Here is a 67,657-nt window from a genome sequence, read left to right as displayed (position 1 = left end):
GCAGGGCTCTTCCAGCGAGGTTTCTCCCATTGATTAGCTGAGCCCCTGGCCCAGGCCCAGGTCATTGTTGGTCCTGAATGTCTGCAGAGCAGCCTGCTGAGTCTGAGAGCATGTCTGCCTGCTCTTTGATTCTTGTGTTGCCCACTCTTATATCTTTCCTTTCATTCTGTAGACACCTGTCACCCAGCCACTTAGGTAGGCCTTGAGCTGAGACAAATCTGAAGTCTTTGTGCTGTGTCCCCAGGGTGTGAACAAAGACTCCTATCTGATCCTGGAGACCCTGCCCACAGAGTACGACTCGCGGGTGAAGGCCATGGAGGTGGACGAGAGGCCCACAGAGCAATACAGTGACATCGGGGGCCTGGATAAGCAGATTCAGGAGGTGAAGGAGACATGGCAGCCTCACCAGCCTTTTGTATTTCTCTACTTCAGTGACTAGAGCACTTTCCCCCAGTGTGCCTCTTATCCTCATAGCATCCTAGGGAGGCAAGGAGGAGACCATGTAACAGTTTAGGAGACTGAGATCTCCTAAACTGAATGACTTGCCCAGGATCACAGAAGGTTAGGGCCAGAGCCAGGACTGGAACTCAGGCTCCTTCTTCTTGGCCCAGTGTCTTTTCTGCCATATCCATCTGTTCCTGGGGAGTCCATAGCCAGCCTTGGTGGGAGCGAGCATTCTGTGTCCTCTGGATGTGGGGGAAGGAGAGGGCAGTGTCTCTGAATTGGAGTTAGGAGGGTTACAGATAGGGGTTGAAGCTATTCAGGGTTGGGCTGTAGGAGCCCACAGGGCTTCACTGTCCTCACCCGGGACTTCTTCCTGGCAGCTGGTGGAGGCCATCGTCCTGCCAATGAATCACAAGGAGAAGTTTGAGAACTTAGGGATCCAGCCTCCAAAGGGGGTGCTAATGTACGGGCCCCCAGGTACGGGGAAGACCCTGCTGGCCCGGGCCTGTGCTGCACAGACCAAGGTGAGTGCTTTGGGAGGGCTGAGGAGGAGATGGGCAGGAGCTAAAGCTCTGCCAATGGGCTCAAATCGAAGGGGCTTCTCATCGTGCCTTTGGCCTGATCTGTCAATCCCACCCCCGCCCCAGGCCACCTTCCTGAAGCTGGCTGGCCCCCAGCTGGTGCAGATGTTCATTGGGGATGGTGCCAAGCTAGTCCGGGACGCCTTTGCCCTGGCCAAGGAGAAAGCTCCATCCATCATCTTCATTGATGAGCTGGATGCCATCGGCACCAAGCGGTAAGGGGGTGCTGAGTGCCACCAAGGGGATGGTTCTCAATTCCAGCTCTCCCACCCTGTTCCCTACTCCCCCTGGGATGGTGGAAGCTCTGTTCTTGTGGTTGTACTTCTTTTTTTTTTTTTTTTAGAAGATGTTAGGAGTAGGAGTTTATTAATTTTATTTATTTTTGCTGTGTTGGGTCTTCGTTTCTGTGCGAGGGCTTTCTCTAGTTGCGGCGAGTGGGGACCACTCTTCATCGCGGTGCGCGGGCCTCTCGCTGTCGCGGCCTCTCTTGTTGCGGAGCACAGGCTCCAGACGCGCAGGCTCAGTAGTTGTGGCGCACGGGCCTAGTTGCTCTGCGGCATGTGGGATCCTCCCAGACTAGGGCTCGAACCCGTGTCCCCTGCATTGGCAGGCAGATTCTCAACCACTGCGCCACCAGGGAAGCCCGGTTGTACTTCTTAAATTCTCTTCTAACTAGCCTCCCTGCTTTGTTTCTTTTCCCCTGACCATCCTTTCTCCTCACAGCTACCAGCATGTTCCTTTCAAAACTTCACTCAGCTGCACCCACAGTCCCTCACGCAAACAGATCCTGCTTTCCCTTCCTGGGCCTCCCCATTGCTTCTTGGGATAAATGCTGGGCTTGCCGTGGCCTGCAAGGCCCCTGTGTGGCTGCCCCTGCTCCCCTCCAGCTTCATCCTGTCCCTGCCTTTACCTTCCCCTTCCCTCTGGACTCCCTCCACAGTGTCCCCTCAGTTTGCAGGCTCAGTCTGGTGGGAGAGATCTTGCACCTGCTGTTTCCTCTCTGGAATGTGCTTTTCTTTTTCCCCTGTTCTCCACTGGCTGGTTGCCCAGCCGATGTGTTTTCAGCCTTCAGATCTCAGCCTGAGGGACACTTCCTCAGGGACGCTTGCTTGGGCTCCCTGTTACATGCCAAGTCTGGGCCAGATATCTGTATTTCTAAGTTTTAGCTCAGATATGATGATACGTTCATCAGGGGCATAGGCCAGGCAGTGGGTTTTGCTCACTGTTTTATCTTAAGCCCAGCACCTGATCCCAGGAGCTTCTTCAGTCCCTGACACCATTTCTGTGCTGGTCCCTGGGCTGGGGGCCCCAAGTTGAGTGAGACTTTTCCCTGCCCTGGATGGGTTGGGTTGGGCTTCTGGTGGTGGAGGAGAGGAGGGCTCTCCCTGAGCTGGGTCCTCACCAGTGTGTTGGGCCTCCTGTGTGCCCCAGCTTTGACAGTGAGAAGGCCGGGGACCGGGAGGTGCAGAGGACGATGCTGGAGCTTCTGAACCAGCTGGATGGGTTCCAGCCGAACACCCAAGTGAAGGTGAGTATTGTCACTTCACAGGTGAAGAACGTGGGGCTTAGAGGTCAGGGGATCTTCTCTGTCAACTGGCTGATGGAGCTAGAATTAGAATTGGGGTCAGTCTTGAATATTCCCTGCTGTTTCATATGGACCCTGAGCTACCTCTTTGCCCATCGTGGCCATGACTGTTGCCTGTCTGTGAACCCTTCCTTCTCAATTCAAGTTTCCGCTTCTCCTGTTGCTCAGGTAATTGCAGCCACTAACAGGGTGGACATCCTGGACCCTGCCCTGCTCCGCTCAGGCCGCCTGGACCGCAAGATCGAGTTTCCGATGCCCAACGAGGAGGCCCGGGCCAGAATCATGCAGATCCACTCCCGAAAGATGAATGTCAGGTGGGCAAAGACACGAGCAAGGCGCTGAGACCTGAAGGGGCAGCAGCACAGCTGTCTCTGTCCTCTTTGTACTGACCTTCCCCAGGCCTAGGTTCTCCCCCTCTCCATGTCCCTTTCACACAGAGCACTGTTCCACATACTGGCCTCCATTTCTCCCCAGGTGCCTGACAGAGAATCGTGCTGGGGCTCAGGCCCTAACTGAAGGTGCTCTGCTCCTTAGAGCCCACCTGCACCCCCCCCACAGCCCTCCCCCATGATTGGAAGGTGTGCAGGCTGGAGGCCCTGTTTCCTGGCCACCCCTGCCCCAGCAGATGATCGCAGCCCAGCATGGCCCAGGGCAATCCTGCCAGGGGCCAGATGGACCTGGGTTCAGATCTGTGTGACCATCAGCAGGTGGCGTGACCTCTCTAAGCCTCAGTTTTCTTATCTGGGACTTGGGGATAAGGTCTCCGACCTCACGGGGTTGCAGCAATGTGAAGTGCAGTGGTCAGTAAGTGGCAGCAGCAGTGCTGTGCTGATGCAGGGCCCGCGCTGCTTGGGAGACAGAGAGATGGCTCTTTTGTCTCCACAACCTCCTGTTCCCCTGCCTCAGGCTGAATTCCCGAGTCTCAGGTGCAGACTTCTAGAATGCTCGCGCTCAAGAGACACTAGAAGTAACTTGGTCTAATCTGCTTTGACCTACCTCCGTTCCTCTCCCCCTCCTGTGTGGAGAAGAGAACAAGGCACAGTAGGGGAAGGGGCTCGCCTGTGATCGCGGCGAGTTGACCTCGCTGCTTGACGGAGGCACGTGGGAGGATGTGGGCTCCCCCACCCGCTCCCCGTAAGTAGCTGAGTCCTGTGATACCTCTGCACCCCCCAGCCCTGATGTGAATTATGAGGAGCTGGCCCGCTGTACAGATGACTTCAACGGGGCCCAGTGCAAGGCCGTGTGTGTGGAGGCGGTGAGTGCCGGGCTGGGCGGGTGGGTGCTTCGTGCCTCCTCCCCTGGACAGGCTGGTGGAGGCTGCTGAGGGGAAGAGGCTGAGAAGGTGGAGGCCTCTGGGAGCCAGGCGAGGTCTCTGGGGAGGCACCCTAGAGCCTGTCTTTCCTGGGTGCAGGGCATGATTGCGCTGCGCAGGGGCGCCACAGAGCTCACCCACGAGGACTACATGGAGGGCATCCTGGAGGTACAGGCCAAGAAGAAAGCCAACCTGCAGTACTACGCCTAAGGGGTCGCCTGCCACACCCGTTCTCTGGCCTCTTGCTGGTTAAAATTCGTAATAAAGGGTGGTTTCAGGTTCCTGCCACCTGTCTGGCTCGCCTTCCCTGGGCTCTGGGTAGAGGAGTGGGGGCAGACGCAGGAGGCCCCTTCCCCAGGTGCTGCTACCCGAGACAGCCGAGGGCCTCAAACGCCTTGTCAGGGTGAGGCCCTCTTGGAGGGGTGGGTGTGTGCCACAGCTGTTCCCCGGGGTCTTCTGCCTCCCCCATCATGTCCCTCCAGACCTCTTTCTCCACACTCCCTGACCCACCTCTCTGAGCTTTTGAGGCCCGTGGTGCTGCAGCTCTAGTATGAGGGGCCTGAAGGGAAGCCAGACTAGTTTTTCCCTTCTTTTTTGAATTTTGGTGCTCTGGCCGTAGGCCTCGCTTCCTTACAAAGCCCTGGCTCTGGGTCTTTGCTCCCTTGTTTCCTGGCCCCCAAGCCTCCTGTTTCTCTACACGTTCATTTTAGCTGTTGGCCCGTTTCCTCTAGCTGAAAACTGAACGTTGAGCAAGATCTACTCTGAGAGCCCTTCTAGGCCTAAGCGGGGTCATGCTGTGTTCTCTCCCACCCCCAGATCTGCCGTCAGCCCCATATCCTGTCAGCTTCCTTTACCATCTTGCTGGTCCTCTTCTGTCTACCAGCCTTCCAGCTCCCCAACCTGGAACCTGACCTAGTGGTTCACCGTTCACCGAGCGCTCACCCTGAGCCACATGCTATGCAGGTTGTGTGCATGGGTTTATCTCGTTAATCACAGTAACTACCAATAGGGTAGCCCCACATTATAGATGCATTTCGAGCAGCTGGGCCAGGATTGCACAACTCTTAGATGGCATAGCTGGGCTTCAAACCCAGGACTAAGAATAAAGCCTAGTTTATGTTGTGCTGTCTTAGCAGCTTGAACCACCCCCTGAATGGCCTTTCAAAGCAGCAGCCCTTTAGAACTCTCTATCAGCTCTCACTTGCCCCCTGGCAGAAGCCCTTTACCCTCCTTTTCCCATCACCTCCCCTGAAGGGACATGCCCACAGTCACAGAGCTACTGACTGCCAGCCTGTCTGGAGTTCCCCTCTCTAGTCCCACCGCCTCCAAGCCGCCATCCTGAGTGTCAGGGTGCACCCCCATTGCGCTCTCCTCGGTGATCCCACTGACTTCCCATCCCCCGGAGGAGCCCCAGCACAGCCTCGGAAGTGCTCTTGTTCTGGCCCTGTCCTGGGCTTAGCTGCCCCCACTCCCGCATCTCTTACCCCGACCCCCCGCGCCCACCTGCGTGAAGCTGCAAGCACCACCCTCACCCCTGACCTTGGGGTCCTCATTTATAAATGGGGCCCCACTGCCTCCTTCAGTGGGCTGAGTGCCATGACTGCACGTGCATCTGTCACCCAACACACGAGGAGCCCCAGGGCCTGCTCAGGGGAGGCGGGGACTGCCAGGACAGCCCTGGGTTCCTTCCTTGCTTCTGTCAGGCCTGGACCCACCAGGCCCTGGGCGTGTCACAATCAGGTGAAGCAGAGCCCTTTTTGCTGAAAAAGTTACGGAGTCAGGCACTCCCAGCTCAGGATACAGCCCATCTGGGCTTCACAGCCCCCGTATCAGCCTCCGTGATGTGGCGCGGACATGCTGTCCGCCAACAGCCTGCTGAAGGGAGGAGAGGAAGTGGGGCTCCACTTCCCCCTTCTGCTGTCTCCTAACAGCACTGGGGAAGCAGCTCCCCCGTGCCTGATGCTGTCTTCATTCTCAGCATATTCATTGGAGGTGAGGGTATGGTTTAGAATAAAGATCTCATCTTTTCTTTCTTTTTAATGAAAAATAACTATTTCATGGAGGCCAAACCTGGAGATGACTTTGTGGATGGAGCTCCCTTCCGTGGTTAAAGTTACTCAGGGGGCAGGCCAAGAAAAAGCCCTTGGTTCGTAGGTCTATGAGGACACCACCCTTGGGGGTGACGTGGGCTATAATGGCCTAGAGCCAGGCTTGTTTTATTGGCATAAAAAGCTAACAACAAAATAAACCTGGGAAACATGAAATATATACCCTGAGAAGCACCCCAAAAGTAACAGAGATGAAGCAGAAGGCCCGGGAGGCGGGGATGGCGGTGGAGACCAGCTGGGCGGCCCTGCAGGAGCTGGGGCCCGCAGAGCAGCCAACGCAGCTGGAGCACAGGGTGCCCGGAAAAGCCCTGCTGGACTATGGGCTCATGTATCAGAACAGAGGCAGCCAGTTTGTGTATATTTATTTGCATCTATAGAACAGGTATTTACAGATACAAGTGGAACCACAGCAAAACTGCCGTAAAACCATTCAGACCCTCTTGATGGCTACTTCTCAAGACGCCCATGGTCAAGCAGCAGGGCTGGAGCCTGGTTGTGGAGTGGGCCAGCTGAGTACCTGGGCGTCAGCCAAGGGAAATAGCTGGGGATTATGGCTTCAGCATCCCCAGAGCACATTCCTGAGTGCTGACAACGTGAAGCCCTCGCCACCCCCGCCTAACCCCACCCACAGTGGGACAGGAAAAGAGGCCCGGGCGGGGGGGTGGGCAGCCACTGCTCACTCTCTGCCTGGACCCTGTGCTGGCACGAGCATCCCTGAGCCGACTGGGAAGCCTCTGGCCCGGGGCTGCTCACTGCCCTGCTGGCTGCTGTTTGGCAGCCGGAGGTGGCAGAGCCGCTGGCGTTGCCAGGGAGCATTCCCTGGGGGACCAGGAGCTGGGCCAGGGCGAGCAGCCATGGGGAAAAGGCCTTAGAAAGCATCTCCCGGCTCCACGCTGGGAGGGGTAGGACTGTCAGTGCTGAGTGGGGCTGGGGGCTACACGAGCACCTGCCTCTCCTTTCTTTGGCCTTGGAGCTGGTGAAGGAAGGGCCAGAACACTGGACACAGCAGAGAGGAGGCGCCCCAGCCTCGGTTCCTGGCTGCTCAGGGCTGGATGCATGTGCAGAGAGGTTTACTCCCTCAGGCCAGGGACCCATGAGGCCCCAGCAGGAGACAGCTTTGGGGCTCCCTGCAGCCCTGGGCTCCTTGGGCCGCTCTCACTCCTCCTGGCGTCCTGGTGGGCAGAGGCCTCTGCTTGGGACCAGTGTTCCTGTTCCTCACTGCCGACTCCAGGAGGTGCAAGATGACAGGGTGGCAAGGAGAGAAGACCACAGTGTGGCTGGGGGCAGGCGTGGGCATCGGGCCCTGGGCCCAGCACACGAGGGATCACAGTGTCGGTCTTGCACACGGTCACATGTGCACACCACACACACACCCCGTCCACACACACACACACACACACACACACACACAGTCACAGAGTCCACACCCGTCCACACACACACACACACACACACACAGTCACACAGTCACAGAGTCGATCTGAGTCTCTTATTGCTGCGCAGGGGGCAGGGCGTCAGGGGCGGTTACTCAACGAAGACCGAGAACAGCACCATCACCACAATGCCCGTGCAGAGGAGAAGCACTTGCTGCAAGGAGCGCCTGTGGGGAGAGGCCAGCGGCTCAGAGGGGCACTGGCCGAGATGCGGGGCGGGGAGGCCTGCGAGTGGCAGTGCCAGTGGGCAGCTCACCATGGGTCATCTTCCTCCAAGAGGTCAGGCAGCACGTTCACCAGGGCGATGTAGAGAAAGCCGCCAGAGGTGAAGGGCAGGATCCAGGCCACAGTCTCCTCTGCAGCAGGAGAGGCCCTGACTGGCTGGGAGTCCAGGGGAGCCATGTGCACTACGCTCCCTCCCGCAGGGTGGGCCGGGGGCAGAACCTGGCCTGGCCACCAGGGTCAGGGCAGCTGTGCCCTTTGGCTGGGGCCCCTCTGCTGACCGCCACCACCCACCACGCCCGTACCTACTCCCTTGGGGGACTGCGTACAGATGGCGAAGCAGGCACCCAGCAGGCCCCCCAAGGCCGTCGAGAGCTGCAGCTTGGCTGCGCTCCATCGGTCAAAGCCGGCCCGGAGCAGGATGGCAAAGTCGCCCACCTGAGGGGAGGTCCAGACGATCACTCTGGGCCCCAGTGGGGCCAGATCCCCTGAGCATCTCAGGTATGGACACGCACACCGAGCCCCCTGCACCCGCCCCGTAGCTGGGACCACCCTGTGCCCCAGCCCGCATCCCCTCGACTGGGCCCCCCGTCCCGAGGATGCTCTAACACAGCTGAAATGGTGGCTGCAGCCTAGTAGGCTGGGCAGCTCCAGGCCTCTGTGGTCCAGCTGCCCAAGCCCACCATTGCTGGGTAGTCCCACCCCGAATCCCTGCCCCCAGCTCCACGCCCACATGGCTGATCATGGGAGCCCTCTGGCACTCACCTCATGGGGGATCTCATGCAGGAGGATGGCCACGGTGGTCAGGAGCCCGATCTGCAGGGAGGGGAGGGAGTCTGTGGGGTCTGTGCCGAGGGCTAGGGCACCCACTTGTCCGCTCATTCTACAAACATTTGCTCTGCTCTGGGTGCCCTGGCTGGGTACCATCTGGCTGCTAGAAATATCGCAGCGAATAAAACAGACAAGGAACCTGACCCCAAGAAGCTAACAGCCTGGAGTGGAGAGGCAAGGATTGAGTAAACAGACAAAGAACCATGTGATTACACACCATGACAGGTGCTATGGGGAAAGGATGGACTGGGTGCCATGGGACATGATGGGCCTAACTGAAATGAGGGGTCAGCAAAGGCCTCTTTGAGAAAGTGCACTTTAAGCCGAAGCCTGAAGGATGAGGAGCTAGCAGTTCAAAGAGTGGGAGAAAGAACATTCCAAGCAAAGGCAACAGTGAGTTGAAGCAGAGGCAACAGTGAGTTGGAGGCTACCAGAGGGGAAAGAGATTGGCCAGTTCAAGAGTAGGCAGACCCTGGGGCCAAAGCACAGAGGGAGGAGGTGGGGGGGAGAAGCATCTAGAAGCGGGCAGAGGCCAAGCATAGCAGCCTGGCAGAGGCCTGTGATCCCAGCAGGGAGTGTTCACAGCAAGAACAGACCAGTCAGTGGTGGAGACAGAAGGAGGCCGTGTCCAGGAGAGCAGCAGGGAGGCGCAGACGAGGGTGCTGTCATGGAGGGAGCAAGGAGGAGATGCCTGGGGACCTATTCTGGAGGCGGAGCCCACCGGTTGATGCGGGCGCCAGCCTTCCCACCGAACGGCCTGGGCCCCACTGCCCCAGCCCCACTCACCTTCTTGCTCACAAGGAAGCTGGCAGCCACAGCCAGCCCGTGGGTGAAGTTGTCTATGGTGTTGGCCAGCAGGTTGAGATAGCCACTGACCTGGGTGAGTGGGGAGAAAGCTGGGTTGAGCCGGGCAGGCAGCACTGAGTTGGGCCGGCCACTCGGGGTGGGGCGGCTGCAGGAGGAGGGGGCCCTGGGCGGGCCACTCACTTTGATGTTCCGGACCACGGCGCTCAGGCCGGGCCCTGCAGCTGGCTGGGCCAGATGGTGGCCTCCACTGAGCGCGGCCGCAGCTGCAGGGTCTTTGCTGGGGGCCTAGGGCCAGGAGAAGGAGGGAGACGTGACATTAGATGCCCCCCACTCGGCCAGGGTGGACAGAAAGGGAGTGAAAGATGGAGAACAGATAAAAAGGGAACACCCCGTTTATCTGGCTGGACTCTGCTGCTCAAATCAGCCGGATGCCCCCAAACCCAGCAGACCCTCTGCCTCCCGCACTGCTCTCACTCTTAGTCTATGAGAACAAGCCACGGCACGGGCTGATGCCCAGATCCTTCCAAACAAGCTGGCCCAGCCTCCCAGAGCTCCCAGGAAAGGGCCAAGAGACCCTCTTTTCAGGGCTTGACTCAGAACTTGGGCCTCCAGGCCCTGGCACCACCACAGAGCAGAGGCTGACCTGTGTAGGCTCTGGGGTTTGGGGCTCACCTGGCTAGTCTCCTCCTTCTCCTTGCTGTCCAAGAACATCTTCTCCAGCGCCAGGAAGGTCAGGAAGCCAGCAATGACCCACAGTCCCAGTTGCTGTTGCTGCTGCAGGCTCTGCCCCTCACCACCTGCAGGGGGCAGCACTGACACACCAGGCCGAGCCAGGGCCACAGAAGGGGGGCTACTTGGGATGGGACCTAGTCCAGGGCAGTGACAGGGGCAGGGCGCCAGGACTGGCTGGTGGAGCAGTTGGGCCCCAGGAACTCCCATAGGGACCAGGGCCCTGGGGCCAGGACAAGTTCCCTGCCAGACATCCAGAACCCTCTCACAGTCATTCTGCAGAGCAGGCAGGGCCTAGGCCATCCCTGGGCATGGGGGCACCAGTTCCCACCTATCGCCTGCCACCCTCCTGCCCCCAGCCTGTGGCCTCACTCACCAGGGCTGGCACTGTACGTGTAGGCCCACGCCTCGGGCAGCAGGTGGAGAAACACATTGCCCAGGAGTCCCCCCAAGGCAAAGCTGAGCAGCTGCTTCAGGCGCCGGGCCCCAGCTACAAGGCAGAGATTGTGGGACCTGGGAGCTGGGGCACCAGAGCCCCTGGCTTGACCTCTGCCCCACCCAGCTTACTGGGCTCCTAGTGTGGTCCCAACCAGACTGCAAGTCTCCGGAAGGCTGGACGTGGGCTGCTGGCCTTCCTGGGTCCCCAACCCTTCAGTCCCGGCAAGGGCTGGTGCCCAGCAGCAATACACCACAACCTGCGGGCCGACTGTGGAGCCACTACTGCTTCAGGGTTAAGAGGCTGGGCTTGGGAGCCTGACAGGTCCCAGCTGCCCAACCCACCAGCTGGTAACCTTGGGCAGGTTACTTCTGGGACTCAATTTCATCATCTGTAAACTGGGGACAATTGTATCTATCTGATAGAGATCTTGTGTGAATTAAACCAGCGGTCCCGAACCTTTTTGGCAACGGGGACCGGTTTCGTGGAAAACGATTCTTCCACGGACAGGGGTGGTAATGCGAGCGATGGGGAAAACGGCAGATGAAGCTTCGCTCGCTCGCCCAGCGCTCACCTCCTGCTGTGCGGCCCGGGGGTTGGGGGCCCCTGAATTAAACAACAATACGTATAGCAAGTGCTTAGTAAGTGGGAATTTTTCTCTTCTCAGCCACTGTTACTCTCAGAAAAGTGGCAGAGATTTGAGGACTTGTGCAGACGTGCAATATCCAGAGCTAGAAGGGCCCTAAGGAGGCCATGTCGAAACCCTTGGCTTGATAGACAAACTGAGGCCCAGAAGGAAGAGGCAGCTTGGTGGTAGGGTGGGATCCCAGGGGAAAGCTGCTGCTTCCAGGTTGTGTGACCTTGGGCTCCTCCAAGAACTTCTCTGTGCCTGTGCTTCCCCATTTGTAAAATAGAGCTAATAATCCCAGTCCTCCCTAGGTTGACCTCTCAGGGATGCTATGAGAGGGGCTGAACTGATACACAGGCAAGACAGCAGAAGAGGGCCCTGTTCACAGCTGGGGCACCAGCCCTCAGCCCAGTGCCCGGCACAGTTGCGTTCATAACCATCTGTTGAATGAACAGTTCCTGGAGCCTGGCAGGCAGCACGAGCCCCCGGCGGACCCTCATTTCAAAGATTCCTGGGGCCTGGTCCAGACCTACTATGTCATACTCTTGGTTGGGGGTGACAGGCACCTGCACTTTTAGCAGCTCCCCATCTGATCTTCTTTATCTTTCATTATAGCATGTCACCTGTGGACACGTGCGCAGCCAAGGAAAAGCCTCTGCCAGGCCTGCACACACCTCCCAGCCCCCCTCTCCAGAGGCAGGCCAGCTACCAGCCTCTCGCGTGTTCTTGGGTGAGGCCGCCCCAGGGGCTCTGGGTCTGAGCGCCCTTTTGCACAGTGAGCAGGGACTGAAGGGAGAGGCAGCGCGACGCTGCCCGCTCGCCAACACGGAGCCCCGTCCCTGCACCGGGGCCGTCTCCTAAGTGCTTTGCCGACGTTGTTCATTTAATCGTCACAATAACACCTATGAGGTAGATACTATTATTATCCTCATGTTTAAGGTTGGGAGCTTAAGGCAGAGAGAAGTTAAGGAACTTGCCCAATACCACCTAACTGGTAAGTGGCAGAGCCAAGATCTGAACCCAGGCAGCCCGGCATCCTATTTTCAGCCTTGTTTCTTGCTTCACAGTGAATGTTTGCTGACTTTCATCTTTCAGGATAAACAGATGCACAAACGAATGAACAAATGAGCACGGCGCACCCTGGCTCACTGGACCAAGGTGAGGAATTGTGCCGGGTCCCCACCCTTCACCACAGACACACTGCCACTCGGGACCAGAGGCCCGGCTCTCTCAGGAAGAGCAGCAGCATGTCTCCCGCGCCATCGGCTGCCCCTTGGTGCCAGAGGAGGGTCACCCACCTTCTGAGCGTAGCGTGGTCCCCATCTCCAAGGGAATGACGAGCAATGGGAAGACCCCGCTGAGCCCCACCACGAGTGAGCCCAGGAGGGAGCAGACCCACGTGTCCAGCCTCTCTCCGCTCAGCAGGGCCCCCCAGGACTCGCTTTCCTTATTGTCCAGGCGACAGGCCGCTGCCACCCCCCGGCTCCGGAAGGCCTGCTGGGAACCCCCAGCCCCTCCCAGGAGCTCCAGGGCAAGAGCAGCGAGGAAGAGGAGCCTCTGTCCCGCCATGCCACAACCAGGGCAGGGACATCCAGGCATGCCACGTGCTGAAAAACACAAAGGCCACTTACGTGAGCTGCCACCCTTGGCCGCACACCTGCTTAGGAAACGTGGCATCTTAACCCTCCCCCCACTCCCAGTGGCCATGGCACCCGCCCTCCTGCTTGCCTCCCCCAGGGCCTCTGAGGATCCCAATGATGGGTGCACAGAGTAAAAGGGCTCTGCTCCGCCACACCCCACTCTCAAGGAGCACACATTTTTTCCTTGGGAGCCAGTTCCAGGCCGTGTGTCAGCCTGTCTGCCTGAGGCTAAACTTTCCTTAATGACAGGGTGAGGCGCTGGCTGGGTTCCCCTCAGGCACCGGTAGGCCTGGCCCAGCTCGGTGTCTGGCTGCCAGGGGAGGCTTTGCTGCCAGGATGCGCCCCAGTGAGGACACCCCCAGGGATGGCGGCCAGCACAGTCTAGCTTGATGGGGCAATGCTAGGAGGTGCAGGTGGGGAAACCAAGCAGCTGAGCTAGGTTAAGACCATCAGGGCTTCTTCCTAGGAAATGAGTCCACTATCCCTGGGGCACGGAGACAGACAGAAGGTGGGAATGAAGAGAGAGGATTCTTCAGTTAGGAGCTGCCTCACAGATGTGCAGAGCACAGGCTTTGAAGACCGGCCCTTGACTCTGTGCTCTGCATTTACAGCTGCTTGACTGCAGACAAGTCCCTAAAGCCCTTCTCTGAGCCTCAGTCTCCTCGTCTGTAGCCGGGAGATAAGTATTGCCTCCCTCACACAGTGGTGAAAATGAGATGAGCTTGCTAATCAGGTGAGCGTGCCTGGCATGGAGGAGGCACAGAGAACCCTCCTTATGTTGCGGGAGCCCAGGAGCACCAGGCAGCAGCAGTGTACCCAGCAGGCGGATCACAGGACCTGGATGTGAGTCAACCAAGACGGAAGTTCAACCTGGAAACTCAGGCAAGAGGTTTAAATGTGGTCTACCCTCCCTCATGCTGGCTGTGACCTTGAGCCAGTGATGTCCTTGCCTCAGTTTCCTCATCTGCTGATGGAGGTGGGAGGGAGGGAAAGCAGCTGGAAAAGATGCTCGGGTCTAGGACCTCCAGGCCTTAACGGGACCCTGATGAAACCCTCTGGGCTCCACTGGGAACCAAAGGCAGGACTGCGCCAGGCCGGACTTGGAGGCAGAGGCGGGTCAGGGGACGAGTTTGGGACAGGAGAGGGGGTACCGAGAGAGTCAGAGAGCAGAGGGAGAGCAGAAAGCAAGAGCGGGAGAGCCACGAGTGAGAGAGCCAGAGACGGATGCGGAGGCGGAGAGAGAGGGAGAGATGGGGAGCGACGCGTGGGGAGACGGGGAGAAGAGCCCAAGGAAGTTTAACTACCGGGCTCCGGGCGAGAGGCCCAGGTCTGATCTGGACAAGCCGGGTCGGGGGCAAGGGGATCGGCAGAGTCCGTCTCGTCAGGGGCTCTGGCCCTGGGGGTGCGGCGGTCACTCACCGTGCGGCGGCGACGGCGGCGGAGGCGCTCCGGACGGCCCCGGCCATCCAGCTGCGGCACAGCGCCCCGCCCCGGGTCTGCCCCGCCCGGCCTGGCCGCCCGGCCCCCAGCCCGGAGCCGCCCCCAGCGTGCGGCCACGTCACACGGGACCTGTCCGGAACCCGACGCGCCGAGCGCCGCGGGGTCATGGGGAGCGGCGGTGGGAGAGCGCTTCCGCCTCGAGGCCATGGGGGACCCGGGAGGCTGGCGCACTTCCGCTCGGGCGGGCCCGGGACGGCGGGTTGGGTCGGGCGGAAGTGGGGGCCCCGTGGGCACCCAGCACAGTCCGGCTGCGCGGGGCGGAGATGGCGGCCCCGCGGGGACCGCGAGCAGTTGGGTGGCTGCGCTTGCGGGTCTGCCCGCCGCTTCCTCTCTCGGGCGGCAGTCCCAGCCGCGGCCGCACGGGGGCGCGCTCTGCTGCCAGACTGCGCCGTCCCGGGACGGGGTCGGGGTAGGAGGATGGCTGCGGCGCTCCTTCTCTGAGTCAGCCCGGCCTGGCTCCTCCATGAGCAAGGGAAAGGGGAAGTGCCTGCCGCAGGGAGGGGCCTAACCCCGGGAACCTCAGAAGAGGGAATTTTATTCTTACTCATCGAATTATTTTTATGCTTTGGTTTTTCACTGGGAACCTCAGGCCTTTGTCTCCAGGGCTTGTAACCCTTTGGAGTCCAATGCACGGTGGCCTGACACTGCTGCTGGTAACCCCAAACCTGGGGGAGCAAAGGCTCTGTGCTTCCCTCACCTCAGACTGGGGCAGCAAACAATAGCATTATTATAACTGCAAGTTACTGAACACCTACGACGTGCCATTGACACTGCGTGTATTGTCTCCCTGAATCCTCAGTCTATCCCATTGAGATGGATACTGTTAGCCCAGGGTCACACAATAGCACAGATGGCAGAAGCACGATTCAAACCTGGGTGTCCTTGAACTGAGAGCATGTGATAGCACCTCTCACTTCTAGGGTCATGGGAATCTGCCTTGGTATTTACACTTCGCATTCTTCTCAGCCAGGACCATATAATACTCAGCAAGGGGCACTTGGGTACTCACTGGGGCAGAGATTGTGACAGGGTGGGAGTCTCCCAGCCTCTGACCCTCATCTGCCTCATGCGGTAATTCGTTTGTCCTTCCTGTGTCACTCTCCCTTACCGGGGGCTCTGAGGGCACAGGGCTCTCACAGTCTGCACCAGTTGCCCGATTCCACCTCACACTCCAACATCTGCCCTTCCTAGACCCCTAACTCCTACCAGGCGGGATCAGCTTTCCTCTGAAAGCCCCGTGTCTGCCTCACCCGCCAGGCCCACAGGTCTACAGGGACGCCCTCCTGTTCTGCTCCCTGAGTTCTGAAGTGGAAGCCCTGAGCTGGTTACTTTGCAAAGGGAGGAAGACACTCAGGGATGCTGCTCAGGGATCTCTACGATGCGCCCCCCCATATATGCAAATCACTCCATCATATGCAAAGCACTTCACAATATACAAATGATTTCACAATAACACGGTCAGCATTCCTGCCTCTAGGAGCTGAGGGCTGCTGGCCACCAGCAAGGGGATGGGCAAGACCCAGCTAGAAACACCACTTGCTGTCTTACTGCCCTTTCCTCTCACCTGGCCTGGAACTTCCACCATCAGACTCCCTAATGTATTGGGGGATGGGGATGGGACTCTAGAGGATGACCATGAGCCGGGAGGGCCAAGTAGAAAGACAGTGGGTGGACTAGTGTGTGGCTGTTAAAAACAGCGAATTGGGGGCTTCCCTGGTGGCGCAGTGGTTAAGAATCTGCCTGCCAATGCAGGGGACATGGGTTGGAGCCCTGGTCCGGGAAGATCCCACATGCTGCGGAGCAACTCAGCCTGTGCGCCACAACTACTGAGCCCGCGTGCTGCAACTACTGAAGCCTGCGTGCTCTAGGGCCCTGCGTGCCACAATTACTGAGCCCATGCACCACAACTAATGAAGCCTGCACACCTAGAGCCTGTGCTCTACAAGAGAAGCCACCGAAGTGAGACGCCTGCGCACCGCAACGAAGAGTAGCCCCAGCTCACCGCAACTAGAGAAAGCCCGCGCACAGCAACGAAGACTCAACGCAGCCATAAATAAATAAATAAATAAATAAATAAAAAGAAGAGTTCTGGAGGAAAAAACAAACAAAGAAAACCAGTGAATTAGATCTGCCAGGGTCTTCCAAATATGGACGAGTGAGAAAAGAGAGATGCAGAAATTTTTTTTACTATAATCCACTAGTTTAAAATAATGACAAAAAGGAAACTTTTATAGGTACATGTGATTATAGGTATTAGCATATATAAGTCCATTTATAATTGTGAGTAAATAAAAAATACAGAAGATCTCACATCAGCATGGTAACATGGATTCCATGGTGGGGGGAGAAAAAAATATAAAAATATAAAAGGAGAATTTGTAAAAACATGTTAAAACGTGTATATGATCATAATTTATGCAATTATGTAAAAAAGATATGTAAAAGCTTTTATATATATCATATGTAAATTAAATATATGATATATATATTAATTTACTTAACTCCCTATGCCTCAGTTTCCTCATCTGTAAAATGGATTGCTATATCAGGTAGTTGTGTAAATTGAATGAACACAGAAAACACTTAGAACAATGCCTGGCACATGGGAAGTTCTACTTAAGGATTAGATGTTATTATTATTTACATGTGTGGACACATGCGTATAAAGAAACTATTACAGTAATGGAAAGAACAGATAAAGACACAGGGTGGGGGCCACCCCTCTCCACTCCTTGCTGAGCACAGATGAATGTTTTCCAACACATTTATCAACTGGTTTGAAGGCCTCAGGGTCTTCCTGGGTCGTGGCACTGGGCAGACAAACCAGAGCAGGGCAGGGTGAGCCTGGACACTGCTTGGCTCTGCGTGGTTGGGAGGCGTCTGGGATTGGAGGAGCTGCGGACCAATTTCTCTGATCTGGCCTTTCTCAGCAACCAGGTCTCAGCCCCCCATTTCTAGAAGGTGGGACTGCTTCTGGGCCTACTGACCAGGCGACGGCTGTGAGGCCAGCACAGCCTGGCGTTGGCATTGCCGATGCTCTGACAACCCTCCCCCTCCTCTGGCGGTCAACGGCTAGAGGCTCTGGGATGGGCACATTACTTCTGCTTCCAGAGTATGGCCTTCTGTGAGAAAGCAGGCCTTCACCTTCTCAGGGCTTTCCATGGGGGTCTGCAGGTAGGCGGCAATCTCTTGTAGAAGGGCATCTGAGGCTCCGGGTGCCCAAGGTCGCCCTGAGGAGGTGAGGCTGAGCCAAGTGCTCACCCAGGGCCCTGCTGCTTTTACTGTGGCCTCCAGCTCTGCCTCTCCAAACTGGACCTGCCCCTCTGGAACCCCTGACCCTAACCCTCTCTCAACTTGTTCTTCTCAGGGCAGCCTTAGCTCCCTCGTGAGTTCCTGGGGTGCTTTCTCCCCTGAATTTCCAGCCCTGGCCTGATGATGCCCCAGTGACTCCACAGCAGCCCCCTTCCCCCACCCTCAGCAACTCTTCCTTGGGCAGCCCAGCCTCACTACTTTCTGTCCGGCCTCTCTGCCTTTACAACCCCCTTTGTAACTCCCACCCCACCCCTGGCAGGCCTGGCCTGTTCTTCCCCTTCCACCATCTCTGTCGATTGAAATCCCGCCCGTTTACAAGGCCGCTTCCTCTCTGAAGCCTTCTGGGTCTGTCCAGGCCCTCAGTATTGTGTCTTTGGAGCCCTGAGCCCTGTACCCTGAACACAATGGGACTTCTTCACCCTCCCAACCCCCATTCCCGCTGTGGGCTTCTGGAAGGAAAGACAAGCTCTTGCCTATACCCTGAATAGAAGTCTGTCCAAATGAATTTAATGTCTCCCTTTCCCCTCTCCTGCCTCAGGAGCACAAAGTGGGGTGAAATTCCTGGGCATTATGCACAGTAATCTGGGCCTTCTCAGGGCTCTCTTTTATTTAATTTATGTTTATTCATAGATTTGCTTATTTGTTACCCCTTCCCCATCCCATCTCACTGCTTCCTTCTTGGGAGAATCGGAATGTTAACAGTCCTTTTCTTCCCCTAATAAACATAACAGACAATATTCTGTCCAGTTTGGCCTTTCTTTTGAAATAAGGAAAAAAGCTCTTTTAAGGTTTTCTTTTACGTTATTCAGTGATGTTTACAACTGTTCCCATATAGGTCCTGCATAACTCTTAGTAAGTTTACTTTTAGGTATTTTACATTTTGTGGGTATTTAAAAGAACATATTTCCCATTACATGTTAAATGTAGGGCACAGGAAGGCAAATTATTTTTATGCATCCCTTTGATACCTGGTAAGCCAACTATATTTTCTTACTGGTTCTAATCATTTCTCAGTATTACTCTTGAGTCTTTTAGGTGGGTAATCATGTCAGCTCCTAATAACAAAAGTATGAAAAGGAAGGAACCAACATTGTTTTTTGTAGAGGTATGGTTTGGCTTGGTGTTGAACTTCATAGGAAGTATTTGTCTTCTGGGACTGGCTTTTTCACTCAGTGATACAGGTACTAAGATTCATTCATGATACGGGGTGAAACTGGTTCATTTGCTTGCACTACTGAACGGTGTGCCATGTGTGAATGAATCCTCTGTAATTTATTTACCCATTCTCTTGTCCATGGGCATTTGGGTTATTCTCTAGATTTTTGCTGTTCAGAACAGCGCAGCTTTGAATGTTCTCGTTTCTGTCTTTTGGAGCACATGCCCAAGTTTCTCTTGATTTTAAGCCTAGAGGGGGATCTGCTGGGCCTCGGCTTTATAAGATAAGGCCAGATTGTTTTCCCCAGAGGTTGTAGGGAGTTGCACTCTGACTAACAACGCACTGGAGATTCCGTGGCTCCACCTCTTCTCCAGCACTTGGTGCTGTCAGACTCGTTAATTTTTGCCCGTCAAATGGTATAAAATAGCATCTTATTGTGGTCTTCATTTGCATTTCCCTCATCACCAATGAGCTTGTGAATCCCTTACATGTTCATTGGACAAGTGTGTTTTCTTCTTCTGTAAAAAGGCTGTTCACGTCTTTCATCTATCTTTCTGTTGGATTACTTGCTTTTTGTGTTTTCCCATGGATTTCCAAGAGTCCTTTATGTGTTTTTGATGTTTATCCATTGCGGGTTGTACGTGGCAGACGTCAGACGTCTCACGTCTCCTCCAGTTTGCGGCTTGCATTTCACTTTCTCAAAGGTGTCTCCACGTCTCTCTTCCCTCCCACGCTTGGGCCTGGGACGCTAGTGTGCGTGTGTGTGGATGGGGGGGTCGTGTCCCTCAGAACGCCGTGCAGACCAACCCCACCGCTCCTCCTGCTCCTTGGGGCTTTAAGGGACCCTAATCTCCCTCCCAGATTTGGGTGAGGCGGCCTGGATGGGGAGCCCCTGTCTGGTCTGCTTGGGGTGGGCATGCTGCGGCAGGGAGGGCCTCACTGCGATGGTGCCCCCCCTCCCAGGAGTTATTTATCACTTCCGGCTCCTCACCTAGGGGCCGGGCGCCTCTCTGCTCGGCTGGGCAGCAGCCCGCGGCAGCTCCGGCGCTCCCTGGGGGCGGGTGGCCTCGGGGGAGGGGCGCTCCGGGCCGGCCCCTCCGGAGGCGGAGGCGGGGGCCAGGCCTGCGGCGGGGGCTGGGATGGGGGGCGGAAGCTGCCCGAGCAGATAAGGGCCGAGGTCGGTCCTGCGGTGAGACTGTGCGGGACGCTGCCTCCGCCGAGCCCGCCCCCGCACCCTCTGGTCCCAGCTCCCTGAGCCACGGTCGGCCCAGCGGCCCCCTCCCTGCAACCCGGGGCTCGGCATCCTGGGCGTTGATCCCAGAGAGCAGTGAGGGATGGTGCTCCGGCCTGCTCATTCCGTTCCAAACCTCAGTCATCGCAGCTGGAACATGGGGGTAGGAGTCTCCAGTTACCCCCGCCAGGGCCCTTAGGGATGGAACAGGTGCAGGCTGGTGAAATCCCTCTGTAGATCTGGGCCTTTTGTAAAGGATGGGTACCCTGAGTTCCTCGCATTGCCCCTGCTGTACCCGCTGACTCTCCAGGCTTCATCCCCGTGTATAGATGGGAAATTGGGGGACTTGCCTTAAGTCACAGAGCCAGCCAGCAGGAAGCAAGTGGGGAGGGGAATGGAATTCTACAATCTGGGGGCCCTCTTTAAGAAAAAGATTACAAAATCACAAATACAAATTTGCTGAGGCCTCTCCCAGGGCCTTGGAAGAGGCCCAAGTAAGTGAGAAGCGCAAGTCCAACTTCTTGGTTTCCTGGCCTCACCCTGCAGGCCCCCTGGAAGGGCTTACACCCCTCCTCCAGGAGAGGGTCAGACACCAATATAGTTGCAGGGTAGGCTCAAGATAGTACAGCAGGGGCCTGGAGGAGTCCCCGCTGCAGCTGGACGCAACCCCTTGCATATGCCTAGGCAGCCCTCCGCCAGCCCAACCCAAGATCAAGAGCGGTCAGGCATTTGGGGACTGCACCACGGCTGGGTAGGGCCAAGACCTTGAGTCCCAGCCAGGCAAGGTTTACTTGCCACTCAGGGCCTCTGACCCTGTGGGCTGGCAGTGGTAGGGAAAATTCCTAGGAAAAAAGGAAAGGGGAACCTGCGTGAGGCAGTGTAAGTGCATCTGACTTGGAGTCACACGGAACTGAGGTTTAAGCCACTGCAAGGCCGTGTGACCTTGGGAAGACTCCTTCATTTCGGTTTCTTCATCTGTAAAATGGGAGTAATAATAGTACCTACTTGTCAGAGCTGTAATGAGGCTTAAATGAGGCCATGCATGACGAAGCTTGGCTTTTAGAAGCAAATTTCCCTTCTGTGAAATCTCCAGGTCAGGAGAGGCATCTCTCTCTCCATATTAGGATTAAGTCACTTACCCAGGGGGTGGTCTCTTGGTTGCAAAGTTGAGATTTAAACCCATGAATGTGTGGCAGCAATGCCCTGGTTCTAACCACCAGGGAACGCTGCCCCCTTGGGCCTGTCTCCCCCGGGAGTTAAGTGCCACTGCTAGGTGTGCATGCCCCGGGCAGGGAGCCAAGGGGAGCATTTGATTCAGGAGGTGGCTCACCTTTCTGGATTTTATAATCTCTTTGCTCTCATGGGCACCTGAGGCTGGAATTTTTCTAACTCTGGCATTCTACAACCTGGACCAGGAGAAGCAGGAGACTCTGGTGATGGAGACAGGGCAGGGGAGCTGGGAATAGGCCATGACCATGAGCCTGGGCAGCAGTGGCATCCCAAAGGAGTCAGAGTCTTCTTCCAAACAAAGAGGCACTGCTTTGCCTCATGGTTTGCATAGGATTTCTCCTGGGTTGGTGGACAAGAGAACTGAGTTCTCAGCTCAGAGCTGCCCCTCTCTAGCCAGCTGACCCTACACCAGTCACTCCTCCCCTCTGAGCCTCAGTTTCCTCCTCTGTGAAATGGGGATAAGAATACCTGCAGCTGCGAGGATTACAATATGTTGTGTACGTAGAGTGCCTGGTAAATGTTACTAGTTGTTAAAACGGGCGGTCTGAGGATGGAAGAGGGTGTCTTGGGAGGGCAGGAGGTGTGCAAGCAGAAGTGGGGAGTCCTGCCAGGGCAGGAGTTTGGGCTTCTAAGCTCTCCGTCTCACAGATGGAGTGCCTTGGGGTAGGGCTGGGAACCCCAGCTCCGGTACTCTCCCAGATCAGGACAGGTCAGAGTGAGGTCAGGGGCCCCGGGGGTGCAGAGAAGAGCAGGGAGCAAAGGTTCTCAAGCAGGTGAAAGGGAAAGGAGGGAGGAAGTGGGGGCTTCTGGGAGGAGACGGGAGTGGCGGTCGCTGTGTGATGCCGGCCACACAATCAGCCCGAGGCCCCATTCCATGACCTCCTTTGTCCCTCATTGCAGACTTTCAAGTTAGGCATTTCCCACATGGGGAAACCGGGGCTCAGAAAGGTGAGATCACTTGCCCAGGGTCACACACTGCAGGCTCCCCAATCTGTCTGGCTCTGTAGCCTGGACTCGAACAGTCACAGCCACTTTCTTATCTCATCTGCCTGCCAAGGTTGTGAGTGAAGCAGCGTGATCTCAGAGGCTCAAAGGGATCCCAGACCCTGCCGCTGTCTCCCAGGAGCCCCAAGCTCTAGGCTGGCAGCTGTCCAGGAGACATCACCAGGAGACCCGGCACAGGGGCCCAGGAGGACATGCTCACGGTGAGAGCAGAGACCCCTGGAGTAAGGGAGTGAGCACGCCATCTCAGGAGGGTTCAAGTAGAGGCATCCTGTGTCGCCCCAGCAGCTGGGAATCTGGAGACATGACTCATAATGGGGCCAAAGCTAGCCAAAATATTTCTGAAATTCCTTCTTTTTATCTTAAAAATTCATACAGATTTGTACCCTTTTAAATATGTGGGCTTCCCCCTCCCCTTTTTTATAAATACGTTTCCACTCTCAGTCTCTATCTGAGTGGACACTCCAGGAAGACGTGGTGCCTCCACTGGCTGTGTGTGTCTGTTGCCTGCACCGTGGACCCCATGCCCTGGGCCTCTGGTCTGGTTTGCGAAAGTGCAGGGACAGAGTTGAGGTCAAGGCCCTGCCTGTTTTCGGTCTAGGGCTCTCGCCACCTCTGCCCCACGCTCCTGCCTCTTGCTTTGGCTCTCCCATCTCCTCTCACAGAGGTTTGTCCATCCCAGTCCAACTCTCCCACTGGGAGTTCTCAGAATGTCTCACCCCCCTCTTCATGACCTGAGGGTCCTTGTCCGGAGGGACACTACCCGTCTTCAGCCCTCTCTGCTGGCTAGTCTGACCCTTCACCTCCCCAGAGGAGCATGGGGAATTTCCATGCCCATTTGGAAGAAACGGAGGCTCAGAGCTGAGAGATGCTGGGCCTCCAGGATGCAGAATGAGAAGGGCTGTTGGATGCCCAGGGAGATCTCTGGGCAGGTGGGGTGCCTCAGCCTGGGGCGAGGGCACCAGATCTGGGCCCCAGCCAGGGATGCAGGAGGGAGGAGGGAAGGCCATGGGGTGCAGGGGGCTGCCGCCTGGCAGGCCCCTGGGCCCAGGGTAGGGAAGTTTCTTATTTCTCCTGCTCCGACTTCCCCCTTTGATTTATTATAGCCATGAAATGCTCTACTCTCTTCTCTTTTCCTTGCTGTCCCCGGGGCTGGAGGAACACAGGCCTCCCAGGCACGGGGCCTTGGCCTTGCTGGACTCCCATCTCCTTCCAAAGGTTGAGCCTGGGGGGTCCAGAAGTGAGAGGTGAGTCAGGGCAGGCAGGGCGGGACGAGGAGGGGCCCCGACCCCGCAAAGGCTAGCCTGGGCAGGACCGCAGGGGCCAGCACAGTCCCGGTTGGGAAGGGCTGGGGCCGGGCAGAGGCTGTGGCAGGTGTGGACTTGACAGCAGACAGCTCCCTGGGGTGGTGGAGGTGGCAGGCTCTGGGCCAATGGCCTCTCAGGTCCTGGCAGGTCTGAGGGCTGCGCACAGAGTCCTCGAATGCTACCCACCAGGTCAGAGAAATGGCTTCTCTGCAACCCCTGATGCCATCTTCGGATTTAATGGTGGCTAGAGCAGGCCTGGCCCAGGTGCGTCTGGGGATGGGGCTGAGAACCCAGAGGAAGGCGTGAGGCCCCCGTGCCCAGACCTGCGGCTCCTCAAGGCTACCGCCGGACCTCACCCCGTGGCCTAGTCCGGGCAGGTGAGGGCTGGAGTCTGTCTGTCCGGCCCCTTGGCGGACCTGGCGGCCAGAGCGTTCCTGGCCACTGCTGTGCAGCGCCTGTGGTAACGGGGCTGTTGGCGTTTTGCAATGGCCGGGGGTGGGGAGGCTGCACACACATGCTTCCTGTGGTGACTGGGCGCTTCCTGTTTTCTCAGGCGCCGGACTTGCTACTGCCGATGTGGAAACAGGGGCAGCTGCAGCCCGGGTGGCTCCAGGTCGGGTGCCCCGACCCTGCCCAGAGGGGCCTAAGTGGGCCCATCACCCCAGGCCCCGACCCAGGGCAGTGGATGGCCCGGGTTCCCCCACTGCAGGCCCCCATCCTTCCTGTCCCCAACAGCTTCCGCCAAGAGGAAGGGGCCAGGCAGGGCTATCACTCAAGGCTGAGCAGGTGGTCCAGGAGGTCAGAGGTCCAAGGGTGGGAGCTGTCCTTTGCTCACTGAATGCCTTTGGCCATCCCTGACCTGATCCAGGCCTTGATTTCCTCTTTTGTGTGGTGATCATGGCACCCATCATCTAAAATCCCTCACCCGTTTCTGCCCCAGTTCTGACCTCCCTTGATTTTTTCCATCCCGACAGCCTCAGCTTTGGGGACAGGGTGAGCGCTGAGGCTGGGCTTGGCATAGGTCTTGCCAGAGAAGGGCTCGGAGAGACTGGGGAGAGGAGGGAAGGGCACGCCAGGTGGGGGAACCAGACTTAGAAGAAGGCATGGAGGTGGGAAGGCCGGGACCGGGTTTGGGAGATGGGGTGTTGATGGGACAGACGGAGAGTGGTAGGCGACAAGGTTGATCTGGAAGGATTCGAAGCAGGAGAAAAGTTTTAGGGACCTCTTTAGTCCTGCAAACGTTAGGAAAGTGTCTGATACCCCCTCACGTTCTTCCTCAGAAGAAAGGCAATGGGGGTTGGGGGAAGGGCCAGCCCTCCCCATCCATTCACCGAGGAGATGGGTGCCCATGTGTGGTGACGCAAGGGCCTCAGGAGGGATCCGAACCTTTCTCCAGGTGTCAGGTGCCTGGAGTTCCACCATCAGGGCCAGGCCTTAGGATTTGGCATTGCCCTGTTCCCGAACATGTTCTGTTTTGTTTTTAAGCTGCTATTGCAAGAAGGGGAGGGGAGATGACTTGGCTTCTTGTTGAGTGTGCTGACAGCATCTGACCTCTGGAAGAAGAGTTTCTTTGCAGGAAGGCCAAGGCCTGAGCCCCCTGGGAACTGACCAGTCCACGGACTGAGTTCAGCCACACGCTTGGCCCAGGAGGTTCTGAGGTGCCCACTTCACAAGTGGCTCCTCCTAAATCTCTAGGCCTGCCCGTCATGGGCAGCCAAGGACTGGTTCCAGCCAAAGAGGCCTTGAGGATCCCAGGACCCTGAGGCCCGGCCTGAGGGGCCGTCAGGCCAGCCTGGCCCCCACCATCCTGTCCCCTGCCTCGGTGCCTTGGGTCAGCCTAAGTGCTGAGTTGGCGGCTCAGCAGCTGCTTTTGCCCACGGAGGCCCAGTTATAAATAAGCCCAATGTGGCCAAGTCATCAAGTTCTGTCCCAGCTGCATTACCTCAGTGACCACAGGTTGGGGCTGCCTAGAACCAGGCCCACCAGAACCTGCCTGCCCAGGCCAAAGGCTGGGCCAGCCCTGATGCCTGCAGGGGTTCTCAAATCCAGGGTTGGGGTGTCTGCAGCTACTCAGACCTGGACCGCCCTGGACACAGGCCACAGAAAGGGCAGGGCCCATCCCGCCTGCCTGGAGCCAGCCGCTATTTACAAACCGAAACCGGGAGAAGTGAAGCGGCTGCGGCCAAAGTGGCTCCAGGCCCCCAGCCCCCAGTCCCGCTCCATCCCCGGCGGACCCATCCCCCCTCCTCATGGCTTCCTCTTTCCTTCCCCACACAGCTCCCCGACCTCCCACTGCCCGGCCAGGTCTCTCTGGACAACCTGCCAGTACTTCATGGTGACCCCCGGCCCCATGGCCACTTGCCTGGGGGCGATCCCCTTCTACTCCTCACCCCCAGGACCCCATCAGTCTGGGCTCCTTGGAGCAGCCTGCTCCCACCCGGGCCCAGCCCACCATGGCCTGCCCAAAGCACATTCCCACAGTTCTCAGTTCCCCTTCGTGGCTGGAAAAGCTCCAGCGCCAATGGCCACCATGACGCTGCCCGGCCCTGCCTGAGGGTAGCTTCTCCAGGGGACCTTGACCTTCAAGGGGGGCGCCAAGTAATCTGGGGTGCTGTGGTGGAACTTGGGGCACCTGGGGCCTTAAGGGGGCATGTTTCTGGGCAGGAGGCCCCAGCCATCACTCTGAGTTCGGTTTCTGCCCACTCATCCGGCTGGCGTGGGTCACAGGCCCTTGTGCAGGTCAGAATTGAGCTGGGACAGACGGACACTGGGCCCGAGACCACGGCACACGCTGCTTAGGAGGTGGCAGGCAGGATGGTGCCGTAGCAGGGGCCTGTTCCAGGGAGAGACAACAGACAACATAAGTAATACTTCTAATAATAGACAAACTCCCTCGCGATGGTGCAGAGGAAGTCAGTTCTTTCTGTCCCCCGAACAAGCCTGTCCCATTATCTCCATCGTAAATGGACATGGGCTCACAGGGGAAGTCACGTGCCCCGGGCTACACAGCTAGAGAGTGTCTGGACTGAGATTCAAGATTTCCTGACATCCAGTCCCCTTCTGTCTCCGTCTGACTGCCCCTCGCTCCAACTCGTCCCTCAGTCTCCTGCCCGGGAGGACAGGAGTTTCCCAGCACTGTGACAAGGCAGGAGCGGGGCTGGCCCGAATCTTGAGGGGGAAGCAGGCCTTGGACAGCAGAGTTACCAGATGGAGTTCGTCAGTGCCCAGTGCCGCCCCATTCCTTGCCTCCCACTACGTCCCAGCTGAGGCAGAGCCCTAGCCCCCCTCAGCCACAGTCAGCTGGCTGCCTTTCACCTAACTTCTCTGAGCCTCAGAATCCCCTTCTGTGACCTGTCATTCCACAAACACAGAGCACCTACTCAATGCCAGCCCTAGGCTGGGTGCAAGCAATCTCTGGAACTGGGGCATGGCCCCTGTTCACAGTCTTGTGGAGAAGGCAGATGAGTTACAAGATCCTGAGTACTCTGAGAGGGAAACTGCGGCTGTGAGACACCAAGAACAAGTGATGAGTGCTTCCCGGGGTGAGGAGGGTGCCATTGGGGTGGGATAGGAAAGAGTTCCCCAACAAAAGCCGGGAGACTGGCTGTCCATGCTGAGTCACACCCCTGTGCCTTGGCTCTAGTAGTTGCCACGGTCCGAGTCAAGTGCCCTTCCTTCCTCTGGGCCCGGTAACCTCCTATCCGTCTGTCAGGACCCATGGACACACCACAGCGTGACCAGGCCTGGCCTGATGGCTCTCCACCTCCCTCTTCACACCCAGCACCTGAGCACACCCGGAGGTCAGGCCTCCTTGGTCACTATGCCCTCACCAGCCCCACCCAGGCAGGCATCTGCTCCCGGGCTCAAGCCCCCACCGTCCTCTGCTCCGAAAAGCACCGTTTCCCTTTTCTGGGTGACCACACGCCATACACAGGGAATTTCCATCTCAGCCTGTGGAGCCTCTGATTCACTCAGGCTCCTTATGCATTTAACTCCTTCCGGGTCCGTGCCTCCTACTCCTGCACCCTGGGCTGCCCCTCACACCCACCCGGGACCCCTAGGCAGCTTCAAACTAATCTTGGGCTCCACGACCTGGAAATCAAGTCGGCCCCTCACTCACTGGCCCGCTCAGGGCCCTCCCACTCCCATCCTATGCACAGAGACCCCTGCTCCTGGCACACACACTGGGGCAGCTTTGGGCTGAGAGCACAAGCTTTGGAGTAAGATAAGCCTGGTCCAACCCTGATTTTGGCCCTTTCTGCTTTGTGACCTGGAGCAGTTTAAGTGTATGCTCTGAGCCCCATTTCTCATCTAGAAAATGATGTCCATAGCTTTGTTGTAAAGATCCAGTGTCCTATCCCATAGCTTTGTTGTAAAGATCCAGTGTGCTGGGCCCATGATGGGAGCTCAATAATGATTACTTTTCCTTCTCTGCAAAGGCCCCCTCATCCTATCACAGGGTCCCTACTCCAGACCTGGGCCCCCTTTCTCTGGCTGGCTTTCCCCTCCTGAGAGCTGGTTGCTCAGGCAGGGAGAAGGAGAGAAGTATGGGCAGAGCAAAGGAGGGCGAGATGCTGCTGTCTCAAGGCTCTCCTCCGCCAGCTTCTCGACTCCTCACATTTCTCAGTTTTTCCAAGGAGGCTTTGGAGAGGCCAGGGGGCAGGAGATGCAAGGAGCTGAGGGCTGCAGAGATCCTGAGCTCTCGGGGACAGGGTCGAGCCTTCCTCCTCCCGAGGGATGCCGGCTGTGCACGTCACACACGAACATCTCACATGTGGGCTCCTCTAATTCTTGCGGCCCGGTGAGGTGCATCCTGTTATTGCCCCCATTTTACAGATGAGGACACCGAGGCTCTGAGAAGTGACTTGCCCTCAGCCACGCAGCAGGCAAAGGGCAGGGATAGGATCCGAATCAAGGTCTCTAGAGCCATACTCCTAAACTCCACAAGGCTCAGTAAGCATTTGTGGAGGCCAATGAGGGAAACGTGGACTAACTGAAACACTACTGTATACAAAGGGAAGGCTCACACAGATTGTCTCTTTCTGCCCTCTGTACAATGCTGCGGGCTGGGTCTTGCTGGCCCCTCTACAGAATTGAGGCATCTGAGCTTCGGGGAGGGGAAGGAGCTTGCCCAGAGGCCACACAGCCAATCGTAAGGAAGGATCCAGGGGTACCTAGATAGAAGAGGACGGTGTCAGGGGCTTCACAGAAGAGGGGGCCTGGAGGGGGAAAGTGGCTCCTGTCCTCAGTGAGTGAGCCAGGAGTGGGGGGGGTGATGCCCGTGGTAAGCAGGAGGAAGTCGCTGTGGGTGGCGGTGGGTTTGAGGTGCCGGAGGCTGAGTGATGTGGCCAGGAGGTGAGCTCCCCGTCTGCAGGTCTGGTCAGCCGGAGACAAGGGTCTGGGCGGGGGGCGCCGGCAATGGGATTCAGGGCACGCAGGAGGTCAGGCCGCTCTGGAAATCTGTGCCTACTGGCCACTGGGGCTGGGGAGCAGTGGGCAGGAGCTGGCGCAGAGTGCAAGGAGGCACTCAGCAAGGCTGGGGAGAGATGGAGGTGAACCGGAAGGGAGAATCTATGGGGACAGCCTGGAGGAGGCGAGCCCTCAAAAGATGGAGGGAGGTCTTGGGGTGTGGGAGTGGGTGGGACGGTGACCAAAGGCCGTGGGAGATTGAGAAAGAGGTTCTGGGAATGTTGAGTAGTGTCTTCTGGATGGTGGTGGGGGTGGGGCTGGTCCACTTGGGGTGGCGGAGGGTGGAAATGCTGGCCGGACTCCTGGGTGTTCGGGGCTCCAGCACAGGCCTCAGAGCTTTGGACTTCAGCCTGTGAACAAGCCAGAGCCAAGGACAATTTTTAGGTAGGGAAACACCCACGGGAGAAACTCGAGATAGAGGCAGCAGCGGAAGCCCATGTCCCAGGGCCACTCAGAGTGGCAGTCACCTCCCACCCCCTGGCCTGCTGTGTGTGTCCTTGGGCAGCCCCCTCACCAGCTGAGCCACGTGACCCTTGCCATTAAAATGGCACTGATAGTAAATTCACAGGGTCATGGGGGGTGGGGCAAGTTAATGCTGGTTGACTGCATCACCTCAGCCGATGCTGGGCCTTTCGCCTCGCTTTGTCCCGGCTCGCGGCACTTGGTGAGAGCCTGCGGTGGATGCCACCCGGGGTCTCCAGCAGACCTGGTTTAAGCCGCGCCTGTCCCTCGATTGGCTGAATCATGGGCCCCTTCTGATCCTTGGTTTCCTCAACTGTACCAAAGGGATGATAATGGCCCCAACTTCAGATCTGAATAAGAAAATGAACTTTGCAGTGGTGATCCTGTTCTACCGCAATCAAAACCAAATTCCACACAGCACACAACGTCCCCCAGCGCCCTACCTGACCAGACCCTCACCTCCCTCACCTCCTACCACTGGCTCTTTTCACACTGGCCCCTTGCTGGTACCCCTGCCTGGAGCTCTTCTCCCAGGTGTCTGCTTGGCTGGCTCCTTCACTTGTTCCCAGGGTTTGTTCAGGTGTCCCCTTCTCCCTGAGGCCTGCCCTTCCCGCCCTCTTCACTCTGCACACGGCCCCCCGCTTCCCCAGCTGGGTCATCCTCTTTCGTATAGCGTTTGCTGCCTTCTCACCTACCCTGCATATCCCCTGCCTTCCCTGCTCCAGAACAAGCCCCAGGAGGACAGGGATTTTTTGCCTGTTTTGTCACCTGGCCTGTAGAGGCCCTGAGCAAATATTTGTTGGATGTCCTAATGCACTAAAGAGCCAGCCCAGCACTCTGACCAGAGCTCGAGGAGCTCGGAGGGGCCCAAGGAGCCTCTCCCAGTGTCTCAACTGTGAGAGGAAGTTGCAAGACGGCCATTTCTGTACACGGGCTCAGCTCTTTTTGGTCAACTTTCCCAGCTCGTGCTCTGAGGCCTGAGTTTTCCCACACGCCCCGTCAAGCCCCATGGGGACCGGTGGCTAGGAAGTGGGGGTGAGGGGAGTGCTGTTCCCTCCTTTTAGAGCTCTTTGGGCTGAGGTTGAGGGGTCTGTGTGATGAGGGGTCATGTCCCCCAAGTGGACACAACTTCGAGGACACAGTGCCCATGCTTCCTGTTGCCCGTCTACCCTGTGACTGCAATAGCACCCAGCCTACCCCATCAGCCACCCAGCCCAGCGGGCACAAAGGACACCTGGTGCTCCACCACCCAGGCCTGCCTGACCTCCCTGTCACTCTGCAGGGTCAGCCCTACATGGTCACCCACTCGTCCAGTGGGGTGGGAAACAGCACTGTCATGTGCTGCTGGTAGGAGGGTAAGTTGGTACAACTTTTATCCAGGGCAACGTGACAATATCTCTATATTTATCTACCTATCTACTTAAAAGTTTCAAATGCCGTACAGGACTTCCCTGGTGGCACAGTGGTTAAGAATCCGCCTGCTAATGCGGGGGACACGGGTTCAAGCCCTGGTCTGGGAATATCCTTCATGCCTCGGAGCAGCTAAGCCCGTGTGCCACAAGTACTGAGCCTGCGAGCCACAACTACTGAAGCCCATGTGCCTAGAGCCCATGCTCGGCAACAAGAGAAGCCACCGCAAAGAGAAACCCGTGCACCGGAATGAAGAGTAGCCCCCGCTCGCCGAAGCTAGAGAAAGCCTGAGTGCAGCAATGAAGACCCAACGCAGCCAAAAATAAATAAATAAAATTTTAAAAATGCAGTACACAGGGGCTTACCTGGTGGTGCAGTGGTTGAGAATCTGCCTGCTAAGGCAGGGGACACGGGTTCGAGCCCTGGTCTGGGAGGATCCCACATGCCACGGAGCAACTGGGCCTGTGAGCCACAACTACTGAGCCTACGCTTCTGGAGCCTGTGTTCCGCAACAAGAGAGGCCGCGACAGTGAGAGGCCCGCGCACCGAGATGAAGAGTGGCCCCCGCTTGCCACAACTGGAGAAAGCCCTGGCACAGAAACAAAGATCCAACACAGCAAAAAAATTAATTAATAATTTTAAAAAATGCAGTACACAAAACTAATACAGTGTTACATGCCATTTATACCTCAATTTTTAAAAATATGTCTCCTTTGACATGAAAAGAGGTGAGTCAAAAATTTCTGTGAGGGCTTCCCTGGTGGCGCAGTGGTTGAGAGTCCGCCTACCGATGCAGGGGACATGGGTTCGTGCCCCGGTCCGGGAAGATCCCACATGCCGCGGAGCGGCTGGGCCCGTGAGCCATGGCCGCTGAGCCTGCGCGTCCGGAGCCTGTGCTCCGCAACGGGAGAGGCCGCAGCACTTGAGAGGCCCGCGTACCGCAAAAAAAAAAAAAAAAAAATTTCTGTGACCCGGCTCAGCCAAATAAATAAATATTTTTTAAAATTCTGTGTATACTTCAATAAAAAAAAAAATAAACTTTTTAAATTAAAAAAGTTTCTTGCACCTACATTAAAGCATCTAAATAATTATCTGGTCTCTTTCCCAATGAGTTAAGATTGAAAGCTATGCCATTTTCTTTTTTTTTTCCCTCTGTGTATTTGTTGTTGTTGTGCTTTTTTTGAATTTTATTTATTTATTTTTTATACAGCAGGTTCTTATTAGTTATCTATTTTATACATATTAGTGTATATATGTCAATCCCAATCTCCCAATTCATCCGCCATTTTCCATATTACTTATAATTGAAGGACTTTTTATTTCTATTTTAGGTAACTTCTGATCCTATTCATTAGTGTCTACAGGGAGGTGCACAAGGGTTTTTGACTCAGCCTGCATTTGGTTGTGGTGATTTTCTTTTCACTATCACTCTCTTAATAGTCAAAATTAGACTTGGAAAATTAAATATAGAGAAAGAATTTATAGCATGTTACTTTCTTTCCCTTTGAACATTTACTTCTGCAGAAGTAGGACTTTCTCCTACGTAGTTTTCATTTAAGGCGGAAAAATATGTTTTGTTCTTTACTGTTGAAGGATGGTTTTTAGAAGCAAGCAAACATGAAAGCATGAGAACCGCCACCTGGAGCTAGCACTACAGTCCATCCAGCCCAGCAAATGACCTTTAACTCAAATCTTCCCCCAACTATTCCAGTGGACACTCCCCTCTAGTGTCCCTGGAAAAAAACAAAAACAAAACCACTGCTCTTTGACCCAGTATTTCAACTTTGGGGAATTTATCCTAGACATACACTTGCATATGTGTAAGTTAACAAATTTTATCTATTGCAGTATTATTTGTAATAGCAAAAGACTGGAAACAACCTGAATGTCCATCAATAAGAGACTGGTTAAGTAACTTTTTAAACAATGGAATACTATACAGCAATGAAAACAGACCGTGGCTACATGCAACAATGTAGTGGGAAAGAAGAAGCGGGATACAAAAGAATATTTACACTATGATTCTCTTTGTATAAAGATTAAAATCTGTTAAGGTAAAAACTAAACTATATTGTTAGAGGTGTTTACATAAGTTGGAAAACTATAAAGAAAATGAGGACATAATTACTGAAAAAGTTAAGATAGTGTTACTTCTAGAGAGAGGGAAGGGATTTGGGGGATGCTTCTGTAGTGCTGGCAACGTTTTATTTTTCGACCTGGATGGTGGTTACATAAGTGTTCACTTTATAATTATTTTTAAAATTGTACATAAGTGGTTTGTGCAGTCTTTTGTATGAATGAGGTGTCTCATGATGTTAAACTATCACAGTCCCTCCAAACAGTGGAATACTATAAAGTCATTAAAAAGAACGAGACAGCTCTATATGCATGGACATGGGATGGATTTAGGGGGGAAAAACAACCAAAGTGAAGTGCACTGTGTTTAGTATGCTACTTTCTCGGTGAAATTTTAAAAAGACTATATCTGCCTCTATGCCTTTGTCTGCTTAGACTATCTCTAGAAAAATACCAAAGAATCAGGTAACAGGGAACTGGACAGTTGTTTCCCTTTTTGTACCTTTTGGATTTCATACCATATGCATATATTACCTATTCAAAAAATAAAGTAATTTAAAAAACTGTTTCACTTCTCATTCCCTGGAGCACCTAAGATTTTTGGTCTGAAACCAATTTCTTGCCCACAAGAAATGCGAACCACAAGCCAACATGATGCTCCTGGGGACCTCCAGCAAGTTGGGGACCCTCTCTGGTCCCGTTTGCTCTGCTGCAGAAGGAGACCAGGCCTCTGCTCCTCTGAGGTCCTGTCTCTACCCAGTCCCTGCTGTCCTGTCTCTTCTCTCCCTCCCTTGTCCTCCCCTCCCACCACCCCTGCCCCGTTCTCTCTTTCACTGCCTCACTTCTCTCTACTCCCTGCTTTGGCTCTTCCTCCTTTTATTTTCCTTTCTCTTCCTCTCCAGTTCTGGCTGCCTTTCCCCTCTCTGCCCTTCCTTGCTCGCCCCATATTTGGCTTCTCTTCCTCTGCCTCTTTCCCCTGCCCTAGGATCCAGCCCTTCCTAGAGCCCCAGAAGGCAGGTTCATGCCCCAGCAATCCACTCACAGGTTGTGTGACCCTGGGCGAGTCACTCACCTCTTGGGCCTCAGTGTAACAGATGGTTGTCCTGGTTACGTGAGATCACAAGGGTGGAAGCGCTCAGCACAGTGCTGGGCACTCAGAAAATAATTTCCCCCCTTCTAAAAAATTTTTTAGTTTTTAAAATGTTTTATTTTTGGCTGCGTTGGGTCTTCGTTGCTGCGCGCGGGATTTCTCTAGTTGTGGTGAGCGGGGGCTACTCTTCATTGCGGTGCGCAGGCTTCTCAATGCAGTGCAGAGCGTGGGCTCTAGGCCTGCGGGCTTCTGGAGTTGTGGCACGCAGGCTCAGTAGTTGTGGTGCACAGGCCTAGCTGATCTACAGCATGTGGGATCTTCCCGCCCCAGGGCTCGAACCCGTGTCCCCTGCATTGGCAGGCAGATTCTTAACCACTGGGCCACCAGGGAGGTCCCTGTCCCCCGCTTTTTAAGGAGCTGTTAGCCCTGGGGTTGTGGATTATCAGACCTTCTCTGCTCTGCTCAGAATTGCTTAGAATCTGGGTCCTACTATTCCAAAGGCTTAGGATAACATCAGGTCCCTAGGAATTCGAATCTCGGGAAGAGGCCTCTGGTGCACTTTGGGAGGAAGGGTGGGGAGGACTTGCTGTGTGAATGGACACAGGATTCTGGAGCTGCACGGAGAGTGGGAGTCAGTTCTGCCCATTTCCATAGATTTGGGGTCCTGGGCCTTCTATGGGTTTCCTTACCCAGGCCCCTTGGGCTTGGCCAGACTTGGGACAATGGAATCTCTTTCTTCTCCTGAGGCCCCTTGAGACTTAGGGCTCAGGAGCCGACCTGGTCTGCTCCCTGTGTCCACGGAGGGGAGCACCACACTCCCTGCTTATAACCAGCAAAGGCTCCACAGTCGCCCCTGGATACCCACCAGGCTCCTGGGCTTGGTACTCAAGGCTCTTTGCCTTCCTGCCCTGTCTTGCTTCCAGCCACAAGGAGGGCAGCTCGCTGTTCCCTGTTCTCTCCCAACTCCTTGCCTTTGCTCAGGCTGGTCCCTCAGCTGGATATGCTCTCTTCCTTGCACGCTTTCCTACCTGTGGCCCTGACCTGATTAACTGTTCGCTAATGCACCTGGCACCTCTTGTGCCCCTGCCTCCCAGAAGGACCATGCCGCCTGCTCACATGTGTGTTCTCTCTTCAGGCCTGTGAGCTCCTGGGGGCCCAGGGCATGCTTCCTTCATGTCTGTGTCCCCTTGCCAGGCCAGCACATGGGAGACCCTCAATAAAAAGTTAGTGATTAGGGGCTTCCCTGGTAGCGCAGCGGTTAAGAATCCGCCTGCCAATGCAGGGGACAGGGGTCTGAGCCCTTGTCCAGGAAGATCCCACATGCTGCGGAGCAACTGAGCCTGTGCACCACAACTACTGAGCTCACATGTCACAACTACTGAAGCCCACGCACCTAGAGCCTGTGCTCCGCAACAGAAGCCACCGCAATGAGAAGCACGCACACGGCGACAAAGAGTAGCCCCTGCTCGCCGCAACTAGAGAAAGCCTGCGCACAGCAACGAAGACCCAATGCAGCCAAAAATAAATTAATTAATTTTTAAAAAAATATTAAATGAATGAATAAGTAGATAAATAAGCATATAAACAAAACAAACCAAGATAAGAATGAATGAATGAAAGAATGAATGAACACATCAAGCAGGACCTGGTTCTCATACAGTAGAGCCATCCCCACACACAGCCAGTCACCTGGGACTAGGCCGCCTTTTTTTTTTTTTTTTTTTAAATTTATTTATTTTATTTTTGGTTGTGTTGGGTCTTCATTGTTGCACGATGGCTTTCTCTGGTTGTGGAGAGCGGGGGCTACTCTTCGTTGCAGTGAGCGGGCTTCTCATTGCGGTGGCTTCTCTTGTTGCGGGGCACGGGCTCTAGGCACATGGGCTTCGGTAGTTGTGGCATGTGGGCTCAGAAGTTGTCGCTCGCGGGCTCTAGAGCGCAGTGTCAGTAGTTGTGGCACACGGGCTTAGTTGCTCCGCGGCATGTGGGATCTTCCCGGACCAGGGCTCGAACCCGTGTCCCCTGCACTGGCAGGCAGATTCTTAACCACTGCGCCACCAGGGAAGTCCCTAGGCCTTCTTGATGGGAAAGTGGGGACAGGGATGGAGCTGAAGCCAAGTCAGCCCTCCTCTCCCCTCCTCTTGGGGAGGAACCTTGGTCAGGTACCTAGGGAGTCCTGAGGACCAGTGATGTGGACCCCTTGGAGAGTCCCAAGTGTGGATGCAAAAAATCAGTGAAGATGTAGTGAAATAGATCTAACGGTGAACCCAGACCTGTGAATCCCTGGTCTTTGCTGCAAGTAAAGAAACACTTGGGTGTCTGGGATTCCACTGACAGGAAGGAGGCTGGCTAGTCTTAGTGGGAAGGGGATATAAAGCAAAGGGTTAGACTACACAGGGGAGGAAATGGAATGCTCAAGAAGTTCTTCTCCAAGAGAAGTGAACTCACCAGAGATCAATGGATCGAAAAATGTCTCTCTTCATCCTCTGCCCTCCAGACGAGATCAGGAATTCCCTGAAGGCAGGGATCTGGTCCAGTATCTTTCTCTTCTCCCAGCACTCAGCATAAAGCCTGGAACTCAATTAATATTGGCAGGATACATGGATGGATGGATGGATGGATGGATAAGTGGATGGATGGATGGATGAGTGGATGGATGGATAGGTGGATGAAAAGGACCAATGGATGAACAGATTGATAGCTGAACATCAAGTGGATAAACAGACGGAAATGTGGATGAATAACAGATGGATGGGCTGATATATGAACATATAGGTGGCTACTTGGACAAGTAGATAAACAGATGGGTGGATGGAAGACAGACTAACAGATAAATGGATGAATGAATGCACAGTTGGATAAACTGATAGACAAATGTATGACTGGCTTGGTGGGTGGATAGATGGATCGACAAACAGACAGATAAACAAATGGATGGGAAAAGAGATGAATGGATGGACAGACAGGAAAAGTTTGTAAACTAGGAAGACTAGATTGATATTAAGTCCTTGTTAAGGGGAGGGGACACTGAGAAATCTGGGCTGGGAGTAGAGCACCTAGGGATTTGGAAGAAGTGGTGGTACTTAGGAAGCTGGGAGGGGAGGGTGTGAGAACCCTTCTGCTGGAAGGGAAGCTGGTGGAGGGAAGGGGAAAGCGGCGCTGTGCTGAGGACCCTGCCCGGGAGCCCAGCCCCAGGCTGGATAGAACCCAGGGGTTGGGGTCCTACGGGCCCAGGAAGAGCCAGGCCTGGCACTCTGCTGGATCAGAGCCCTCAGCCAGCCAGGCTGACCCCAGAAAGCAGAGACCCCAAGAGGCCACCCTTAACAGCTCTGACCCCAAGGAAGTGACTGTTGGCCACGTGGGGGTCTCAAGACAAGCAGGTATTTGTGGGGTTAGGGGTTAGAGGTTAGAGAGCCTCTGCAGGGCCCGGGCGCAGGAAAGGCCTCTGGTGATGGAGGCAGCCTTCCTCCCTCCCACTCTTCCTCCCCACCCTAGCCCTCAAGGCCGTCCCTCACAGTCCCAGCTTCCTCTGGGCAGGGGGCCTGGCCCCCATGGCCTCCCAGGCCAGCCCCTGGAGCACCACCTGCCCCAGCCGGCCAGAGACTTCCTGTAGCGCAAGAGATTTATGCAAACGGGCTGGGGTGGTGATGTCACCCCAAGGGGACTATCTCCCAGCGGCAGGCCTTCGATAAAATCAGGAACTTGCGCTGGCCCTGCAATGTCAAGGGAGGGGGCTCACCCAGGGCTCCTGTAGCTCAAGGGGCAGGCCTGAGCCCTGTACCCGCCCTGAGTCCGTCCAGCCCCCGACGGGGCGCCCCATCCCCAGGGGCTCCGCACTGGCCCCCACCAAGGCAGGGGACCTGACCGGCTCGGAGCTCGGCTGGATGTTACAGGCGTGCAAAATGGAAGGGTTTCCCCTCGTCCCCCCTGTGAGTATCGGGACTCCTCCACCAGCCCAACCTGTGGCCCTCGGATGCCCACCCGCTTGCCTGCAGGCCCGCCGGCTGCCCTCCCACTATCAGTGGGAAGTTGGCGTTTCCTCCCTGGAGCTCCCAGCCTGAGACCCAGCAAGGGGGCCATTGGCTTCCTCGGAGCGTGCCCTGGCGGGCTGAGGGCTGAGCCCATGGTGGAGCTGTGATCGGTGGGGCCTGAACGGTTATTTATAGATGGGGCTTGGGTGGCAGGCCGGAGCTCCAAGGCAGGGTGCTGGGCTGAGGATGGTGAGGGTGGTGGCAGAGGAAATGGGGAGACTGGTGGGGGGGGGGATGCCAGTCCCCAGGACAGTACGGGCTTGAGGGCGGGCAGCAAGAGGCCAGAGGTGGCCTGGGTGCTGCTGGAGACTGGGGCTGCCTTAAGCCCACCAGCCAGCCTGGGGCCTGGCACAGACGGGGAGGGGGGTGGCAGAGGAAATGGGGAGACGGGGGGGGGGGGGGGATGCCAGTCCCCAGGACAGTACGGGCTTGAGGGCGGGCAGCAAGAGGCCAGAGGTGGCCTGGGTGCTGCTGGAGACTGGGGCTGCCTTAAGCCCACCAGCCAGCCTGGGGCCTGGCACAGACAGAGGACACGGCTGTTGACCCGAGGGTCTGGGGCTTGGGCCCTGGGCCCTGAGCAGCAGAGGCAGGGGTCGGGGCGGGCGCTGGGCCGGAGTAGTGAGGGAAGCAGAGACTAGCCACGCAGTTATGGGTGGGCTCTGGCGGGGGATCAGGGAGTGGAGGGCAGGGGTTGGTGCTGTGGACAGCCCGGGGCTGAGATTGGGACTGGGGTAGGAGCTGGGGGAGGTCAAGGGTGGGGGAGCCTGGGGTGGGGGCAGGGCTGAGGCTGGAGGTGAAGAAGCAGGAGTCCCGGGGGACCCCGGGGAGGGAAGGGCAGCCGTCTGGGGCAGACCCCCTCTGCTGCTGCCCTCAGCGACAGTTGCAGCCTTGGGCAGGTGTCAGCCCCGGGGCCCCTCTGAGAGGACCCCTCTCCCTTTCCCCACCCTGTCCCAACTCAGCCGGGGTGGGGAGCCTTGGGGGGAGACGGGAAGGGCTTGGCAGGGCCTGCCCACCTGACTCAGCTTTCCCGGCCTGGAGGCAGCTCCCTTCCCCCCGCCCCACCCCAGCCGGGCCTCAGAGCCTGGGGGAGGCACCCCGGGCTTGACATCCCGCTGTGGGGTTGCGCTGCCTGCAGCCCAGTGCCAGGCTCCTCCCTGGGCCGAACTCAGAACCAGCCAGCCCTTCGGCACCTGGCCCTGGGCCACCTTCCCCCCGACCTGGGGGCCGGCAGTGGTGACACAGGTGGTCCCAAGGAGAGCCAGCCCTGCCTCCAGAAAGCCACAGGCCCTGGGGTTCGGCCACCCTGTCTCTGACCCTTGACCTCTGAATCCCTGAACTCCAGCTAGAACGGGGCAGGAGGCATATCCCCTCGGGCTCCCACACCTCGCCCCAGCCCAAGGGCTACTCGGAGTGGGTCCTTGGCGGGTGGGCTACCAAGGCAGCCCTGGTTGCCAAACCAGGCCCTGAGGGCCAGAGCTACTGTTGTGCAATCCTCGGGCACACTCTGTGGGGGGGAGGAGAGGCCTGAGGACTGCTGGGAAGCCTGCGGGTGTGCATTCCCTGTGCCAGTGGGGCGGGTGGGGCAAGGAGGACCAGGGAGCCTCCCGGGGAGGGTGTCGGGAGGAGGGGGGAGGAGGGAGAGGCCCCCACACCGGCAGGGGCCGGGCTGAGTCCTGTGAAATCCATCAGTGTGAACGGCCACTGGTCATGGTGGTGGCCCTGGGCACCGGCTAAGAGAGAGAGTGGGTGTCGGGGCGGGGCTGTAGCAGGAGGACCAGCGTGTGTGCCGTGGGGTGAGTGTGAAGGTAGAGTGTGAGTGAGCGAGGAATGAGTGGGTTAATGCACTTGCAGGCAAGTGGTGGATACACGCGTTAATCCCAGTGCGTGTGCCTACAGGTGGGTGCATAATGGTGTGTGTGTGTGTGTGTGTGTGTGTGTACGTGCGAGTGCCCCCGAGGGTGAGGGCTGTGAGTGGACGAGGGGGTGAGAGTTCGCATGTGGGAGTGTGGGTAGAAGTGTGTCACGGGGAGTAGGTATGTCTTTGGGGGGTGTAGGCGTATCAGTGTGACCGTGAGAGGGTGAGTGTGTGAGGCTGGGATCCGGGCACATGCTGGATTGTGAGTATGAGTGGGAGGTGGCCGTGGGGAACAGCTGGGCTGTCCTCTCAGACCTGGTCCTCTTTTGACCTCTGACCTCCAGGGTCCCTGTCACCCCCTTTCTGTAGGAGTCAAGGTTCTTGCTCCCCTGGGTCCCCCTCTTCTACTCTCTGTGGCCTCTCCCAGTTGCAAGCAGAGAGAGGGCTGTGAGCCTGATACAGACGGTCTCCCGGCCCCATTCCCAGCCCTGACACCCTCCTCTCTCAGCAGCCATCGGAAGATCTAGTTCCCTATGACACGGATCTCTACCAACGCCAAACGCACGAATATTACCCCTATCTCAGCAGTGATGGAGAGAGCCACAGCGGTGAGTACCGGCCCCGGCCCAGCCCCACTTCCCCAGCCGGGCCTGCGCACCGGAGCACTGCTGGGTTCCGGGGAGAAGGGAAAGAAGTCTCATTCCCAGGGCTTCTTTGGAACTCTGAGAATCAGATCCAGTTAGCTCTTGGGGATGTGAATTCACTATCCTGATCCCCGACACTCGCGCCTCCCAACACCCCACACCCCCAGCCTGCATTTATGGAGCATCCTTGGCGTATCCAGGCACGGGTTGGCTTCTTCCACATTTATCTTCTTGTCCAACCCTTTTGGCCTTTTTACACACGAGGAAACAAGCTAAGCGGCTACGGGACTTGTACAGGGTGGCACAGCCAGTCAGTGGGATCCAGCTCTGTCGGTCTGCTCCAGGTCCAGTGCTTTTTCACCTTCCCCTCCCCCAATTCCCCATCTTCCTCTCCGTTCTTGTCTCACACACACACACTCCGCCCCCCCATCTCCTTGCTGGTGCAGCCCCGCTCCCTGCTGTGTGTGGCTAGCAGAATTTGTCTATTGACACTTGGGCTGGATAATTCTATGTTGTGAGGCCTGTCTTGTGCATTGTAGGATATCTGGCAGCATCCCTGGCTTCTACCCACTAGATGCCAGCGGTACTGCCAATCACGACAACCAAAAATGTCTCCAGCATTTCCAAGTGTCCCCTGGGGGGCAGAACCGCTCCTGTGTGAGAGCTGTTGAGCTAAAGGAAAGGCTCTGAGGACTCCCTCATTCAGTAGGCGTTGAAGCCCCCAGTCCGTTCGGGATGCGGGCCAGGATGGGGCCTGGGCCAGGGGCGTTTTCTATCTGGGCCTAACTGTGCTCCCCCAAGGCCCAGCCTTGATCCTGAAGCATATTCAGGGGAGGAGAGAGAGGCCTTCAGTGCCTGGGACCTGGGCAGGGAGATAAGAGAGGTTACCTGAGGTGGATCTTGGTATAGTGATGGGACATCTCTGAACCAAAGGCCAGGTGGCCCAGTTAACGGGTCTTAACTGGAGGATTCTTCGGGGGGTCTGAGACCTGGGCAGGCCAGACACTGGGGTTTCTGCAGTCCCAGAGGGACAGGCATGCTATGTGTCACAGCTGAGGAAGGTTTCACACCTGAGGGCCACACCTGGGAGCCATTCACACCTCCATTCTGCTGGCACATCTATGGCAGTTTAAACCTGATGGCCACACCCAGAGATGCCATTTGTGGTGAGTCCTTATTTAGGGCCCTCACATCCAGATGCCAAACCTTGCAAACAGTTTCAACTGGAACTCACACCTGACAACTACTATAAAGACTATACCTGGAAGCCGTGTCTTGGGAGTAGGTGGTGGATGTACTTCAAGGTAATATCTGGGAACACACAGGCTTCTTTCAGAGCTCTAGGGCTAGAAAGTCTTTAAAAATACCCTTTTTCTCATCCGTTTAAGCTTGATTATAATTCTACAAGAAATGCATCCTCTCTGTGGAAAATCCAGACAATTCAGAGAGTGTCCCTCATCCAACCCTATCCCCAGATCCCCACCTGCCAGGGTCAAGGGCTGGGTCTCCCTGATCCAGAGACCTGCGCGCGCACCCTTCCACCAAGCAGTTCGGGACCAGAGCAGGTCCCTGCTTGGGGACTGGCGCCCCCTGGTGGCTTCAGGCAGCAGGACAGCTCGGGTCCCAGCAAGCTCAGGGCTACTTCTGACCCCTTCCAGCATTAGGCAGGGATCCTTTCTCCTCTGGCCTGACCCCTTCTCGGTTTCACTGGGTTTGGGTGTATTTCTTTTGGGTCTATTGAAGCCTCATTTTCTCCTCCTGTGATATGGGTGTGCTATGGGTTTATATATCTAGAAACCAGCTAGGCCCGGGGTGGGCTGATGGAGGAGTGAGCACTGTAGAGAAAGCCAGTGCTTTCCTGGCTCAGTGATCAGGCAGATCCCTTATATCTGGGGTGGGGCTCTAGGAATGACTCCTAATTGGATGTGTGAGCTCCCTATTTGGGTCCTTCAGACCCAAACCCCTCATAGACTCCTGCAGCGTCCCCAGGTGTTCTGGTCCCTATTCACCAACACCCACCTCCCTGCCACACCCCTGCCATCACGGCCCACCCGGCCATCTGTTCTGTCCTTTTTAAAAATTATTTATTTATTTATTTATTTATGGCTGTGTTGGGTCTTCGTTTCTGTGCGAGGGATTTCTCTAGTTGCGGCAAGCGGGGGCCGTTCTTCATCGCGGTGCGCGGGCCTCTCACTGTCGCGCCCTCTCTTGTCACGGAGCACAGGCTCCAGACGCGCAGGCTCAGTATCTGTGGCTCACGGGCCTAGTTGCTCCGCGGTATGTGGGATCTTCCCAGACCAGGGCTCGAACCCGTGTCCCCTGCATTGGCAGGCAGATTCTCAACCACTGCGCCACCAGGGAAGCCCCTGTTCTGTCCCTTCTTAATATCTGTTGGAAGGTTTTCTCTGAAGACTCAAGAGTAGAGACACCCACACATTCTTCCACCTGTTCCTGCATGTCCTCTGCATCTGTATTTTTAGGTGGTGAGGCTTAGTGAAAAGGCACTGGGGCCAGACCTGGGTCTAGTCCTGGCTCCATCGCTCACTAGTGGGTAACCTTGGAGCAAGTGGCTTAACCCCTCTGAGCCCCTGCTTCTTCATCTATAAAACTGAGGGCATGAAAACACTCCACAGAGTTGCAATGATTAAATGAGGTTAACACATGTAATATATGAGGTAATATACTGAGTACAAGGCCCAGTAAACTTTCAGGACCTAGTATGTTAGTTTTACTGAATCCCCCCAGGCGGCAGGGACGAAGCAGCTGAGAGAGTAGAGAAGCACAGAAGGTTCTGTGACAGATCAAGTGGGTCATTTTCCAACGGCCCAGATGACAGCCAGCCAGGCACCCACTCATCCATCCATCCACTCCCCTCCCATCCACCAGCCACCCATCCACCCTTCCAACACTTATTGTCCAATCCACTTGTCCACTCGTCCCCTCATTTGTCCATCCACCAAATAACCTCTGATTATATGCCATGTGCCAGAAACTGTTCTAGGCACTGGAGGTTCCATGATGAGCAGGCCAGGCAAGGCCACTGCTCTTGTAGAGCTTACAGTCCAGTGAGGGAGAGAGACAGTGAAAAATCAAGTTAACAGACATGTACTGATAAGTCCTATGGAAAGTAGAGTAATGTGATTCGGAGTGTCTAGGTGGGGGACACTTTAACTGGGTGGTCAAGGAAGGCCTCTGAGGAGGTGGCAGTTGAGTGGAAATCTGAGTGCAGGGAAGGGACATGAATGTCAAGGGAGGTAGGGACAGGTGTTCTAGGGAGAGAGAAGCAAGTGCAAGAGCAGGAGGGACCTCCCCCGAGGACCAGAGTGGCCTGTGAGCACAGGGGGGCAGAAACAAAATGAAGCCAGAGGGGTCTGCAGGGGGCAGATCACGCAGGGCGTGATGGCCGTGGCAGAAGTTTGGGTTTTATCCTGCATCTAATGGGAAGCCCTTGGAGGGTTCTGAGCAGGGAAATGACATGATCTGAATAACCTTTGTGTGTGTGTTTGTGTGTGTGTGGTGAAAATCTAAATAAATTGTAAGTGTTTAATTTTAATGATTAAAACAAGAAATACCCATTGCAAACAATTTTAAAATACAACAGCATATCAAGTGAACTATTACCCTCTTCCCGTTCTTGCTCTTCCCTGACAGCACCTTGGTCTATCCTTGCACATATTTTATTTGACATGGATAATCCTGTATGTTTGTAAGTGTATACGTCCGCATGTGCATACTCTATCCATTCAGAAATGGACGGTAGTATCATGCTGTTCTGCAATCTGCTACTTTTTACATAAACCTATCATAGTCATTCCTCCATGGCATACACAGCAACCAGAGATAGAAAAAAGCTATTTCTCCAGTCTCTCTATTACAGGGCTACGTAAGTGTATATACGAAGATTTGAAATAGAGACTTAGAACAGCATTTATTTATTCATTCACAAACATTTATTGAGTACTTTCTATATGCTAGGTGGAGATGAATCTAGCTTGATTTTTTTACTTTGAGGCATCTATTCACTTGTACCATGAAAGATGAGAAAGTGACTTTCTAGGTATTTATAACACACACACACACTCACACTTCTCCACATATACCAAGATACTTATAGTAACTCTTTTCCTTCTTTTTCATTTTATTGCTGTAATGGCCATACAACATAAGTGTATAAGTTTAAGGTGTGACAGCATAATGACCTCACACACATGTACATTGTGAAATGATTACCACATAAGTTTAGTTAACATCCATCACCTCATACAGTTACAAAAGAATTTTTTTCCCCTTGTGAGGAGAACTTTTAGGTGAAACTCTCTTGACTTTCGAAGTTGCCACACAGCAGTGTTAACTATAGTCATCGTGTACGTAACATCCCCAGGACTTATTTATCTTACACCTGGAAGTGTGTACCTTAGACCACCATCACCCAATTTCCCCTGTCCCTCTCCCCACTACTACTTCTGGCAACCACAAATCTGATCTCTTTTTCTGAATTTAGCTTTTTTTAGATTTCACCTATAAGTGAGATCATACAGTGTTTCTCTTCCTCTGTATTCTAACTGTTGTTAAATCAGTATCTGAATTTTCCGTTATTAGGACCATGTGAATATTACTCACAGCTGGGCCACGTGGCGTACTTTAATTACCTGTACTTTCTCGTCGCTGTGTTTCTGAGGGTCAGTGTGGCAGGGAGATGGAGCCCTCACGCTGCAACCAGGCTGCTGGGTGTCACACCCCAACTCCTCACTACTGGGCGGGGTGACCTCGGGCAAGACATCTCACCCCTCTGTGCCTCATCTTCTTTCTTTTTATAAATTTATTTATTTATTTTTGGCTGCGTTGGGTCTTCGTTGCTGCGCGCGGGGTTTCTCTAGTTGCAGAGAGCATGGCTACTCTCCGTCATGGTGCTTGGGCTTCTCATTGCGTGGCTTCTCTTGTTGCGGAGCACGGGCTCTAGGCGCACAGGCTTCAGTAGTTGTGGCTCACGGGCTTAGTTGCTCCGCGGCATGTGGGATCTTCCCGGACCAGGGCTTGAACCCATGCCCCCTGCACTGGCAGGCAGATTCTTAACCACTGCGCCACCAGGGAAGTCCTTCAACTTCTTCTTAATGATACCTACTTCACAGGATTGCTGTAAGGATGGAATGAGTTACTACGGTTAAAATGCTTAGAACAGTGAACACTATATAAGGATTTATTACTCTTCTCATTATACTCTCCTAAGAAAGGATGTATGGGAGGTAAGGTTTTGTTCTTGTTGTTTGTTTTACCTGATGTCTTTATGCTCTCACTTGATTAACAGTAGTTTGGCTGTGTACAGAAATCTAAGTTGAAAATCATTTTTTTTCTCACTGAAATTGAAAGCATTTCTCTTCTGTCTTCTGGTTACTAGAGTTTTTCTTAGGAAATCTGATGTCATTCTATGTCCTCTTTTTGAATGTAACCATTTTTGGTGGGTGTTTTTTGTGTGTGTTTGGTTTTATTTTGTCTCTCTGGAAGTTTTCAGTATCTTCTCCCAATACCTAGTGGTTCCACTGAATAAGCTTTTAAAAAGATCACTCTGGCTGCTGTGTGGAGAATAGATGGAGAGCAGACAAGAGTAGGAACGGGGGGAAAGCACAGTAGAAAACCACTGGAATAATCCAGGCGAGACATGACGGTGGCTTGGACAAGGGTGGTGGTGAGAGAGACAGAAAGGAGCAGACAGGGACTTCCCTGGCAGTCCAGTGGTTAGGACTCTGTGCTCTCGCTTCTGAGAGCCCAGGTTCGATCCCTCGTTGGGGAACTAAAATCCCACAAGCCGCACAGCGTGGCCAAAAAAAAAGAAAAGGAAAAAAAAGAAAGGAGCAGACAGATTTAGGATAGATTCTGAAGGTAGGGCTCACAGAATTTGCTATTTATTATTATTATTTTTAAACTGTGATAAAATGCACATAATATAAAATTTACTATCTTAACCATTTTCAAATGTACAGTTCAGTGGCATTAAAAACGTTCACATTGTTGTGCAACCGTCACCACCATCCATCTCCAGAACTCTTTTCATCTTGCAAAACTGACACTCTGTACCAATTAGACAATAACTCCCCATTGCCCCCTCCCCTTGGACCCTGGCAACCACCATTCTACTTTCTGTTTCTATGAACTTGACTACAGTAACTACCTCATATTCATGGAATCATGCAGTATTTCTCTTTTTGTGACTGGCTTATTTTACTCAGCATATAATATCCTCAAGGTTCATCGATGTTGCAGCATAGGTCAGAATTTCCTTCCTTTTTAAAGCTGGATAATATTCCATCGTATGTATATACCACATTTTGTTTATCCATCCATCTGTTGATGGACACGTGACTTGCTTCTACCTTTTGGCTATTGTGAATAATGCTGCTGTGAACATGGGTATAAAAATATCTTTTTGACATCCTGCTTTCAGTTCTTTTGGGATATATACCCAGAGGTGGAACTGCTGGATTATAAGGTAATTCTATTTTTAATTTTTTGAGGACCCACCATACTGTTTTCCATAGTGGCTGCACCATTTTACATTCCTACCAACACTGCACAGGGATTCCATTTCTCCACATCCTTGCCAACACTTGTTATTTTCTGTTTTTTTAAACCATTTTTAAAATTGAAGTATAGTTAATTTACAATGTTGTGTTAGTTTCAGGTGTACAACAAAGTGATTCACTGAGTTATATATATTCTTTTTCAGATTCTTTTCCATTATAGGTTATTACAAGATATTGAATATAATTCTCTGCACTATACAGTAGGTCCTTGTTGTTCTGTTTTTTGATAGAAGCCATCCTAATGGGTGTGACAGGATTTGCTATTTGCAATGGGATTGTTGAAGGAAATGGAGTTCCAGAGTATGACCCTTCTCTCGTCCTTCTATCTTTCCAAACACTTATTCATCTTTTCATACAATAGACCATCCACCAATTTATTCACATATTCATCTAATCATCCATTCATTCACCTTTCCAAGTGTTCTTCCTTCCCCCTACCAAACCCTCCATGCATCTCCCACTGACTTATACATCTAATAAATATATGCTATGCATCTTTTACATGCCAGGCACATTGCTAGGTGCTGTAGAGTGAATAAAACACAGGTCCTATATCTTTGTAACAAGGGAAATAACTAAAACCTTAATAGTTAGGATACGATGTAGAAAGTAACAAGGAACATGAGACCTGGAACTCTCTGCTCTCTGGCCTTCAGTTTCCATATCTGAACAATTTGCAGGAGGGCTGGGCTTAAGGAACCCTCGTCCACTGGTCTGTGGTTTCCTGTGAAGGTTTTCTTCTCATCCCTTGCTTTCTTAATTCCTCATCTTCCTTCTCTTATCTTGATCTTACTTCTCCTTCTCTGGGGTGAGCCCTGGCTTCAGGCTGGGGTTTCTGCTCTGAGGAGAAAAGGTCAACTGAATGACACTTAAGGCTTGAATTTTGTGGGGGGGGGAAGGGGGCGGGGGGTTGTTTGAAATATCATTTTATTTTTGTCCTAGTGACATGCAGGTATTAGTGACACCAAAAAACTGAGTTAGAATAGGAATGTGTGGGCAGGACTTTGGTCCCAGATTGGGAGCTGGTTTAGACGGACGAAGTGAAAGATTTTGGTAAATGGGTAATTGTTGGCTGGATGAATGAAGGTTCAATGATGGATGGAAGGATGGATGGATGGATTATGGTTGGATGTTGGGTGGGTGGATGGACGGATGGGTGGGTGGTTGGATGGATGACGGGTGGATGATGTTGGATGATGGATGGATGATGAACCATGAATGAGGGGTAAATGATGGTAGACAGACAGATGGGTAAGAGCAGCCTGTAAATTCTCTCTGTCACCATGGGCCTTACTTAAAGCTTTCATTAGCAGTCTTTTTCCTCAGAGGTGGTATGGCATACTGGTAAGAATTTAGTCCCTGGAGTCATACATAGGTGGGTTTGGATCCTGACTCTACCAATGACTGTCTGTGGACAAGGGACTTAATGTCTTTTGAGTCATAGTTTCCTCATATGCAAAAGGAAGATCATACTATAGTGGCCACCTTGTCAGAGCTAAGGTGAGGATTAAATGAGATAATGTGGATTAAGTACTTAGCATAGTGCCTGGTACATAAAAAACACATTAAAAGTTAACATGTATTGGTCACTTAATCAAATATTGATTGAGGCCTAGTACGTGTTGGGTGCGTAACAGGCTGTAGAAGGGAGGGTCCAGAGCTATCTCCAGATATGCAAATGACACTATATTCTTTGGAGGAGCAGAGCCATGCTAAAGGGGCATAAGTTGCAGGATAGTCTGGGTGACCTCTTGAAGTGACAAAAAGGGATAAAGCAATGCATTCATGAACAGTCATCCAGAAATGAGGTCCAAAGAGCCCAGGAGTGCTGACCTTTGCATTAGGATGGACTCCTGGCATTGTGTTCCTTCAGAGGGCCCCATCCTTGGAACGTCTCTGCCTACCAAACAGACAGCATTTATTACATAAATGCCTAAGCCCTCAAATCAAGGGTAAAGGTAAGGTTTCCGCTGGGCTTTTTGAAACCTTAATTGTAGCCCAAGAGTCTCTGTTGCAGCTTTCAGGGGACCCTGGGGCAGGGTTCCAGAGCCTCAGTGAGCCAAGGAACCTCCTTAGGATCCTCTTAAAGGCCAGATTCCCAGGTCTCCTGTTGGCGCTGATGATTCCGTGGGTCTCCAGTGGGCCCCAAACCTGCAGGCTTTTCCAGCCCCCAAAGTGACTCTGATGAGGGTGTACTGAGACCTGCTATGGAAAGTGCTGGCCTCAGGCTGGGCCCACCAGAGTGAGCCCATGGGTCTCATGAGGAGCTAGAACAGAGGTGGGTAGCAGGAGAGAAAGACAGAACTCAGGGTCTCCCCAACCCAGAACTGGAGTAGGTGTGAACGCGTGGGGTTGACGGGCAGGATACGGCATTCTATAACGATCTGGGCACTTCAGCCTGGGCAGAAGGCAAAAAATGGGAAGGGCCAGGAGTGGGGCCGGAGGGCAGGTCTACAGCTAAAGAGGAACCTGGGGCCACTCACCAAATCCCAGGGCCCCAAAGAGCCCCTCGCTCAAAGACAAAGCCAACTCTCCCAAAGCAAGCGGAGAATTTCTGGGTCTTGTTAACTCACGGCAAGATGAAAGTACCAATTCAATGTTGCTGTGTTTTGTCTTCCCTTCAGATCTGGATGATTTTCTGAAGGAAAGTCAGAGTTCTTAAGAGGATACGACTTGCTCATTCATTCATTCAATCCAGAAATGTTTGTTCAGTGCCTACTGCGTCTAGGCACTGGGAATACAGAGGCGAACAAAACCGTTCCCTGCCCTCGGTGCAACGCTGGGCCCCCAACTCCAGCCTCTGGGAGAAAGTGACAGCCAGGGTCCTCCAACTATTTCTCTGGGCCACAGACTAAGGTAGCAGGAAGCAAGGGATGATGAGGAACTAACACATATTAAAGCATCTGCTGTTGGCCCAAGTGCTGATGTAGGCTCTCTAAAGAGAGCACTAAACATTAATAATACTAATTAGTATAATGATGATGATAGTTAATGTTTTACTGAGTCTTCTTTTGTGTCATGTTCTGTTCTAAGTGCTTTGCGGGCATTAGCTCATTTAACCCTCACAGCAAGCTTATGAGATGGGTGTAATTATTAGCTCCATCTCACAACTGAGGCAACAGGCATAGAGAAGTAGAATGACCTGCGCGGTGTCGCTCAGGGCTAAGTGGCAGAGCCAGGATTCGAACCCAGCTCTGGCCAAATCATGTACTTTCTCTCTCCTATGCCACGCGGCTTCACGGAGGTGGGAGCCTGGATTGTGGGTTCAAATGATTCCACAAGTGGACTGGACCTCAGTAACCACTCAGGTGGGTCTCTGACTTTTGCAGTGGGGAATCAGAGGCTCAGGGAGATAAAATGTCTTGTCCAGGGTCACACAGCAAAGCCACCACAGAGCAGGATTCGAACGTGAGTCTTCGGATAACCAGTGCAGAGCCAAAACAACACGTCATTTCTTAGGGATGTGTGAGTGAGAATGTGAATGTGAGAAAGAAACAGAAAGAGGGAGACAGACACACACACACGCGCACAGGGCTGGTGATGGTCCCCCTACGGGGCCCTGTGCTTGTCCTGGAGACACCATCCTGGCTTAGCACCCTGTACACTCCCTCTTTGGTCACACGAGAAAATCCCTCTTGTCACTTGATCACCACATCTTCTTTTGGACCCCAGGAAGTCCTCAGACATGAGGCAGTTTTTGTTCCTGGAAATGGTACCCAGAGAAACCGTGTTGAAGGCCGGCTCCAGTCCCAGGCAGGGCTCCCAGTGGCACGTAGCTATTCCCCAAACCCAAAGCCACCCTACCGCAGACTCTGAAAGCACCCACCAGGGAGTTTCTGGGAAAGCCTCGGGTCCCGGCCACTTTGCTGGAACACAGGTGGAGCTGCCCAAGGACATGGCCTTGAGGGGGCAGCACCGGGGGCCCAGACAAGTCCTGGCGTGTGAGGAATGTCAGCCCTGTGACTCTGCAGTCACACCTTGGCCATGTGACGAGGCCGTGAGCTGTGACGGTGGGCAGCCAGTCAGCTCAGGGACCGCTGCTGTGTCTTAAGGGGAGGAGAAGGGGACTCAGCATTCCCCAAGGGCCGACTCTGGGGCTAGGAGGTTTTACAACTGTGAACTCATTTGTATCCTCCCGGTAACTATTATCCCCACTTTATAGGTGAGTCAACGGAGGCCAGAGGGGTCCGCGCATGTGTTTGAGGTCACACACAAAGTAAAACGCAGAGCCAGGATTCGGACTCTTTGGCTCAAAAGACTGCGTCCTTGTGATCGCACGCGTGGCAGGGTAGAACGGTTGTTGAGAACAAAGCCTTTGCCTCAGACCTGGGAACCAGCTCTGCTACTGAGGAGGCCTTTGACTGCAGGCGTGCTATGTAGCCCCTCCAAGCCTCAGTATCCTCATCTATAGAATGGGGGTCGGAAAACAACAGGGTGGGTGTTGAGATGATTAATGCCAACTTGCAGTCCAGCCTGGTCCGTGGCGATTATGATACGGTGACATGGCCTGGCATTATTCTTCTTTAATTAGCATAAGCCTTTCCTGCCTTGCCCCCCAGACCATTACTGGGACTTCCACCCGCACCACATGCACAGCGAGTTCGAGAGCTTCCCCGAGAACCACTTCACGGAGCTGCAGAGCGTGCAGGCTCCGCAGCTGCAGCAGCTCTACCGCCACATGGAGCTGGAGCAGATGCACGTGCTCGACGCACCCATGGCGCCCACCCACGCCAGCCTTGGCCACCAGGTGCGTGCGGGGCCACCCGGCCTGGCCCGGCCCAGCCCGCGGCCTGCGGTGAGGCCGGCGCTTCGCGGGAAGCTGACGCGGGCTCTTACTCAACTCGGCTTCCTGCCTCACGGCGCCAACAGCGGCCAGAGCCTCGACGGCCGCCTCCTGACCCCCGACTGACCCCGTGACCCCACACCCCTCATCTCCTCTCGCCCCACCACGGACGGAGCCCAGATCAGCCCCACGTCCCCACCGATCCTCCCGAGCCTGAAGGCCCGGCCCTGGGCCCTCCCGGCCCCCATTCGCCGACCCCTCACGGATCCGGCACCCAAGTCCCTGCGCCCTGACCTCCACTGACCTCTACGGCCCCTCCTCCTCCCCAGCGACCCCAGTCAGTGACCTCCACTGACCTTCACGACCCTCACGGACCTCCACTGCCTCTTGGCGCCCTTGCCACTCGCCTACCCGGCCCCGTTCGCTCCAGTGCCTGACTCTCTAGCGCTTCCTTCCCCGGGCCACGCCGCCCCGAACCAGGGAGATGGGTGGGAATTCAGGGGCCCCTTGCCCCATAACCTGCCCCCCGTGTGGGGTGACCCTGCCTGACCTGCAGGGCGCCCAGCCTTCTCCCAAATCCCTCTGCGCCAGCACCCCGTCTCCGCTCACGCAGCCGACCCCGACCTGGCAGCCCTGAGCTTCGGACCGCCCCTCAGTGACCTCAGCCCTCCTTCCGCCACCCTTCCAGGTCTCCTACCTGCCCCGGATGTGCCTCCCGTACCCCTCCCTGTCCCCGGCTCAGCCCAGCTCGGATGAGGAGGAGGGCGAGCGGCAGAGCCCCCCACTGGAGGTGTCTGACGGGGAGGCCGACGGCCTGGAGCCAGGGCCTGGCCTCCTGCACGGGGAGACAGGTAGGGGGCCCAGTCCCACCCCCGACCCAGCCGGGGCCCAGCCGTGACCGGGTCCGTCCTTGCGCCCCGTACCCACCGCGGCCAAGGCCGACGGACTCGGCAGTCAAGCCACAGAGCTCAGCGCGTGTGTCTGGGGTCTGGGGGTGTGTGTGTGTGTGTGTGTGTGTGTGTGTGTGTGTCTGGAGGTGTCTGACGGGGAGGCCGACGGCCTGGAGCCAGGGCCTGGCCTCCTGCACGGGGAGACAGGTAGGGGGCCCAGTCCCACCCCCGACCCAGCCGGGGCCCAGCCGTGACCGGGTCCGTCCTTGCGCCCCGTACCCACCGCGGCCAAGGCCGACGGACTCGGCAGTCAAGCCACAGAGCTCAGCGCGTGTGTCTGGGTGTGTGTGTGTGTGTGTGTGTGTGTGTGTGTGAGTGCATGAGTGTTTGACGACATGTGTCTTCACGTGTGTTTTGTGAGGGCGCCTGGGACTGTCTGTCCCCGCGCATGTGTCTGAGCACGTGTGCCAGGGCCGAGCGTGGCAGCGGGTGTGCGCATGCTCGCTGGTGACCTTTCCCCAGCGACCACCCCGGGGGTCCCACATCAGGGGGAGGCGGACTGGGTCCCCGCGTGGGCGCTGACCACCTCCGGCCGCAGGCAGCAAGAAGAAGATCCGCCTGTACCAGTTCCTGCTGGACCTGCTGCGCAGTGGCGACATGAAGGACAGCATCTGGTGGGTGGACAAGGACAAGGGCACCTTCCAGTTCTCGTCCAAGCACAAGGAGGCGCTGGCGCACCGCTGGGGCATCCAGAAGGGCAACCGCAAGAAGATGACCTACCAGAAGATGGCCCGCGCGCTTCGCAACTACGGCAAGACGGGCGAGGTCAAGAAAGTCAAGAAGAAGCTCACCTACCAGTTCAGTGGGGAGGTGCTGGGCCGCGGGGGCCTGGCCGAGCGGCGCCACCCGCCCCACTGAGCCCAGGCCCGAGCCCGCCGGGCCGCCAGGCCTCCCCTCTGGCCATAGCATTAACCCCCCGCCCGGCCGGACACAGGGGGGAAGCTCCCAGGGGCCAGGGGCAGGACTGGGGCGGGCCAGGCCTCGCCTCCCCGCCCACCCCCTCCTCCTCCAAGCCCCCGCCCGCACCCCTGCTTCGCCTCCCACCAGGACTCCAGCCCCGGCTCCAGAAGGCCACCTGGGCGTCTGGCCCCAGCAAGGGTCAGCTTGCTTAGTACCAGGGGTGCTTCCTTGGGAGTTCGAAGTCATCATATTTGTGTAAATTGAACCTTCCTCTTTAAGCATCCCTTTCTCCCAACACCTCTCCCCCATCAGCTTCCTCAGGAATACCAGTTATTAAAGTTATTCTCAGTGAGTCCTCTTGCGGCACAGAGAGTCTCTTTTAAAATTTTTTGTGCACCTTGTCTGCCCAGCCCCCATCTGATCTCTCTTTTTCTCATCTGTCCATCGGGCATTTACCAAGGATCCTACCCAATGCTGGATGCTGGGGACGTGAGAACAGATGACACTTCGTGCCTGACTAGGAGTCAGAGCCGGTGGAAAGAACGAATCCTCAGTGGTTCTTAGAGGAATAAATCATTAAAAAGCCCTCTGCGCCTGATAAATTTTTTTTTTTAATGCCTCAATGAGGCTTAAACTCATAACCTTTAGATTATGACCCCAGCGATGATGATATTAATTAATAATGACAACAACACTGGATTTTCGGGCCATTTATTACATGGTAACCTTGAGAAGTGGAATCTAATATCCCATGTTATAGACTGGGAAACTGAGGCTCATAGAGGTCAAATAATTTGTCCAAGGTCACACAGCGAGGCTTCCTGTGTGGGATCCCTGATCCCACCCCGTGTGGGCCACCATGGCAGTGTGAGGTGGGAAGCTTCACGTGTCTGGAAGGGGGTAACGTGCAGCTTGCTCAGGAGCAGGAATTAAGCCCCAGAGCTCCCGTCGGCCGCAAAGCATCCTCACGGAATCCATGCTGGCAGGACCCTGACACCGTGAACTCCTCCCATGTACCCTAGTGTCTGGTTGCTCTGGCTTCTGGCGCACAGCAGGGGAGAGCCAGAGAAAGATGAGCAGGGAAACCTGTAAGCTTCTTGCTTCCAACAGTAGCAAGAAGAGGTGGCCGACAGCCTGGGAGTGAGGGAACTTTCCTCAGCAACCTACAGACCTCAGAGGATCCAGATTCTGGGGCCATCCGTGTTGGGGTAGACACCCACACACACCTCCTCGCCCCGAGGGCTCAGACTGGGAAAGCCCAAACACGACACCCCCTACGTGGATCTCTGAGCCCCGAGAGAGGGAAAGTCATGCCCAGTCCCCTTTTAAAGAAGGCCCAGGAACATGAGATGCGATTTAAACATGGTTAAAATGGAAGAAAAGAATGGATTTCGGTGTTAAAAGGGTTGGTAAGTTTTAACCACGTGGACAATCCTTGTGTACAGAATTCCTCCCTCCTGACTGTGAGGGACAAATGACCTTCCCTGATATTGGGTCTTGCTTACAGTAGGTCACATGTAATTTGCTTCTTTCTGTGTAGCAGCTGATGTTCCTGATGTGACCTGAGCGGGGGCGGGGGGAGGGGGTGTGGAGGCAGTCACAGGGGGCAGAAGGTCACAGAGGAACACTGACGCGAGGAGCTAGGACTCAGGGCAGCCCAGCCCAGGGCTGTGCGTGTAACCACTGCCCGGCAAGGCTGTGTCTGACCCGTCAGCCTCAGGGTTATGGGTCCCACACGCCCCCACCGCACAATTTGCCTGTCAGAAGGACGTACAGACAGGGCTTGGGCTACCCCTGAGGTTCATTGAGGGTTGGGGTCAGAAGCTGTCATATTGGGCTGGCGGGGGAGGGGACAGGGCCAGCCAGGAACAATGGGGTCCCGTGTTCTCCTGGAGGGCCCTTGATCTCTGGAATTTGTCTATATTTAGCAGGTGGCTGGGCCGGGTGCAGATAAGGAGGGCCTGGGGAGGGGTGGCCCCTTATATATTAGGGGGACGGATCCCTGCTCAGATTCTCTTTCGGTGGCCCGTGCCTGCTCAGTTCCTGGTGTGACCTCTCCCAAGATGCCTGAGTCAGGGAAGAAACCAGGTAGCTCCAGGCCTGGGGTTGGCGCTGAGCGTGGGGCAGGGAGGGCTGGGGACATCTGCAATTGGGGGCGGGCCTAGGAGCGAGTTCCTGAGGGGGTTGATGAGGACGAGGCCTCTGAGTCCCAGCAGAGGGGCACCGTCCTCCTGGGTCCTTTTTTCGATTCCCAGTTTCTCCTTCTCATCTTTCTGATGAGAGTGAGAGTAAACCAGGGTCAGGGGCACGGAGTGGGAGAGAGCCAAGGCAGGAAGTGAGGCATCATCCCACTCTCAGGATGCAGGAAGACCCCTTCCCTGCCTCCATGCCCATCTCCTGCAGCAAGGTTAGGCCTGGGCTTGCCTTTTGGGAAAAGGCTGCTGCAGGAAGGACCCCAGGATGACTCTAGACTTGAGCCAGGCTCCCTGAATGCTCTTGGACAAGTCCCTCCCCTTCTGGGTCTCAGTTTCCCCATCTGTACAAAGAGGGGTTAGGTTGGTTCCTTCCAGCTCTGAGATTGTCTGCTTTATGAGCCTGCACCCCTGTGGCCCGCACACCAGTCAAGACCCCCGCAGTGGGGTATTGCAGCCCTTCTGCTCTGGGAGGGGATGGTCAAGAGGCCCCTGATCCCCAGCCAAGGGCAGAGAAAGTCACAGCCCAGAGTCCCAGTCCTGGCCTGTGCCCTTACCAAGGTTGTCCATGTCAGGGATCATCCCCCCAGCCCCAGCTCCCTCCCAGGCCAGCCTTATCTCGGTTGCTTATTCTCAGCCTGAAGCCCTTAGAGGACAAATTTAGCCACGTCCAAGTAGGCAGAGTACTGGTCCCTTGCCAAGCGCCCCAGCTGGTGGGGTGAAAGGGGGATGGGCCTCCACAGGCTGAGAGGGTGGGGTATCCAGGGACACACCTAGCAAAATTCTTGTATGGAGGTTGGACCACAGGCCTGGCTCTCCTACCTACTGGCTGTGTGATCTTGGGTAAGTCACTTAACCTCTCTGAGCCTCAGAGTCCTCATCTGAGAAATGGACATAATAACTGCACCTGCCTCATAGAGCCATAGGAGCATTAAATGAGGTGATGCATTAAAGTGCTTATTGTCGTATTTAATAAGAAGCACTATAGGGGTGGTGTGCATGCACAAGCCAGGGGCCCCTGCAGATTCCATTTGCCCCTCAGTTTCCGCCTTCAGCAAGAAGCCACGGTCAGTGGAGGTGGCCACAGGCAGCCCTGCCGTGTTCGAGGCCGAGACAGAGCGGGCAGGAGTGAAGGTGCGCTGGCAGCGGGCAGGCAGTGACATCGGTGCCAGTGACAAATATGGCCTGGCAGCCGAGGGCACGCGGCACACGCTGACAGTGAGGGACGTGGGCTCTGCCGACCAGGGGTCCTATGCAGTCATCGCTGGCTCCTCCAAGGTCAAGTTTGACCTCAAGGTCTTAGAAGCAGGTAAGACCTTGGGCAGCCTTCCCTGAAGTTGGAGCTACTGGGGGCAGGGGCAGCCCCACCACCTCTCCTTCGACCAGAGTGCAGGAGATGTTTTCCCACTTTCTTACCTTTGCTTCGGCTGTGCCCTCAGCCAGCAATGGCCTTTTCCCATTTTCTGTAGCAAGACCTTTCTGAGTGTCCCCACGTGGCTCCCTGGCCTGTCTGGGCTGTTGCGGAGGTGGGGGAAGTTCAGAGATGAATAAGACATGAGCTGCCCTCCCACTGGACATGCCCACGCAGATGGGAAGTCGGTGGGCTGTGTGTGCTGGCAGGGAAGCCCCATGAGCTTATGGGTGTGGAGGGAGCCCCAGCCCAGCCTGGGGGGCTGGACCAAGACCAGAGCCTGGGGAAGGAGAGGAGGGATGTTCAGGCCGACCCCCTGGAATGTGGGCACAGACGGCCAGTGAGGGCGAGGAGAAGGTGAGAGGCAGGCTGAATGAACCTTTGTACACACTGCAAAGGCGGGAAGGACCAGGGACAAGAGGAGGGGGTCTCTGGTTAGAAGCTGCTCCACGACCCCCCCATCTGATCCCCTCCAGGGAAGGCAGAGCCTGTGCCAGGCCCTGCTCCCGCCCCTGCTGAGGCTCCTGGAGCCCTTGGAGAAGCCCTGGCCTCGGCCACTGAAGTGGAAGGAGGCTCCCCGAGTCCTGAAGGTGAGAGGAGTGGGTCAGGGAGGCTGGGTCAGTGGATGGGGGTGTCCCAGGGCAGGTCTCAAAGGCCTCTGTCCACAGGGTCAAGCTCAGCAGCCCCCGATGGACCCAGTGTCCCTGACGATCCCATCGGCCTCTTTGTGATGAGGCCACAGGATGGCGAGGTGACCGCGGGTGAGTGCGGGGCTGCTGCACCCAGGGTGAGGTGGGGAGGGAGGCAGCAGGGCATCCCCGATTGTCACCCCTCTCTTGCAGGTGGCAGCATCACCTTCTCAGCCCGCGTGGCCGGGGCTAGCCTCCTGAAACCACCTGTAGTCAAGTGGTTCAAGGGCAAGTGGGTGGACCTGAGCAGCAAGGTGGGGCAACACCTGCAGCTGCACGACAGCTACGATCGGACCAGCAAGGTGGGACCTGCGGGGCACGGGGGTCACGGGGATGCATGGAAAGGGGACCTGGAGAGCCCCTGGAAGGCATGGGGGGCACAGAGAGGCAGGGGGCACCATGAGACTTGAGGCACAGAGGAGGTGCAAAGAAGGTCATGGGGAGCCTGGGAAGCTGGTTGGGGGGCCGGGGCACACAGGGAGCATGGGGAGGCTCAGAGGAGGGTTATGGCGAGGCACAGGGGACCTGTGGGACGTGGGGGGCTCGGAGGCCATGATCGTCTCAAGGGGGCATAAATAAGGTTTGGGGGGCACCAGTCAGTGAGGGTGTAAAGGCCCCAGATGGATGGGTATCAGAGCTCAAGCGACCCTCAATGATCAACCATAACAATTCTTCACTATACAGACAAGGAAACCAAAGCTTGAGAGCTTATTATTGCTGGTTCCAGGTCACGCAGAGCCAGGCCTAGAACCTGTGCTTTGACTCCTAACCTTTGCTCCTTCTACTCCTCCACAGTCCCGGCCCAGGCAAGGGGGCTTCTGGCAGGGCAGGGTAGACATGTACAGTTGTGTGGGCTGTGCACTGAACAAAAGTGCCTCCTTTTTTTTTTTTTTTTTTTTTTTTTGGCCAAACCACGTGGATTGCAGGACCTTAGTTCCCCAGCCAGGGATCAAACCTGGGCCCACTGCAGTGAAAGCATGGAGTCCTAACCACTGGACCACCAGGGAATTCCCCAAAGTGCCTCATCTTAAGTGAATGCCATTTGCCTTGTAGCCACCCTTGATTTATATTTTATCACCACCCTGTGCCAGCAGATGGCAGTCAACATATCTTGAGAAGGGGCCCCTTTTTCTATTTATACAAAACTGTATGGATTAATTTAAGCCCTGAGGGGTGAGAAGGTCAGTGGCCCTTAACCACCCACAGTCTCCTTTAGGGGTGAAGGGCCTCATCTCCTCGCTTCCAGTCTCCCCTGACAGCTCACCTCCACAGGTCTACCTGTTTGAGCTGCACATCACAGATGCCCAGGCCACCTTTGCTGGTGGCTACCGCTGTGAGGTGTCCACCAAGGACAAATTTGACAGCTGCAACTTCAACCTCACTGTCCATGGTAAGGGGCCCTCTGGCATCAGTTCTGGGTTTGGGCTCCCCATGGGTCCTGTCCCCATACCTGCCTCCACTTCCCAATACTAAGGAGGATGCTGAGCCCTGGCCATGCAACCACTGACCACATGCCCAATACTGAAAGAAACCCATCGAGGCTTCCAGGGTTGGGGTGGGGCTTGAGCCCAGATCTCATCTGGGGTCTTAGTCATCTTGGTGTGTGGGATCCTGGCACAGGTGAACAGGTGAAGGGTAAGTTGAGAGATGGGCGGGAGATGAACCATCTCAAAGGTACTGGGAACGATAAACTGCCCCACGTCCCTGGTACCTCGACTCTGGCTGGGAAAGCCTTGGTCCTGGGGCAGATGCCCACTGTCAAGGGGTCATGGATGGGCAGGTCTGCAACACCAGGAGATCCCAGGGCAGGGCTTCTGGGATGGCCCCCTCTGAAGCCTCCTCCCCTGACTCATCCCCCTCTTTGAACCCAGAGGCCATCGGCCCCGGAGATGTGGACCTCCGATCAGCTTTCCGCCGCACGTGAGTGGCCACCTCTCATCAGGGCCTGGGGGAGGCCGGTGCTGGGGTCTGAGGCCCCTTGGGGTTCGGGCCAGGGGTAATGTGGGGGCACCAGGACAGGGCCTGATAACGGGGGTCAGGGCTTGGGGTGATGTGGAGGGCCAGGCTGAAGAGGATGGGGATGGAAGAGAGTAAGCTCCCCTGGGCAGGTGAGAAACTGAGTCTAACCCCCACAGGAGCCTGGCTGGAGGTGGTCGGCGAATCAGGTACCCCTTCCTACCCACCTGTACACAGACCCTGGGGGTCTGAGATAGTCAGGGAGCAGCCGTTCAGCCAGTGTCCCTTCCTCTCACGTCCATCCCCTCACCACGACCCCACCCCCTGCTCCCAAACCCCTTCTAGTTGGCTCAACTGTGGCCTTATGGGGGTTCCTCTCCATAGTGACGGCCATGAGGATGCTGGAACTCTGGACTTCAGCTCGCTGCTGAGGAAGAGGTGAGCCCCTGGGTAGCAGCTCTCAGAGCAGCTGGCGTGGCCCAGTTTCAAATTCTGGCACCGTGGTTTTCCAGCCGTGGGGCCCTGAGCAGGTCACTGCACCTCTCTGAGCTGGCATCTTTGTCTGTCAAATGGGACAATCCAGGTGTTGCGAAGAGTCAGAGGGCTCAGCAGAAGTTACATCCTGTGAACTAACACCCTCACACCGTTCCCATGACCATCCTACACTTGAGTCTGCGATAGCTCATCTCAATAGGCTCTGGGGACCCAGAAGCTGGGAGAAGGCTCCAAAGCCTCAGGAATTGCCCACCGAGCCCAGTGCAACTGAGTTGTGTCCTCAGTGTCCTGTCCCTCCCTCTCCTGGACTCTGCAGTATGGCCAATGCTGCTGCAGCCCAGAAAATGAGCATCGGGGTCAAGTGCTTTGGGGCAGCAGGGAACTGGCAGGACCCTGTAGCCATCTCCACCAGGGCGGATGACAGATGACAGGGCTGGGGAATCAGACTGACCTGGGTGAGGATCCCTACTGACTGGGGAGAGTCTCTGAGCCTCGGGTTCTCCTGATACCCACCTGCCGGAGCTCAGGAGGCATAAACAAGGCCACATGTGCCCTGTAAACAGAGAGGTGTAAGTGCAGGGAGGAGGGTGGAGGTGAGGACCCACGGGCTGCGGTCCATGGAGGGATGACCCATTCCTTCGTTACCAAGTCCAAGCTCAGACTGCTTGCCACATGACAGGCCAATAAATCGGGAGACAAGGTGTTGGGGCAAGGAATAGCGATTTTATTCAGAAAGCCAGCAAACCGAGAAGATGGTGGACTAGTGTCCCAAAGAACCATCTTCCCCAAGTTAGGATTCAGACTTCTTTTCTACTAAAAGGGAAGGGGGTGTGGCTGGTTATTGCAGACTTCTTGGTGGAATCCTTTGTTCTTGCAGCCGGCCATGTAGGTCTGTTCACAATGTTCCTTTAAACCTCCAATGAGACAAATGCTATTTTCCGTTCTGTAATTTTTTAATCTCTATACAAATGAAAAGTGTTATGTATATACCTTTAAAGGTCAAGCCTGGGAGGCAAAGCCTTGAGAATGGGCTATCACATATAGTTTGGGCCATAGGTAACATTCTTTTACAAAGGTGCAGAGCCAGCATGACCAAGCACAGGCAACACAGCACAAGGGTTAGAGCTAAAGGAGTAGATCCAATATGGAGTCAGGTTTGTTCTTCTCTGTTACACCTCTAATGTGTCCACTGCTTTTCTTCCCCACCTGGAGCAGCAGCTTCCGGACCCCGCGGTGAGTGCCCCATGAAGCTCTGCACCTGTCACCCCTACTTCAGCCAGGAGCACCTCCCAGTCCCAGCCCCCCCCCCCATACTGAAGCCTTAAGCCCCCTTGAGCCCCAGCACTGGCCCAGGACCCACTCCAGCTCGAGCTGTCCCACCAGAAGGGAAGAGGCAGAGGGGCAGGGGCACCTTCCGCTTGGGAGGGGAGGAGAGGGGGCTGCAGTTTTGTCTTGGCCATGGGGGCTGCCCTGAAGTCTCGCCACGTGGACCGTGTGACACAGGGACTCGAGGCTGGAGGCCCCCGCGGAGGAGGATGTGTGGGAGATCCTGCGGCAGGCATCCCCGTCAGAGTACGAGCGCATCGCCTTCCAGCACGGCATCACCGACCTGCGAGGCATGCTCAAGAGGCTCAAGGGCATGAGGCGGGAGGAGAAGAAGAGCACAGGTGAGACACCCCTGCCAGGGAGAGAAGAGGGCGAGATGAGCGCCTGCGCAGACGCACGCACACGCACGCACGTGCACGCGCATGCGCCCATGGAAAAAGAGCTGCGTCCAGCTTGGCCCAGAGACGCTCAGGAAAGGGGAGTCCGGGTGAATCCCCTCTTGTGTGGGGGGGAAAAAGCGGGAGTGCCCAGGCTGGCACCTTGCCGCGCAGAAAAAGAAAAGGGCCAAGTTAGCCCAGAGACGCCACAGGAAGAGGACGGAGCCCAGGCCAGCCCTCCTCCCCCAGCCAAAGCCAGGCGGCCTCTTCCGCCCCTACCCGGCTTGGGAAAAAAAAGCCTGCTTAATTCTCCCCACACCCAAAAAAGGGGAAGAAGCCAGTTTAGCCCAGAGACCCCCCGAGCCGCGAAGAGAAGAGCCTGGTTGATCTTCCTCACAGGCAAACAGAACAGGTGGGTGCAGCTTAGCGCCCCTCGCCCCCAGGCGGGTCCGAGGAGAGGGCTCAGGCCAGCCCTTCCCCATCAAGGGGTTGACAAGGAGCCCTGGAAACTGAGCTGGGACAGCAGAGGCGCCTGGTAGGAGGGCATAAAACCGGGGGTTTTTGGTAAAACAGAGGGGAGAGGAGGAGAAGGCCCATTTGTCCCATCACCCATTCTCCTGCCAAGCTTCTGTCTTTTTGGAAAGCCCCGGACCCTATCCCTGAGCTGAGCAGGTGAAGAGGACCCCCAAGGAAGACAGGAAGACAAAGACAGAGAGACAAGGAGGTGACAGACAAGGGTAAAGAGACAGGGTCACAGCGGAGGCACAGAGAGAGACGTGGGGAGGCAGGAGGAGGAGAGGGGCAGGACCTCGCCCTCCTCGCTGGGCCAGCCCTGGGAGCAGGGGGCTGAGGGGTGGAAGCGCTCAGCCTTTCAGAAGAAGCTGCAGCCGGCCTACCAGGTGAGCAAGGGCCACAAGATCCGGCTGACCGTGGAGCTGGCCGACCCCGACACCGAGGTCAAGTGGCTTAAGAACGGACAGGAGATCCAGATGAGCGGCAGGTGCGGATGGGAGTGGGACCCGGGGACACTGCAGGGTGAGGAGGGGCCCTGGGGGGGCGGGGCCCTGGGGGGGCTGCTCCCCGGCCGTGCTCTCCCTGCCTCTCCCTCCACCCATGCTCTCTGGCCAGCTCTGGATCCCTGTCTCTCTGGGTCTAACTCCCCACCTTTCTGTTTCTTCCCGGCTCTGTTCCCTGCTCATTTTCTCTTGGTCTCGCTCCTCCCATCGAGGACGCTCCAATGGCCCCTTCTGCTCCACAGCAAGTAAGGCTCCTGGAAGGCTTCGGGTGTGGGCACGGGGGTCCCGACGGCAGTTTGAGGGGGCACCCAGAGCCCAGGAGGTGCGTCCATGGCTCTCCTGCCCACACCCCGGCCCCGCCCAGGTACATCTTCGAGTCCGTTGGCGCCAAGCGCACGCTGACCATCAGCCAGTGCTCGCTGGCGGACGACGCGGCTTACCAGTGCGTGGTGGGCAGCGAGAAGTGCAGCACCGAGCTCTTTGTCAAAGGTGGGCCTGGTGCCCTGAGACCCTGAGAGGGGAGGGGCGCCACAGAGCGGCCCAGCCATCATGCTCTCTCTGCTTGACAGAGCCCCCCGTGCTCATCACATGTCCCCTGGAGGACCAGCTGGTGATGGTGGGACAGCGAGTGGAGTTTGAGTGTGAAGTGTCTGAGGAGGGGGCCCAGGTCAAATGGTGAGTGCCAGAGGCGGGGGGCTCGGGGCGGGGCCAGGGACCTGGGGGCATCGCCAGAGGAGGCCCTGGCACCTACTGCCCACCCTCTGGCCAGGCTGAAGGACGGGGTGGAACTGACCCGGGAGGAGACCTTCAAATACCGGTTCAAGAAGGACGGCCAGAGACACCACCTGATCATCAATGAGGCAACGCTGGAGGATGCAGGGCGCTATGCGCTGCGCACGAGTGGGGGCCAGGCTCTGGCTGAACTCATCGTTCAGGGTGAGGCCCTGGAGGCCCCCCTCAGCACTAGCCCCCCAGCCATGTAGGGGAATTGGGCAAACCCAGGATCAAGGCCTTCAAGGCCTTGGACAAGTCACTTTGACACCTCAGGCCTCACCTTTTTCATCCATAACATGGGGATGCTGAGGTGACTACCTGGAGGGTATTTGGAGGTTCAGATGGGCCTGGTTAGTGTCACCCACCCCGGCACACATGAGATTCCTTTTGTACACGGCACCGTAACAGGCACACATGCATTGCACTCGTGTGTCTTCACAAGCCCGAGGGATCTCCGCAGGGATTCACTCCCACACATACCCTCCCCAGCTCACTGGCTCTGCCCTATGCCCCCCAGAGAAAAAGCTGGAGGTGTACCAGAGCATCGCGGACTTGACGGTAGGCTCAAAGGACCAGGCCGTGTTCAAGTGTGAGGTGTCGGATGAGAACGTGCGGGGCGTGTGGCTGAAGAACGGGAAGGAGCTGGTGCCTGACAGCCGCATAAAGGTGTCCCACATCGGGCGGTGAGTGTGCAGGGTGTGCCAGAGACAGACACACAGACAGAGAGAAACAGAGACTGACAGAGACAGAGGGAGAGACACACACAGAGAGAGACTGAGATAGAGACACAGAAAGTCAGACTGAGATTGAGAGACAGAGGGAGAAGCAGATGAACAGGGAGACAGATACACAGAATCAGGACAGAGACAAATAGAGAGAGACAGACAGAAGTATGGAGAGGCAGATGCATACAGAGAAGAAGAGTCCATTAGAGACAGAGAAGGAGGGAGACAGAGACAAAGACGAAGCAGTGAGAGATACAGACAGGCTGGGAGCCCCCACGCCCCCTCCCCCAACTCGTGACCAGGGCAGAGTAGGAGGCTTCGGAGGACGGCTCTGGCCAGGGGCCCTCACTCTCTCCCACTCTCTTACTCATGCCCTGAGCATCTGGGCCCAAGTTCACAGAGATTAATGAGACCAGCCCCTGCCCAGTCTCCAGTCGCCCAGCCAAGGGGACACATCTACAGTGCTTACCTCTGAAAGCATGCAAGGGAGCTGAAAAATTTAAACATAGAGGAAGAGAGCACTTTAGAACACCACTGAGCTAGGGTGGGGTGAGGACCCCCTGGAGCCCTGGCTGGGGTGTCCGGTGAGGCCAGGGGTGCATGGCCCAGCAGGGTCCCTTGAGCCATCACTGCCCTGCAGGGTCCACAGACTGACCATGGACGACGTCACACCCGCAGACGAGGCGGACTACAGCTTTGTGCCAGAAGGCTTCGCCTGTAACCTGTCTGCCAAGCTCCACTTCATGGGTGAGCGGGTGCTGAGGGGCATGGGGGCCCCTGCTGCTGGGCCCTGCCTTCACGCTGGTGCCACTTGCTCTTGCATCTCTTGCAGAGGTCAAGATTGACTTCGTGCCTAGGCAGGGTGAGTCTTGGGCCCCTGCGTGCTGCCTCCCACGCCCTGCCCGTGTCTCCCTTCCACTCACAAGCAGAGGGAAGAAAGGAACCGGGAGTGGGGACCCTGAGGCCCAGCCCCAGCTCTGCCACTCACAACCACGGGCCAACTGCGGTCTCTCTGAGCCTCAGTTTCCTCACCTCTAAAATGGGGATCCTGAAGTGGCTCCCCTGTGGGACGGTAGGAACAGTGATCTGACATGGTGTGTGTGAGCTTTCAGATGACACAGAGGTGAGATTTTATTGTTAACTCTTTTTTGCTTTTAGAAGTACATTTCCTGCTTTTAGATTAAACTGTGTAGGATCCTAATTTCAGGAGAATAGTCCAGGCTGAGGCATGCTCTAGGTCAGGGCTTTCTAAACAGGGTTCACTTAATATGATACTCCATTTTACAGGGGTTCCATGGTGAAATAAGTTTGGGAACCTCTTGTTGATTCAGAAGGTGCATTAGCATGTCAAAGGCTCTAAAAAATCCTGCTTAACTTTGTTTAACCTAGGGTTTCCTAATTGTTTGTCCATGGAAATTTTTTTTTCTAGGAAGACATTGGTGTTCCCCCAAACACAAGTTGAGAAATGCTACGCTAGGTGACCTGATGTTATGAACCTCCCTGGAAACTTCCTAGGGAGATGGAAATGTTTTAGATCTTGACTGGGTGGTGGTTACACAGGGTGTATATACATTTGTCAAAACTCATCAAGCTGTACGCTCAAGTCTTGGCATTTTAGTGTGTGCAAACTATACCTCAGTAGAATAAATTAAAAACAAAACAGCCAGGGGCATGTGCTCCTTCTAGCTTTCCCCTCTTTCATAGGCCTTAGGCCCCTTCCTCTTTCGCTGACCTGTGCCATCTCCCTGCCAGAACCTCCCAAGATCCACCTGGACTGCCCAGGTCGCGTGCCGGATACCATTGTGGTGGTGGCTGGGAACAAGCTACGCCTGGACGTCCCTATCTCCGGGGACCCTGCTCCTACTGTGATTTGGCAGAAGACCATCACAAAGGTACTGTGGATCCCTCCCCCACTTCCCCACCTGTAAAATGGGTACATGGGACTAGCGTATGCTGGGACCTGCTCCCCACCCCACATGTACACGCCCTGGCCACTGACTAGGAGCACAGAGGCTCAGCAGACTGAGAGGTCGGCGAGGTGGGCAAAGGAGAGACAGGGGTAGGGGTTGCTTGGCAGGGGTTCCCTCCAGGCTGAGCCAGACCCTCTTTCCCCCCACTCCTTCCTGCCTGCTCTGTTCCAGGGGAATAAGGTCCCAGCAGGGCCAGCCCTTGATGCATCGGGGGATTCAGGTGCCAGTGATGAGTGGATATTTGACAAGAAGGTGAGTGAGGCTGAAGGTGGCTCATTGGCCCTCAGTCATTTTCTGCCCATGTGGTATCCACCCTCAGGTGAGGTCTCTGTGAAGGTGCCACATCTGGCAGGAGTTGTGCTCCTGCCCCTGGTAGGGTCTCCACGGGGCCCTCGTGCCCCAGACGGACACACGTTCACACCAACATTGCCAGGAAGTCCTCCTGACTGGGGGCGCTCCCTGGCTCTTATCTTCCTGAGCTGACCTTGACTTTGTGCTTCTTGCCAGCAAGGGAGTGGGGTCCCTGGTACTTTTCAATAGGAGTAGCTGCAGGGGCACCAATCAGGTCAGCTTCTTGTCCTCCACTCACTGCTGGTTCCTCTACCCAGCTGTGGTCTTTCAGTATCCTCACATTAGCTCTGTGAGGTCATGTTATTCCCATTCAGCAGATAGGAAAACTGAGGCATGGAGCCGACAGGCAATTGTCTAAAGTTCCGTGACAGAGCTAGAGCTAGAACCTGTGACCCTTGCCCTGATGTCGTGCCCATGGCAGGTCTTAAGGAAAGGGTCTTGGATTAGATGCTCACATGGGTGCAGTTTCCACGCAGGCTGTGTCACCCCAGCAGACCCAGCGCTGAGCTCTGTTCCCATCTCAGGGCTGTCAGCTGTTGCAGAGGCTGCAGAAGCCCCTGGGTTCTGACTTGGGTCCTTCCCCCCAACTCCTACTCCCCCACCAGCTGCTGTGTGAGACTGAGGGCCGGGTCCGGG

At 55.6% G+C, this 67,657-nt stretch overlaps 4 protein-coding genes across 8 annotated transcripts in view; 3 read left to right on the top strand and 1 right to left on the bottom strand.

Moving 5' to 3' along the window:
* Positions 1 to 4,208, top strand: part of PSMC3 (proteasome 26S subunit, ATPase 3) — a 6,306-nt gene extending 2,098 nt beyond the window's left edge. Inside the window, exons 6-12 of the mRNA XM_007112949.3 lie at positions 245 to 382; positions 825 to 968; positions 1,092 to 1,240; positions 2,457 to 2,553; positions 2,779 to 2,924; positions 3,784 to 3,865; positions 4,022 to 4,208. Of these exons, the coding sequence (XP_007113011.1) occupies positions 245 to 382; positions 825 to 968; positions 1,092 to 1,240; positions 2,457 to 2,553; positions 2,779 to 2,924; positions 3,784 to 3,865; positions 4,022 to 4,132 (867 nt within the window). The 3' untranslated portion in view covers positions 4,133 to 4,208. The remainder of the gene's footprint in view (positions 1 to 244; positions 383 to 824; positions 969 to 1,091; positions 1,241 to 2,456; positions 2,554 to 2,778; positions 2,925 to 3,783; positions 3,866 to 4,021) is intronic.
* A 2,107-nt stretch (positions 4,209 to 6,315) lies between these two features.
* SLC39A13 (solute carrier family 39 member 13) lies at positions 6,316 to 14,241 on the bottom strand. Of its 4 annotated transcripts, none has more exons than XM_028484805.2 (10): positions 14,176 to 14,241; positions 12,415 to 12,723; positions 10,429 to 10,542; positions 9,996 to 10,120; positions 9,504 to 9,608; positions 9,303 to 9,392; positions 8,451 to 8,501; positions 7,995 to 8,123; positions 7,720 to 7,819; positions 6,316 to 7,630 (listed from the first exon to the last, which is right to left on the bottom strand). In XM_028484805.2, exons 2-9 carry the CDS (start codon positions 12,713 to 12,715, stop codon positions 7,757 to 7,759), a joined length of 978 nt encoding a protein of 325 aa, XP_028340606.1. In that variant the 5' UTR covers positions 12,716 to 12,723; positions 14,176 to 14,241; the 3' UTR covers positions 6,316 to 7,630; positions 7,720 to 7,756. The 4 variants fall into 4 exon arrangements, with proteins under 4 accessions (XP_028340606.1, XP_007113009.1, XP_007113010.1 ...); XM_007112946.4 differs by having other exon boundaries at positions 6,320 to 7,630; positions 7,991 to 8,123; XM_007112947.4 differs by lacking the exon at positions 7,995 to 8,123 and having other exon boundaries at positions 6,319 to 7,630; positions 7,720 to 7,844.
* A 22,884-nt stretch (positions 14,242 to 37,125) lies between these two features.
* SPI1 (Spi-1 proto-oncogene) lies at positions 37,126 to 54,320 on the top strand. 2 transcript variants are annotated; one of them, XM_024133335.3, is made up of 5 exons: positions 37,126 to 37,927; positions 40,396 to 40,492; positions 51,666 to 51,853; positions 52,578 to 52,740; positions 53,378 to 54,320. In XM_024133335.3, exons 1-5 carry the CDS (start codon positions 37,883 to 37,885, stop codon positions 53,695 to 53,697), a joined length of 813 nt encoding a protein of 270 aa, XP_023989103.1. In that variant the 5' UTR covers positions 37,126 to 37,882; the 3' UTR covers positions 53,698 to 54,320. The 2 variants fall into 2 exon arrangements, with proteins under 2 accessions (XP_023989103.1, XP_023989102.1); XM_024133334.3 differs by having other exon boundaries at positions 40,393 to 40,492.
* Positions 54,321 to 55,757: 1,437 nt separating this feature from the next.
* Positions 55,758 to 67,650, top strand: LOC102974892 (myosin-binding protein C, cardiac-type; the record flags this gene model as incomplete). The annotated part of the gene is made up of 22 exons (XM_028484810.1): positions 55,758 to 55,827; positions 56,974 to 57,240; positions 57,819 to 57,932; positions 58,011 to 58,103; positions 58,185 to 58,333; positions 59,304 to 59,421; positions 59,903 to 59,951; positions 60,167 to 60,196; positions 60,372 to 60,425; positions 61,698 to 61,715; positions 61,995 to 62,149; positions 63,053 to 63,185; positions 63,444 to 63,446; positions 63,566 to 63,690; positions 63,771 to 63,876; positions 63,971 to 64,137; positions 64,493 to 64,658; positions 65,341 to 65,447; positions 65,533 to 65,562; positions 66,453 to 66,592; positions 66,842 to 66,922; positions 67,627 to 67,650. Coding segments are annotated over exons 1-22 (2,154 nt in total), but the record flags the coding sequence as incomplete, so codon positions are not given.
* Positions 67,651 to 67,657: the final 7 nt, after the last annotated feature.

This window comes from Physeter macrocephalus, unplaced genomic scaffold (genome assembly GCF_002837175.3).
Source record: "Physeter macrocephalus isolate SW-GA unplaced genomic scaffold, ASM283717v5 random_241, whole genome shotgun sequence".
In the NCBI taxonomy this organism is placed as follows: Eukaryota; Metazoa; Chordata; class Mammalia; order Artiodactyla; family Physeteridae; genus Physeter; species Physeter macrocephalus.
This window is presented reverse-complemented; position numbering and strand designations above follow the sequence as displayed.

What these genes read in the sequence shown, in the direction of transcription:
- SLC39A13 (XM_007112946.4), bottom strand. Translation starts at nt 12,715, where the DNA reads ATGCCTGGATGTCCCTGCCCTGGTTGTGGCATGGCGGGACAGAGGCTC. An exon ending in CCGTGGTCCGGAACATCAAA is followed by an intron (nt 9,393 to 9,503) that starts GTGAGTGGCCCG and finishes CCACTCACCCAG; the next exon opens with GTCAGTGGCTATCTCAACCT. An exon ending in GCTTCCTTGTGAGCAAGAAG is followed by an intron (nt 8,502 to 9,302) that starts GTGAGTGGGGCT and finishes CCCTCCCTGCAG; the next exon opens with ATCGGGCTCCTGACCACCGT.
- SPI1 (XM_024133334.3), top strand. Translation starts at nt 37,883, where the DNA reads ATGTTACAGGCGTGCAAAATGGAAGGGTTTCCCCTCGTCCCCCCT. An exon ending in GGTTTCCCCTCGTCCCCCCT is followed by an intron (nt 37,928 to 40,392) that starts GTGAGTATCGGG and finishes CTCCTCTCTCAG; the next exon opens with CAGCCATCGGAAGATCTAGT. An exon ending in ACGCCAGCCTTGGCCACCAG is followed by an intron (nt 51,854 to 52,577) that starts GTGCGTGCGGGG and finishes CCACCCTTCCAG; the next exon opens with GTCTCCTACCTGCCCCGGAT.